Source organism: Molossus molossus, unplaced genomic scaffold (genome assembly GCF_014108415.1).
Source record: "Molossus molossus isolate mMolMol1 unplaced genomic scaffold, mMolMol1.p scaffold_m16_p_20, whole genome shotgun sequence".
In the NCBI taxonomy this organism is placed as follows: domain Eukaryota; kingdom Metazoa; phylum Chordata; class Mammalia; order Chiroptera; family Molossidae; genus Molossus; species Molossus molossus.
Window position 1 is genome coordinate 881,747 of NW_023425356.1, and position 69,762 is coordinate 951,508.

At 45.0% G+C, this 69,762-nt stretch overlaps 8 protein-coding genes across 9 annotated transcripts; 4 read left to right on the plus strand and 4 right to left on the minus strand.

Moving 5' to 3' along the window:
- Positions 1-15,349: 15,349 nt before the first annotated feature.
- LOC118637161 (histone H1.2) lies at positions 15,350-16,086 on the plus strand. Its single transcript, XM_036272358.1, has one exon. The coding sequence runs from the start codon at positions 15,398-15,400 to the stop codon at positions 16,034-16,036; it is 639 nt and encodes a 212-aa protein (XP_036128251.1). The 5' UTR covers positions 15,350-15,397; the 3' UTR covers positions 16,037-16,086.
- Positions 16,087-21,937: 5,851 nt separating this feature from the next.
- On the minus strand, positions 21,938-22,574 carry LOC118637171 (histone H2A type 1). The gene has a single exon (XM_036272370.1). It carries the CDS (start codon positions 22,539-22,541, stop codon positions 22,149-22,151), a length of 393 nt encoding a protein of 130 aa, XP_036128263.1. The 5' UTR covers positions 22,542-22,574; the 3' UTR covers positions 21,938-22,148.
- Positions 22,575-26,413: 3,839 nt separating this feature from the next.
- Positions 26,414-26,881, minus strand: LOC118637191 (histone H2B type 1-B). The gene has a single exon (XM_036272388.1). The coding sequence runs from the start codon at positions 26,835-26,837 to the stop codon at positions 26,457-26,459; it is 381 nt and encodes a 126-aa protein (XP_036128281.1). The 5' UTR covers positions 26,838-26,881; the 3' UTR covers positions 26,414-26,456.
- Positions 26,882-27,143: 262 nt separating this feature from the next.
- Positions 27,144-27,780, plus strand: LOC118637170 (histone H2A type 1). The gene has a single exon (XM_036272368.1). The coding sequence runs from the start codon at positions 27,171-27,173 to the stop codon at positions 27,561-27,563; it is 393 nt and encodes a 130-aa protein (XP_036128261.1). The 5' UTR covers positions 27,144-27,170; the 3' UTR covers positions 27,564-27,780.
- Positions 27,781-28,722: 942 nt separating this feature from the next.
- Positions 28,723-33,502, plus strand: LOC118637203 (histone H3.1-like). The gene is made up of 2 exons (XM_036272401.1): positions 28,723-29,066; positions 33,119-33,502. The coding sequence occupies exons 1-2, from the start codon at positions 28,738-28,740 to the stop codon at positions 33,444-33,446; spliced, it is 657 nt and encodes a 218-aa protein (XP_036128294.1). The 5' UTR covers positions 28,723-28,737; the 3' UTR covers positions 33,447-33,502.
- Positions 33,503-35,752: 2,250 nt separating this feature from the next.
- LOC118637255 (histone H3.1-like) lies at positions 35,753-36,168 on the minus strand. Its single transcript, XM_036272513.1, has one exon. The coding sequence runs from the start codon at positions 36,163-36,165 to the stop codon at positions 35,755-35,757; it is 411 nt and encodes a 136-aa protein (XP_036128406.1). The 5' UTR covers positions 36,166-36,168; the 3' UTR covers positions 35,753-35,754.
- A 2,892-nt stretch (positions 36,169-39,060) lies between these two features.
- On the plus strand, positions 39,061-39,768 carry H1-1 (H1.1 linker histone, cluster member). Its single transcript, XM_036273039.1, has one exon. It carries the CDS (start codon positions 39,096-39,098, stop codon positions 39,744-39,746), a length of 651 nt encoding a protein of 216 aa, XP_036128932.1. The 5' UTR covers positions 39,061-39,095; the 3' UTR covers positions 39,747-39,768.
- A 6,032-nt stretch (positions 39,769-45,800) lies between these two features.
- On the minus strand, positions 45,801-57,611 carry TRIM38 (tripartite motif containing 38). Of its 2 annotated transcripts, XM_036273339.1 has the most exons (8): positions 57,519-57,611; positions 55,828-56,036; positions 55,435-55,642; positions 53,110-53,205; positions 49,774-50,004; positions 48,856-48,878; positions 48,659-48,771; positions 45,801-48,439 (listed from the first exon to the last, which is right to left on the minus strand). In XM_036273339.1, the coding sequence occupies exons 2-8, from the start codon at positions 56,034-56,036 to the stop codon at positions 47,919-47,921; spliced, it is 1,401 nt and encodes a 466-aa protein (XP_036129232.1). In that variant the 5' UTR covers positions 57,519-57,611; the 3' UTR covers positions 45,801-47,918. The 2 variants fall into 2 exon arrangements, with proteins under 2 accessions (XP_036129232.1, XP_036129231.1); XM_036273338.1 differs by having other exon boundaries at positions 55,435-55,969; positions 57,519-57,577.
- Between the last annotated feature and the right edge of the window lie 12,151 nt (positions 57,612-69,762).

A 69,762-nucleotide genomic window follows, 5' to 3' on the forward strand; every position in this document is an offset into this window, starting at 1 on the left:
TTTCTCTTGCCTTAGGTGATGTATCAGTGAGAATTCTGCTACATGTCATGTCTGAAATTTTGTTGCCTACATTTTCTTCTAGGATTTTTATGAATTCCCGAGTCACATTTAAGTCTTTTATCCATTTTGAGTTTATTCTTGTGTAGGGTGTAAGTTGGTGGTCTAGCTTCATTTTTTTGCATGTAGCTGTCCAATTTTCCCAACACCATTTATTGCAGTCTGTCTTTACTCCACTGTATGCTCTTGCCAGCTTTGTCAAATATTAATTGAACAAAATGTCTAGGGTCTATTTGCGGGTTCTCTGTTCTGCTCGGTTGATCTATATGCCTGTTCTTGCGCCAGTACCAGGCTGTTTTGATTACAGTAGCTTTGTAGTATAACCTAATATCTGATATTGTGAACCCACCTACTTTGTTCTTCTGTTTCAAGATTGCTGTGGCTATTCAGGGTCTTTTTTGGTTTCATATAAGCTTTTGGAATATTTGTTCTAGTTCTGTGAAATATGTTGTTGGTATTTTCATGGGCATTGAATTGAATTTATACATTGCTTTGGCTAGTACAGGCATTTTAATTATGTTAATTCTTCCAATCCATGAACAAGGTATATGCTTCCACTTTTTTATATCTTTCTCTATTTCTTTTTTCAATGACCTGTAGTTTTCTGCGAAGAGGTCCTTTATTTCTTTGGTTAAGTTTATTCCTAAGTATCTTCATTTTTTTTGCCACACTGGTAAATGGGATTGCTTTTTTAGTTTTCCTTTCTGAGTGTTCATTACTGGTATATAAGAATGCCATTGATATCTGAATGTTAATTTTGTATCCTGCTACTTTGCCAAATTCATTTATTAGCTCTAGTAGATTTTTTTATGTAGTCTTTAGGGTTTTCTATGTACAATATCATATCTTCTGCAAACAATGGCTGTTTCACTCTATCCTTTTCAATTTGGATCCCTTTTATTCTTTCTTCTTGTCTAATTGCTGTGGCTAAAACTTCCAGTACTATGTTAAATAAGAGTGGTGAAAGTAGGCATCCCTGTTTTGTTACTGTTCTGAAGGGAAATGCTTTTAGTTTTTGTCCATTGAATATGATGTTGGCTGTAGGTTTTTCATATATGGCCTTTATTATGCCAAGATATGATCCTTCTATTCCCACATTGCTGAGCGTTTTTATCAGAAATGGGTACTGGATTTTGTTTTGATTTCTTTTTTTTTTCCCTCTCTTCACTTCCTCATCTGTAGGCTGACTGCCTCCAACTAGCCATTACTATTCCTTTCCTTCTACTTGCTCTGAGTTTTTCTTTTTGTTTTACTTTTTAGTTTTTTAAGTTGTAGGGTTAGAAAGTCAGTTCGTAATTTTTCTTGTTTCTTGAGGTAGGCCTGTAGTGCTATGAACTTCCCTCTCAGGACTGCTTTCGCTGCATCCCATAGATTTTGTGTTATTGTGTGTTCATTTTCATTGGTTTCCAGGAAGTTTTTAATTTCTTCCTTGATCTCCTTGGTAACCCATTCATTGTTTAATAACATGCTATTTAGCCTCCATGTGTTGAAGGTTTTTGCTGTAATTGATTTCTAGTTTCCTGCCATTGTGATCTGAGAAGATCCTTGATATGATTTCAATCTTCTTGAATTTGTAAAGACTTACTTTGTGTGCTAACATGTGGTCTATCTTCTAGAATGTCCCGTGTGCACTTGAGAAGATATATATTCTGCAGCTTTGGAGTGAAATGTTCTGTAAATAACAATCAAGTTCAACTGATCTAGTTTGTCCTTTAAGGACTGTGTCCTTGTTAATATTTTGTCTAGAAGATCTATTCAGTGGTGTCAGTAGGGTGTTAATGTCACCCACTATGATTGTATTGCTATTGATCTCTCCCTTGATGTCCTCCAGAAGTTTTTAAATATATTTTGCTGTTTTTGGTGCATATGTTTACCAGGGTTATATCTTCTTGTTGGATTGATCCTTTAATATTATGTAGTGACCTTCATCTTTGTCTCTTATTATAACCCTCATTTTGAAGTCTATCTTATCAGATATGAGTATTGCTACACCAGCTTTTTTTCAGTTCCATTTGCCTGGAAATTTTTTTTTATCCCTTCACTTTCATCCCATGTGAGTCTTTTCCTGTGAGGTGAGTCTCTTGTAGACAGCATATATATGGGTCATGGTTTCTTATCCAATTAGCTACCCTATGTCTTTTGATTGGAGCATTTAAGCCATTTACATTTAAGGTTATTATTGATAGATACTTATTAGTTGCCATTTTTTATTTTATGCCTGTGTTCTCCCCCACCCCCCCACCCATCTCTCATTTCTTCTTCTTCTTACAGCAGTCCCTTTAGCATTTCTTGCAGTGCTGGTTTGGTGGTGGTAAAGTCCTTTAGCTTTTTTTTTTTTTTTTTTGCCTGTGAAGCTCTTTATTTCACCTTCAATTTTGAATGATAGTCTTGCTGGATAGAGTAGTCATGGAATCAGATGCTTGCCTTGCATTACTTTGTATACTTCATGCCACTCCCTTCTGGCCTGCAGTGTTTCTATTGAGAAATCAGCTGACAGTGTAATGGGAACTCCTTTGTAGGTAACTTTCTGTCTCTCTCTTGCTTCCTTTAAGATTCTTTCTTTGTCTTTAATGTTTCCATTTTAATTACAATGTGTCTACCTGTGGGTCTTTTTGGGTTCATCTTACTTGCGACTCTGTGTTTCCTGGACTTGTGTGACTTTTTATTTCACCCAATTGGGGAAGTTTTCTGTCATTATTTCTTCAGACAGGTTGTCTATTCCTTTCTCTGATTCTTCTCCTTCTGGTACCCCTATGATGTGAATGTTGTTATGTATCAAGAACACCCAAAGCTCCCTTAATCTCTCCTCCTGCTTTTTAAAAATTGTCCCCCCTGTCTGCTGCTCTATTTGGGTGTTTGTTTTCCTACCTTGTCCTCTAACTCGCTGATTTGGTCTTCAGCATCGTCTAATCTACTGAATCCTTCTAAGGTATTTTTAATGACAGCTATGTCATTTTTTATTTCCTCTTGATTTTTACTCATAGCTTCTACCACTTTTTTAAGCTGATGTAGTTCCCATTGAGCTCTTTATAATTCTTATTAAGTTGCTCGTAGTTCTCACTAAATTGTTGAGCACCCTTAAAATTATTGCTTTGAATTCTTTATCTGACAAATTGCTTTCTTCCATTTCATGTAGCTCCTTTTCTGGTGATTCTTCCTTTTCTTTTATTTGGGTTTTGTTTTTTGTCACCATTTTAGCAATCTGGTAGCTCTAGGCCCAGTAAGGGATGTTGGAATGTGTAGGTAGGTTGGTGTGTATCCAATAGGGCTGCTGTGCCTTCCAGACTGTTTGGGTGCATGGTGCCTCTCGCTTGCTTTGTGTCCTGGAGGATTGACAACTGGCAGCTGGTATTGGTCTGTCGTGTTAGGTGCTCTTGGGGTGTGTGGGTCCAGCTGGTGTTATGCTGGGGTGCGTGGGTTTCCCTGGTGCACCTCTGGGGTATGTGGGTCCCACTGGTGCACTGCTGCAGTTCATTGGTCCTGCTGGTGCGCTTCTGGTGTGCACCTCTGGCTGGTGGGGCTCAGCTCCTGATCAGCTGCTGCTGATGCTGTGGGGGCGAGTGTCAGTTCCCCATTTGCGCTGCTACTGCTGCTGCTGTTGCCAGGGGGTGCTCTGAGCTCCCAATCCTCTGCTGCTGTTTGGGGCTGAGGATGCTCAGCTTCCAGGACTTTGCTGCTGCTAGGGGAGGGGCTCCAATCCAGCTCTGTTGCTGTTGTTGTCAGGGGTGGGTCTTGGCTGCTGGAGCCCTGCTGCTTGGTCTGGGGCACTGCTCCTGATCAGCCTCTGCTGCTGCTGCTACTGCTGCTGCTGGAGATGGATCAAAAAAATAAAAATTTAAGTACTGAATAATTTAAAAATTCAGTTATACATTGTGAAACTTTTAAATTCGATTTGCCTATCTTGTTATTTGAGTTAGAATAACTTGATTTCATTATTCAAAGAAATTATTTTTTCTTTATTGATTTTTAGAGATAGAAAAAGGGTGGGGGGATAGCAACATCGATGACCAGGAATCAAACTGGCGACCTCTTGGTGCATGGGTTGACGCTTAAGCACTCAGCCACATTGGTTGGTCTTGATTTCATTATGTAATTATAATTAATTGAATAACATTGCCAAACTCAAGGACTGGCTGCTTGGGATGTTCTGTGTAAGAACTGAATGTGGCTGCTGGGATGTGGCAGGTGAAAGAGAAGGGGTCCCGTCCAGAGCTCCGTCTCCCCGAAGGAAGGCTTCGCAAGGCTTACATACTCTACTTGTTCCATTATATGTTGATTTCTTCTTTGCAGTTGCCTAAACTTACTTGTCTGGGTTCCACTCAAGCTTACTTGTTACAGGCATGTCTGCAAAATACTGTGCTATATTTTAGCAATTAGCAAGAATAGCATTTAGGAAGAACTCCCAGACCTTGAGACTATTGTCCTATCCAACAATAAGAGTAATCAGTTAGATCTCCTGGAACATCTTCCACAGTTCATGCAATTTAATTAAGGTCCATAGACCTCACAGCGCCCTACAATCACCTGCAAAGCATTAAACTTCCTGATGCCCTGCTCTTGCCCCGCAGGCATTGATTTAATTGGTGAGGGTGCCACCTGAGCATTGGGGTTCTAACACCCCCACACACAGCCAAGGTTAGGAACTGCTGCCTTAGCTATTTCAAACCCTAGTAACCAATTTAACACCTCTGATTTTCCTAAAACTTTTAAATACCTAGTTAATCCAATAAGCAACACCTCTTTTGCATGTATGCAACTTCTGGCCAAGAAAAAACTCAAACTCAGAAATCAGGGCCTCCTAACTGTAGGGGGATATGTAACAGGATCAAACATATGTTGAATATTGGTGATGAGCATATTGGGGTTGACTGTACTAGTCTTTCCCCCCACCTCTTGGTAACAGCTTTATTATTGAGAGATAATCTACATGTCATACTATCCATCTATTTAAAGTGTAATTTTCCATTTGTTTTAGTATATTCACAAAGGTGTGCAACCATCACCACAATCAGTTTTAGGACCTTTTTCCTCCTCCTCACCCAAAATCTTGTCCGTTTTAGTTATGCTTCCCCCACCCTCCCAGCCCTAGCCAATCACAGACATACTTCCTGTCTCTCCAGATTTGCCTGTTATGGACATTTCCTCTACAGTTGACCCTTGAACAACACCAGTCAGTCCGAACTGCCCAGGTCCACTTTTACACAGATTATTTTTTTCAGTTGACTGCAGTTGAATTGACTCTCGAAGTTCAAACCCACATTGTTGGGAAGGGAAGGAGGGCAGAATTTGTATTTTATTTATTATGTATTTAAGAGGGAGAGGGGAGACCTTACAGAGGAACAACCTACAGCAACCTGGAGAAGGACAGCGCCTACGGAGGATGCCCAAAGTGTGCAGGGGTCCAGGCAAGTCTTCCGGAAGGACCTGGCCTCATTGGGGCCAGAAAGGGTCACCAGAAAAAGCAAGTCATTTTGATGCAGATGAAAATTTTCCCAAGAAATATAAGTGGGAGGTGGCAGCTGCTGCACGTGTGGATGGGCATTTGGAAAGATGTGCTGGTGCTGGGTACCTAGCAACCATGGGCTTATACATTAGGGGACCGTGGAAAGCTAAAGGAATGCTGGGAGTTGAATCTTTTAAAGCCAGGATTCTCAAATTGTGGTTCCTGGACTAGGAGCATCATCATCACTGGGGAACTGTCAAATGCAAATTCCCAGGCTGATCCCAAACTTACTAAAATGCAAAAGTAGGAGCGGAGCCTACTCACCTGTTGGAACAAGCACCCCTGGTGCTTTGATGCAGTCAGGTTTGGCCACCACCTGTGAAGGTTTCTCGCCTGATCTGGGGGCAGGGGGCTGAGCAGAGCAATCAATCAGCTTTCATTCCTGCCCACCATTGCCCATCTGAACGTCATCTCCACGGCATGTCACGTTAGCTTTGCAGCTGTAGCTCAAACCACAGCTCAGCAAAACTTCCAGCAACCTTAGAAAAATATATATCACTTTTCTGTTTGGCAAAAGACCTTATGCATACAGCTCATTGTAGCAGAGGATTTACAAACTCAACCCATGTTTATGAGAGAAAAATTGAAACCAGGTAAGCAAAAAGAGGAAAAGAAACACCCACCACCTGTAATTATCCTCCAGAGAGAAAACCCTATAAACATATCAGTGTGTTTTCTTTACTTGTTTTTCACAGATAGAGCTCTAGCTAGGATGTGTGTGTGTGTGCGCACACACACACACAGACAAATATATAAAATATCTGGCAGGTGAAGTGCTTACTCCATATGTAGGTGTGGGGTGAGTAAAGAAATGAGTAAGCAAGTAAATGGATGATCAAGATTAGACAAGATCAGAAGGTAACAGTTTCTGATCATCAGGGGTGCAGTAGTGAAGCCAGCTGCACCCCCTCCTGGCTCCCTACATTCCCGGAGCACCTGGGACTTGTGACTGTTAGAGAAGTTCTATTGCATGTGTAACCAACAGGAGCAGTAGGTCAAGGGATAAAGGTTCACAAGTTCCTGGTCCTCTTGACAAGTCCACTTCTCTGTGCAAATGTTATGAGTCCGAAGTCCTGCTTGCTTGCTCCTGGCCTCTCACTGTACTGTGGCCTCAGTCCAGCCTCTGAACCTCCACCTGCTTATCTGTTCAACAAAGGCAGTGGTTTCTGATCACTAAGTGATACTTTATATGAATAACCTCTTGCAACTATTGACAGATACAGACACGCGAAGGGAATAATCACAGACTGGCGGATCAGGAATAAACTGTCTGCAGTTTATTTTGGGGTAGATGCCCTCAGATCTGATGGTACACCAGAGTGCACGCGTCTGGTTCAACCAGGAGAGTGGGAAGTCAATTGTCATCCTTCAGCTGTTCAGCCATAGGAAATTTAAGGGTAAAACGTCCTCAATATTTAATATTTTCTGGTGAAAACTGTCCATATGCCCTTTGCATTATGATGAGAAAAGCAACAGAGTCTATTCTCACAGTCAACTGTGTACAGTTTAAGTTTCTGTAAACTGCCACATTGTGTTTCATTTCTGATGAGCATATGTGTGCTTTAAAGGCACATGACTTCTAATCAATCTGCAAGGCAGAGTTCTAGTACAAAGACACAAACTCTCCAAGCCTCAGTGTTCTCATCTGTAAATCGGTGATAATACAACTATTTTATAAAATTACATTTAGCATTAAATTCAAAATTCGAAAGTTGATACATGAAGCCCTCAGCACAGTGCTAGGCATATAATCAAGGCTAACCCATGTTTGTTATTATAACATATTCTAATGCAATAGTAATAACACCACCAGTGACACTGCTAATCTGAGGGTGTTGCTCTACCGGGTGACAGGCCAGTGTCCTCTTACAGGTTACCTATGTCGAGGGTATCTCATTATTAAAATTAAAAGAAGAAGAATATGAAACACATGCAATCTCTCTCCATCTCTGGGGTTCTAATGCTTACATTTCTACTCACATTTAAAACACACTGAAGTGGCTGCTCCTGAGACAAGGGTTACTCCCATGAAATTTACACTTTGGTCTCATTTCTATATGATACAGAAAGCGGTGGATCCTTCCAGCCTATTCTTTTCCCATGGCTTGCCCCTTTAGTCTAAACTGTAGGCACCACGAGGGTAGGTGTCTGTATTTCTCTGATTAATAGTTGTTTTGGGGAGTCCATGAACCAACCAACACGAGCTTCCTGTGCACCTAACAATTTATCTTTATAAAGAGTAAAGCTGGCCTCCGCCTGTCTGCTCGGAGCCCTGACTCGAGTATCACGCCTTCGTCAGCTGTGAGTAATAATCATATCTTTCCGTCAAAATGCAGTATATGAACGAGCTTTAAAATCTTCTGCGCAATACAATGTCAACCCAAAGTTAAAGATTGGTGACAGCCAGGCGTCCTGAGCATCAACTGTTCCGTCAAGGACAGTTTTAATTTGCGCACCATCTAGTGGTCATGAGAGGAAACAGCATCCTACCTTGTGAACGCCTTCAGGTGGGCACGGATAAGGCCCAAAAGAATTCATTAAATTATCTTTCAGTCATTCAACTAACTAGACTAGGAAACTTTAAAAGTTAAAATTCAATTCTTTAAAAAAATAGAATCCAGTTCTTTACCTAAAACTCTTTGCAATGAGTAATTAGCAATTCGGTGGTTTTAAATTTATTGTTAAACGATTTATGTTTTGCATGTCAAGAAAGCAATGGTGAGGGCCTCCACTGTTGGACTTTTTTTACAGCCTATACTTTACTGCAGTCATTTTTGGGGGTTTTGTGTGTGTGTTAAATCAGTGTGCTAGGCTGATCTTAGGCAAATTGCAAAGTCAAAAACCTTTTAAATAGTTTTATCTTTATTAGTACATATTGTTTAATTGATTTATTATTACTATCATTATCATCACAACTGAGTTACCTTAACCAGGAATCTCATAATGTTATCCCCTTTAGGCAGGAGCCAGTCCCAGGGTTACTATCTTTGCAAACATAGTTTTGTTGGGGGGCGGGGGTGTCAGCTTCCTTCACACTGTGGTGATTTTACTTTAAAAATAAAAAGTAATTTACTATGTTAAAAGTTCTTTTGTAAGACTACGTTTATGTCTAGACTCTGTCTAACTGTTCCCTCCTTTTCATGTCTGCTGTGACATTTTTCACAGATACTATTACTTTTTTTAGGTCCCTACCTCCAAACCCCCATAAGGGTAGAGCTTGTCCTATTTACTCTCTTATTCCATGAACCCAGAAAAGCGCTGACTAGTTCTTTCTGGAATGAACGGACGAATCATCAGCATGATATTTCTACACCGCTCGGACTGGAAGAACGGCTCATCTTTCTTCCCAGGTTATTGCTCACCTATGGACTAGCACTCTCGGGGCTTCCGGCGGCCCCGGGAGCCATCATCTGTCAAACGAGTGATTTCTGTTCACCAGAGGAGATTTAAAAAACTGTTCAGTGTACAATACAGAAGTTGTTTTTAAATTAAAGTTACGCCCAGCCGGTGTGGCTCGGTGGTTAAGCGTCAACCCATGCACTAAGAGGTTGCCGGTTCCATCCCCTGCCTGGGCACATGCCCAGGTTGAGGACCAGATCCCCAGTGAGGGGCATGCAGGGTGCATTTCTATCTCTCTCCCCCTCTCCCTTCCTCTCTCTCTAAAGTCAGTAAAGAAAAAAATTTTAATAAAAATTAAAAAAAAAAAAACTGTTCAGTGTATAACTAGAGATTAATAATTACACAATGGCTAAGAAACTGGAACATAGCTTCTAAAATAAGCATTGGTTGGTTTAGCGCGCCATCTAGTGCCCATAAGGACAAACAGCACCTTTGGTTCTGTGGGGAAGGTATAGAGCCCACCCAGCATGTATCCCAGCATGTATTCAGAGAGGTGAAAATCCTATTACCTAAAACTCACTGAATACATTAGCAAGTAGTTAGTACTTGAGGTGTATTTTAATTTTATGCACTTTATAAATAGACGAAAATCTTGTCTTCTTCGACTGTAGTTCCTATTTTAATGAGTGTGTGTTTATAATACATAAGTTGTAATCAGTCCACAGGGCTGTCCTAGGACAAATCTGAGTTCTCAGTCTCCATTTCCTTACTGGTGAAGTGGTAATGATCGTAACGCTAGTTATAAGATAGTGGTAAAGAAGGATTGAATGTAGTGCATATAATGTCTGATGCATAGGAAGTGTTCAGTTAACTGTTATCTTTATTGATGTTATTGACACTCTTAAACCAACAGTTTCAGAATTGAGCCATATTGTGGTCATACAAATGTATATACAATTTTTAATACATGTGTGGAAGAAAATATGTATAATTTTGTACTTATATCATGCCAGGTCATGTTCTAAAAATTGTACAAATATCCGCTCAGTGCTTCTCAAAAAAACCCCATGAAACAGATACTATTGTTGACACTATATAGATGAGAAAACTGAGGCATAGAGTAGTTCATTAACTTGGTCAGCATTATATAGCTGGTATATGATAGCACAATTTGAACTCAGCCATTCCAATTTCTGGCCAGTCCTTTTGATAAATGCTCTATGCAGCCTTTGCATTTTTCCTGGATTGTTTTACAAAATTACGCAGAAATTATAAGCACTACTACTATTGATCATGAAAAGTATAAGAACTCTATGTATCAACTGAAGCATAACTGAAAACCCTTCTGTAAACAAAGTAACATAATAGGAATTTGGTCCTAATCAGACGTTCTGTTAAGCAGGGTCAGGTAAGTTCAGTAGTAAAGCAAAGGGACAGAGTACCTTGGTCACTCTTATGCACTGACAGCCTCGCCTGCTGGACACTGACAGCATGCACACACCCAGGACGCAGGAGGCAGGGACAGGATGACTACGTGAGGGCCACCACCGTATTCCCACTGACTGCTGGGCAAGGAGTGAGCTCCAAGCACAGTGATGCCGGGCCGATTCTGAGTAATAGTGATGGTCTTGGTTCCATGCTCACCTACCACACTCCAACACACACACATACACACCTTCCTGATGGTCTGGTTTCATCTCTTCTTGTTGGACTTCCTTGGGATAGTGCCAAGGCCCATGACCCTTCAGAGATGCCAGCGGAAGTGCACAAACTGGAAAGAGTGAAACAGCTTGTTGGTCTTGATCCGGTCTCACTCACCCCTCCACATTAAGGAGAGTGTCAACTTTCTCAGGGTTGGGAACCAGAACAGGAGGGCCCCATGGTACAGGGATCTGTTGGGAATAAACCTCAACCAAAAACTATCTGCACCCAATTCAATTTAATCCACACTATATTCCTGGGGGGTGGGGTGGTATTATTTTAATTCATGGAGGAGAAAATAAAGTGGGGAAGGCTGAGAACTTGGCAGGGTCCCTAGCCAGCTCGTTGTGAATGGAGGAATTGGTATTGAAAACAAGCGTACTGTTCCCATGCCGCTGTCTTTTACCTCTTTTCTGCATTCTCAGCTCAGTGGTGTTCTCCACCTGCAGGCACACCAGTGCAGTGCTAATACTCACTTCCTCCCTTGATGACCCAGGAAGAAAAGGTTTTAATTACTCCCAGTCGGGGTGTGTAAAGACGTTTGTTAATATCAAGTTAGTTACCTGCAAAAGCAGACATTGTAGAAGGAGGAAGTGAAAAGAAAAACCAACTGTGGGTCCTTCGTTCATACACTTGGCCAATCCCCGTGCTCTCTTCTGCTCTTGTTTGCTGTTAGTTCCTGCCTTTATCCAGCTCCATCACTACCTTTAAGTTAACATTCTGCTCTGCGTATTTCAACTTTGTTCACCAGCTTTCCAGATCAGAATAATATGAAATAAAATTAGGCAGCCCATAACATTCAGGATGTGTGTACATACATATGAGAATACATGTTTTATTGCATTGCAATATTTACTGTGTTCTCCTTGAAGCCATCAGTTTTTAATGAAAAGATCAAACCCTTCACCTGAATTTTCCCTGGAAGCTGATTCTAACAGTCTTTTGTTGCTCACAGAGTTGTTACATCTTATTTAGAAGCCTGAGACCCTATGGGACATCTATCGAACTTCAGGTCCCTTTCAAGTTGATAGTAAAACAGTTTTGTATCTTCCTATCTTCAGAACAGTTTCCAAAGATTCTGACTCTGGAGCCTTTAGGACAAAGTAAATGTCAAAGTACAATTTTTTAAAAGTTCAAACATGACTCTCATACAGACACTGAATGTAAAGAACTCATTTGTGGGTCAAGGGATGGTTTGTGTCATTCGTGGGGGAGTGAACAGGAAGACAAAGTTAGATCCAATCAGGACACCGGAGAGTGGGATGTGTGTTTTTAAAATATGTTTTCATTGATTTTTTTACAGAGAGAGAGGAAGGGAGACAGAAACATTGATGTGAGAGACACATCCATCAGCTGCCTCCTGCACGCCCCCTACTGGGGCTCCAGCCTGAAACCCAGGCCTGTGCCCTGACTGGGAATCAAACCCAGACCTCTCAGTCCATGGGAGGGTGTTCAATCCACAGAGCCACACCAGGTGGGTTGGAATGTGTATTTAATTAGGGAAAGAAAGACTGCTGGAAGCCTGAAAAATCAGATACAAAATTGGTTCATATCCTATTAGGCAATACGATGATAACTTTTAGGGTTTATCTTTTCTACGGGGAAGAATTCATTTGCATCTCTACTGGGCAAAACCCTTATCAAAGTATCATCAGTCTTCTACATGTGAAAGTCTAATTTTTACATATTCTGGACCTAATCCAAAGTACATACGAAGTGTAAGTCACCTCGGCGACAGCAGCTCTGTCCAGGATGATAGCTATTAGCCACCTTTGGCCACTGAGCATTTGTAATGTGTCTGGTCTGGACAGAAACGTTCACGACTGTAAAATACATACCACACTTTGAAGGGAGGGAGAGAGAAAGAGAGAAACATCTTGACTGGGTGCCTCCTGCATGAGCCAGACTAGGGCCGGGGACTGAACTGCAGCCCAGGTACGTGCCCTTGACTGGAAGCAAACCCCTGACTCTTTGGTCCTCGGGCTGACGCTCTAACTGTTGAGCCAAACAGGCCAGGACTAAACGACCTTATTTTTAAAAGATACTGGTTATATGTTAAGCTGAGAATAGTTTGGATGTACATATAAAGTTCAGTAAAATATATTATTAAAATTAATTTCACCTGTTTCTTTTTTTTTTTTTTTTACTGTGACACTAGAATATTTAAAATGACCTAGTCTATTTTATTGCCTAGTGCTGCCTTTGAACATCAGATGACCCAAAAGGGAACTTAGACAATTTTCTAATATAACCTGAAAGGACACAAAGAAATACTTTTGTCTTGTTTTAAAGTTTTGATTAACTTCTCCCGCACAAGTTACAGGGATCTGGGGAAGGGTTACTTGTTTCTCGGCCTTCTGGCCTCCACCACGCGGCCAGGAGATTGGGAGCAAGAGTCTGGGTGGCTAGTTTCCTGATAATGAGATCTGGACTTCAGATTTGCATGTAGAGGGGCTTCAAGCTGAGTGACCATGTGAAGAACGGAGTCACACATACATGCTGCTGATTTATACATCAGGACACCAATCTATAGTAAAGGGCGTTCCAGTAACCTTCTAATCAAGGCTCCACACAGCTATTTTCTTGGAGGTTATGCATCCTTAGGTGAGTTTCAGATGGGAATGGGCTTGTTGCCCATAGAATCAGAGCAAAACAGCATATTCTTATTTTATTTTTTTTACCAAAATATATTAGGATGATGAAGGTGCTTTAGCAGTTTGTACAGTCTCAATAATTTGTCACAATTCTTAGACCCAAAGTCACACTGAGGGAGGATGGCAGGTCTAAAGTGTCCTTTCCGGCTGCTAATTCATCCATTACTAATCATATTAGGCTGTTAATTCCCAGGGTACGTGATCAGGAGTAGACACAGTTTTCAGATGTTGAAGAATGTTATTCAATGAAACCTTGGGATCATCCTCAGTCTAAAACAAGATGCCTTGTTTTTCATTTATGACTCAATTTATCTGTGTAACCGCTTTTGTAACCCAACAAAGTGGGTTCACTGCTTGGCGTGTCTGAGCCAAAGGCACTAAGTTTTGTTGAAAGAAAAGTTTTTTATTTTTAATTGTGACAAGTAAAGGAGGCAGAGGAATAATTTTCAAAGCTGTCTCCCGGAAGAAAGGTGTGGCTATGGTTTGTATACACTATTTGGGTAATTACAGGTAGGTCGACTTCTTTGCAGTTGGCTAAACTTGGTCAAGTTCATCAGGGTTCATTTGTGTCTGCAAAATACTGTACTACATTTTAACATTTAGAAAGAATTGCATTTAGTAAGAACCACCCAGACCTTGAGACCTTTACACTGTCTTACACTTTTGACTACCGCAATCTAAGTCTGACACCTTTAATACCCATTTTCATGTAGACATATGTTTAACCAGGAATTTCTGGTGAGTTGTAATACTTCTTTTGCCCCTAAATATAAAATGTGTTAAATATAAAAGAAGAACATTTTCTTTCAAGAATACATTGCAATTGCTTTGAACCAAAGGGCGAAACATTAAGTAACAACACCTAAAGTGGAAAGCAAATTTTGCAATTGAACACAGAAGTCTAACTTTAGGAAGGATGAGAAGAAGTGAACTCATCAACAAAACATGGTATAATCATTTACATTTTCTAGTACTTTTCCTCTTTTTCTGTTTTAAATTTTGCCATCCATTTTTTTTTTCTGTTTCAAATCTATGGTTTACTTTTTAAGTCAAAGTGTCTCTTATTGAAGACAGTAGTTTTATTTACATCTATATGTTTGAGTGCCCACTTAGAGGGTGGCCTTCTATGTCATGAACGTGTTAGATAGCGTTACCAGAAGAAACCCCAAATTTTCATGTGCTGAAATCCATCTCTTTAATGCAGCATACAAAATAAATAAATAAATAAATGCTTTTTTTTTTTTTAAACTCATCACCTCAATGTTTCTTGCTGCTGAGTCTTTTGGGGGTACTTGCAGGCATAGTGGGTCATCCTTCTTTTATTATCCCTATTCTTGAGGGACAGACTCCCTGCCTTGAACAACGCAGAGGGGAACCTGAGAGCTTTTTAAAAACAGCCCAATTTTTCTCCTTTGGAAAGTGAAAAGTGTGCCCCGCCCCCACTTATGAAAAGGGATTTGATAGAGTTTCAATGTCTTCAAATCAAAGATTGAAGTCTCTAACTCGCCACCACCTAGGACCTCTCTGGAACTTATGAGCCCCCTCGTATCCCTCCCTAACTGCTTTGGGCTAGTCCAGAACCTTGTCCCAGTCCCAGTTCCTGTGGGTCTGTAGGCAGAATTCACAGAGGACCTGTGTTATTTCTTTTGCGAAGAAACAGAATTAATGTGAAAATGTAAGTGAAAACTACTCCGTTTTTGTCCCCAAAAGAAGGTAAACATGTGCCCAACCACCCCTGAGAAAAAGAACTTTCGAGAGCAAAGGAGCGAACAGGTAATTTAGAAGAAAAACAGAAAGTGGTGTCCGACTGCCCTGGACTTCCCTCGGAGTTGGGGGACTTGGGGACGCCTGGACGCCGTGCCTTTGCAGGTACAGAAAAAATAATTGCAGATTAAGAAGCCTGAGGCTTCTCGGATTCTTTCCCGACCAACCCCGGGTGATTTGGTGCGGGGCATTTTAATATTTTCCCTCTTTTGTGAAGTGTAACAAACACAACTTGGGCGCACACCGGCGGCTCGGAGCCTGCCAGCCAGGAGGGCGGCGGGAGCACCAATCAGCGCGCGCCTGCGCTCTATATATACGGCGGCGGCCGGCGCCGCTCCATCGGCGCTTCGCCACTTTTCCCAAGTTCTAGGTCGTCACCATGTCGGAGACCGCTCCTGCCGCCCCTGCCGCCGCGCCCCCCGCGGAGAAGACCCCGGTGAAGAAGAAGGCTGCGAAGAAGCCTGCGGGGGTTCGCCGCAAGGCGTCCGGGCCGCCGGTGTCCGAGCTCATCACCAAGGCCGTGGCCGCCTCCAAGGAGCGCAGCGGCGTGTCCCTGGCCGCGCTCAAGAAGGCGCTGGCGGCCGCGGGCTACGACGTGGACAAGAACAACAGCCGCATCAAGCTGGGTCTCAAGAGCCTGGTGAGCAAGGGCACCCTGGTGCAGACCAAGGGCACCGGCGCCTCGGGCTCCTTCAAGCTCAACAAGAAGGCGGCTTCCGGGGAGGCCAAGCCCAAAGCCAAGAAGGCGGGCGCGGCCAAGCCTAAGAAGGCTGCTGGGGCGGCCAAGAAGCCCAAGAAGGCCGTGGGGTCGGCTACCTCCAAGAGTGCCAAGAAGACCCCGAAGAAGGCGAAGAAGCCGGCGGCGGCTGTTGTGGCCAAGAAAGTGGCCAAGAGTCCAAAGAAAGCCAAGGCTACCAAGCCGAAGAAGGTCGGCAAGAGTTCAGCCAAAGCTGTGAAGCCTAAGGTCGCCAAGCCCAAGGTTTCCAAGGCCAAGAAGGCTGCCTCCAAAAAGAAGTAGGTTGTTGAACAGCTACTTCTAAAACCCAAAAAGGCTCTTTTCAGAGCCACCACTGATATCGAAGAAGAGTTGAGCACTCCTGCTTTATTTGCTTTGTTTCTTCCCCCCTTTCCCCTCCTATTTTAATGCAGAGTCGTTGGAGAGATGGCTGCAGGCACCTCCCGAGAGGACTTTGGGAGGGGGGCTGCCGTGAGGTGACCGTCCCGGCCATCTCCGCAGCTTGTCAGCTGTGTGAAAGCGTCTTTGGCAGTCCCACCCATGCTTGTGGACAGGCAAACGATTAAAATGCCAGTTTCCTAGTCTTAAAGGATGTCATGATTGGGCCAGAAAGTCATTCGTAAGTCCCGCCTGCTCGCGGGTTGGCGCAAACCTCCAACCCATGGTCTTCATCCTGGATTTAATTGGATACTGGCAGGTTCTGCCTCATGTTTTTTTGTTAGGTCGAGTTTGCCCTTTTTGAGGTAATGTATGTGGCGTGTTTCGGAAGTACGCTGGCTCCTGGGGGCGTTGGTGGCGTTCCGCACTGAGAGGAGGGGACGCGAACGCTTTCTCTCGCTTTGTAACTCCCGTTTTCCTGGCGACAATAAAGTTCATTCGAGGAGCCGCTGCTCCCAGGGCTGGGCAGCACCAGGTTCTTTCTGTTCCTAGCACTTTGGACGTCAGTGTACGGACCCGAGCCCGTAAAAAACGACTAGTCGCCATTGTGTTCTGGGAGGCGGTTCCCCAGCCTCAGTTTAGACAGACGTCTGAAAGTGGAAGGTGCTTTAAGAGCACTGCGTGTGTGTGTGTGCGCGCGCGCGCATTCCAAATGTTTTCACGTGAAGAAGCAAAAACTATGGTCATCTGTTGGATATGTGTGTCTGAGTGGGGGTGGTGTCATTAAGGCTTTCGTTTTCATTGACAGTGTCATCTGTGGCGTTTCTCCTGGATCAAGTCCAGTGGGCAGTTTAAATTTTGAACATAGATTTTTCTCGAGGCAAGTTCCAGGGACAGGCTTCAGGTTTTCCCAAGGATAGGGCTGGTGTGAGTTAATTCCCCGCTGTAGTGGTGACCGCTGGGTTCATCTGCCGCGCCCGCCCTACTGGACAGAGCGCCTTAATCTTTGTTTTCTTTGTAACTATAAACAAAAAGACTTTCCCTACTTTGAGGGTGTAACACACACGCGAAGAAAAACAGTTCTCCCATGGTTTCTTCCAGTAACTTTGAGTTGTTAATTTTACATTTAAAGTAACAGCCCTCCATATTTAGTGTGAAGTTATGGATATACACATATGGATAATTTTTACATATGAATGTATGAATTTTTAAAGTATAATTTACATGATGGATATAAAGCTGTGGATATTTCCCCCAAGATGATTTACTAACTCTTGCATTTCTGCCTCTCCTCTCCCCACCCCACCCTGATCTGAGATGCAACCTTTATGGTAGGCTCAATTCCATGGATAGGTGGACTAATTTTTGGTTTTCTATTTTGTTCCTTTGATTTTTCCAGCCATTCCTAAAGTGAGATCACACTATTGCAAGTATTGTTCACAGCTTTCTTCAGTGATGAAAATTTATGACTTATGCAAATGCTAATTGCAAATACTAATTGAATGTTAAATAAACTGAGATATTATAGTTGACTTTAATAGCTGATAGAGCTAATTTCCTCTCAGTACTCCTTTCCAGAATTCTGTTGTTTATTTGATTATCTATTTTGCTTTTCCATATGAACTTTGGGATGCTCCCTTCCCTTTCAGAAACCATCAACACTCTGTTGGTAGTCTTATTGGGATTATTTTTATGAATTAAACTGAGGACAGTGTTTTCATATTCAAAAACATGTTGTTTTTCCATTTGTTCACACATTTCTTCAAATATATCTATCTTCCCATTTTTCACTACCTTTATTCCTATTTATTTTTATTACTGCTGACAATGACAATGTAATATTCTAGATCCCTTGAAGGCCAGTATTCCATTAAAGTGCAACTAGAAGATCCCCAGTGACTGAAGACATCTATGCATGAACAAATTAAGGTCTGTGACAGTGCTGGCCATTTAATAGCCACATAAATAAGGAGCAAAGAAACAGGTGAAATCATTTTTAAAATATAATTTATTTAACCCAATATGTCCAAAATACCATCAGATCACCCTGTAAAGTTATTTTCCATAGAATCCCCTTTTCGTCCACAGTCGCTTTATTTTCCCATTATAAATGAATATTCACTAGCTACTTTTGTATTTGTAATTTAGTGTTGTAGTTTGTTTTTTTATTTTTTGTTTTAATCACACCCGAGGATATTTTTCCATTTTTCTTCAGATAGAGTGGGAGAGAGTGAGGGAGAGAGGGAGATAGAGAGAAACATCCATGTGAGAGAGACACTACTGGTTGCTTCCTGCAGGACCCCGATCAGGGCCAGGGGTGAACTCAACTGAAGTATGTGGCCTTAACTGTAATCGAACCCGCGTTGTAGTTTTTTAAGAGTTGCTAAATTGTATAAGCTGTAGGCCTCAGAAAATTTCTATCTATTCCATATTAGCTTTTTTATATTTGGAAAGTTAAAAAGAAATGAACACTTAAATCATGGTTTTTGTACTTATTAAAGGGGGCATTGGCAAAAGAGGGAGAAGCTCTACAGCTGCTATCCTTTGTGGATGAAAGGGCGTTGTAATAAAGCAGACTTTCTACCTGAGCAGGTGATAGTGGGTCAAAAAGATAATGAGAAACCCTCATGGCAGATTGGCTGAACTGTCTGTCTCCTGAAGAACCAACACACTGCAATTCCTCAAGGCAACCAAGTCTCAGGCATCTGTGTGACTTCAAATACAACCTCTGCCCCAAAAAGGGCAACTAGCCTATCTTTTGTTGCCCGGTGCCACCTGATACTTGGCGCCTTCCCGTCTATGAGGAAAGAAAAAAACAAATTTCCTCCCTTTTTTCTCTCCTCTCAGTTGTGAATTCTTTCACAAGACTGCATCACTGGCCCAAACAAAACCCTAACAGTTTCTAGGTTCTTTTGTTAATTAGATGTGACAAGTGAGATCAGGGTAGAAGCTATACTTGTGACTGCCACTCATTGGAAGCTATTATTGTTTCTACAGACTTATTTATTTTTCCCAAAATTCAACAGGCCTTAGGCTAAGTAATTTCCATAATGATTAACAGGGTGCATGTGACTTCATTCTTGTAACTGTTAGTCCAAGCACACAAATATATATATATATATATATATTTATACTGTTTTCTGAGGGGTCTGAACTCCTGGGCTGCACCTTAAGAAAGTGTTGTCCATTGTTTTTGTGCATCTAGGTTCACACACCTTTGAAATTCTGCATTTCAGTCCTCCCCTTCCAAAGTAGTAACCATAATCTTAACTATCTCTAATCCCTGCCTAGCTTTCTCCCACCTCCTTGTAATGTTCCTTAATTTTAGATGCAGAAAGGAAATGGCAAAACCATCCCTCTCCACAACATTGAGATCTTGTTACTAGCTAAAATAAACTCAAAAACTTGCTACAGGTTTGGATATTTACGTTGACACCTTTTAGCATCTTAAAATCCTATTGAAATTTGGATAGTGATAAGTCTTAACTGCTACATAAATTTATTTTAGACTTCAGCTGGTAAGTAGAGGTCAGTTTCTATTGCCTGAGCTACAGTCCTATTTCAGGTAGACCGGTATTGAATGCTGGAGTCAGAAATGAATGACTTTTGACGACTGGGATTTTTTTTTGCATACTACAGTGCTGTTAGATTTAGTTGTAGAAGGTTAGATGGATTAAAAGGAGTAACAAACAGTGTGTGTACAGGAGCCTCTATATAGATAAGCACACTCATGAAAACTTGTCAACATTCAATTGACTAGGACAAAATGAGTAGTCAATACTAACGTGTTTCTGATGATTAAAAGTGTCAATAACTTGAAGTCCAATTAACAGGTAACATTGGTCTTTCCTATGCAGTGAAATTTTATTATCTAAATATCATAAAGGACCCAGAGAAAGACCCATATGATCTCACATGTGAAATTTAACCAAAACAAACAAACCGACAAAATACTAAGGTATAGATACGTGGAAGCCTGACAATTCGGGAGTACAGGGGGACTGGATTAAAAGTGAAGGGGTTAGCAAAACATACATGCGATAATACCTGGCCACAGACAAGCGTGATCATCATAGGGAAGGGAAGACACTGTGTGGCAGGGAGCAAAGGAGGTAAGGGTGATGGGGACATCTTAAAGACTACAGGTATAAAAAACAAAACAAAACAAAAAAACAGTCCTAAGGAACCAAAACTGCATTGTATAATACAGAGGGGGAAACAATTGGCTGATGTGCACTGGTAATACATGTATCGCAATAAACGTATGTATCTAAACAACCTATAAATTTAAAGACATAAATCTTAGCCGTGCACTTCTGTGAAATGTTAATTTGCACCTCAGTAATTACGGTTAGTGATTTACAACTCATTTCACTGAAATTGTGAGTGGCTCTGAAAAGAGCCTTTGTGAATACCACACTGAATTTGAGGTTCAGGCCCTCTCTCCGCGAATGCGGCGCGCAAGCTGGATGTCCTTGGGCATGATGGTGACGCGCTTGGCGTGGATGGCGCACAGGTTGGTGTCCTCGAACAGCCCCACCAGGTAGGCCTCGCACGCCTCCTGCAGAGCCATGACGGCCGAGCTCTGGAAGCGCAGGTCGGTCTTGAAGTCCTGCGCGATCTCGCGCACCAGGCGCTGGAAGGGCAGCTTGCGGATCAGCAGCTCGGTGGACTTCTGGTAGCGGCGGATCTCGCGCAGGGCCACCGTGCCGGGCCGGTAGCGGTGCGGCTTCTTCACGCCGCCGGTGGCCGGCGCGCTCTTGCGGGCGGCCTTGGTGGCCAGCTGCTTGCGTGGCGCCTTCCCGCCGGTCGACTTGCGCGCAGTCTGCTTGGTACGAGCCATCCTGAAAAGCCCCAGGCAGCGAGTCACTGGAAGATGGGAGGCCGTGCGCTCAACCTGTATATATAAGGCTAGTCCCGCTCTCATTGGACCGGGCATCTGTCCATCAAATCCTGCAGTGCAGTTACTGGAAGCCGCGTGCACTTCCTGGTTGCAGGAGCCTCCGGGGCGTTTGGATCGGAAATTAACTTTCTCCCCCCAGCCGCACTTTCAACAGCGGCTCTTTTTCTACCGTCTTTACGCCTTTTTCTTTATCACGTTCTTTGGCTTTGCTCCGCAGAATTTAATGTAAACGTTACAATGATAGACCTTGTTTGCTGAATAAGGTTTTTAAGTTTTGGCCCCTGAAACTGGTTTCCCTTTGACCTTTTTGAAAACGCGCGCGCTAGATGGCATTGGCCAAGTGGTTTTTCAGCCTCCTTCGAGTGTAGGAAGAATACATTCACGTCAATTTCATTTCTCTATTTAAACTTAGATTTTAAGATGTTTTGTTTTTAAATGCCTAACTCGACCTCACTCTTGATATTATAGCTACGCTAGCATTCACTTATTAACATTTTCACAAAAAGCATTCCACTACGTTTTACAATTCCCACTGAAACTTGTGTAAGATGGGGTTAAGGGGAAAAAAAACCTCAAGTGTGCCGAGTGGTACAAAGATTGCTGTGTGCCTTTTTTAAAAAAGTCACGCTGGACCCGGTGTCGAGCTCTGCCTAAAGGACAGGACTCCGGGGCTCGTATAGTCTTCCTATTAACATTCGACTAAGTAAGGCCCAGCGGACTTGGAGGTGGACGAGTCGCAGGTGTCCCACTAAGATGCAAACAACTGTCGAACAAGAGACTGGAGGGGGTCTTATTGCCCTGCCCGGTCACTAACTAGCGCGGCATTTAAATGTTTCACCTTTGACGAAGCATTGTTCTTCCCACTGTGTTGTGACTCTCTTAACTGCCTCTAAACCCTTTACCCAGGCCGATACCAAGTTTTGCTTTCACTGGCAGTTATACTCGCGTTTCTAGGCCTGCTTACACTGACATCTACTGGTAGGCCGAGGGGTTACGAGACACCATTTTCAAGTTCCTGCTACAACGCGGAAAGAGCAAGCCCTCTTAGTGGAAACGTGGGTGGCTCTGAAAAGAGCCTTTGGTTGAGATTGAGGAAGACTCTACTACCCCGCTTTATTTTCCCTTGGCCTTGTGGTGGCTCTCGGTCTTCTTGGGCAGCAGCACGGCCTGGATGTTGGGCAGCACGCCGCCCTGCGCGATGGTGACTTTGCCCAGCAGCTTGTTGAGCTCCTCGTCGTTGCGGATGGCCAGCTGCAGGTGGCGCGGGATGATGCGCGTCTTCTTGTTGTCGCGGGCCGCGTTGCCCGCCAGCTCCAGGATCTCGGCCGTCAGGTACTCCAGCACCGCCGCCAGGTACACGGGCGCGCCGGCCCCCACCCGCTCGGCGTAGTTGCCCTTGCGGAGCAGGCGGTGCACGCGGCCCACGGGGAACTGCAGCCCGGCACGCGAGGAGCGCGTCTTGGCCTTGGCGCGCGCCTTACCGCCCTGCTTTCCGCGTCCAGACATAGCTTTTCAAGAAAAATGCAAGTACCTTCTGGAAGAGATAAGCTGAATGGCACTAAAAGGAAAGCAGGACTAGTACTTATACTAATTGGAGGTAGGCTGTATGCAATTTCCCATAACCAATGGAAAACTAGAGCCTGCCTCCCTCATTTCAATATATGGCGCGCGCGCGCGCGCGTGTGAGTGTGTGTGTGTGTGTGTTTCTCCAATGTAATCTGGTCTGATGGACTTGACATTTTTTCTAATAATTGAACCAGTTTGGCTTTCTCTAAATAGTATCCTTTACCAACCCAGCGGGAATTATTGTCATTGTCCTGACATTTGGTTACTCGTCCTATTCCTTAATTGTGACTCATGATTTTGAAAATAAATACATTCAGAGCAATTTCCAAAAAGAAAACATTTAAGGGATACTTATACTCCAGGCGTTGCTTTCAGTTTTAGAGCTCGGAAAAGAGAGAGAAAGGAAAAATAATCCTTTTGGTTTCCCAAGTCTGCTTAAACTTCGTGAGCAATTTAACTGAAAGGAGGAGCTGGCCTAAGACAGTCTCTGACCTAAGATGGCAAGTGTGTCTCCATTTCATTTATATCTTGTGTTGAAAGCCTTAAAGGATAGCCTTGAAGGTATAGAGCATGAGTATTGCCTTCATTTTAAAGACTGTGAAACTGAGAGATCCAGAATGGTTATTTACAGTGCCAAAGGTAACAGTGAGTTAATGAGGCCAAGGACTCTAACTCCTGGGTGAAAAGCCTTTGCCATCATTTTCCAGCACCATTCCCAACCCTCCTACCCTTCTTTTCCCACTTGAGTACCACACACAGGATGTTAGTTATATCAGAAAACGCCATCATTCTCCATATCCTACTGCACCCCTGTGGTTGGAGGGCTGAAAAAGGTGAAATAAATGTTCTTTTTTAAACCACCCAGACTATGGTATTTTGATTGACTTTTTTAATTTTTAAGAGAAGGTCAAGTACTAAAGGGCAGATACCTACTTCCTTACAAAGAAATACAGTCATAAAAATGATGATTAAGACCTGTCTTTATTAATCTTAAAGAAAAACGAGAATGACCTCACTTATACAACACTTATGTATCTGTATGTATGGACTGACACAAGGTAAATTTCTGGAAAATCGGTGGCCAAAATGACCTGGATGATGGAATTGCAATTGATTCCAAGTTATTTAAAATTATTTGTAGTTGTTTTTATTTGTAAATAATGGGCAGGTTTTATTTTTCAAGAAAGTTAAAAAAAAACTCATGAAAAGACAAGAAAAACACATTGAATGTTGCTGAAAGACACTGAAGTAAGAATTGAGAATTCCATATGCTCTTACCTGCCAAGAAGCAGGGACTACAGCATTCCTTATATCCTCTACTGTCTCATTCCCAATCATGAACAGTCTCTGGATCTCCAGTTACCTGTCTGTTTGTGGTCCTTTCTTCTCTTTTCAGAATTCTCAATCTCCCTCCAAATTAAAATTCTCCCAATCCTTACCATCTGGTTCCAGGCACTCAGCACTCAGATATTTGATGGGGAGGACGGCAAAACTTCCATGACCCAAAGGAGAGTTAGGGATGTTGTCCAGGTCAGTTTTGTTTTCTTTGTAATTGGGAGCAGTTCTGGAGAAGATGTGGGTGTTTATTAGGAAAGAGGGGTGTATAAATCCTTCTGTTAGGACTAGGGTCCCAAGGTCTGGTTAGTTCTTAGCAAATGGTATTCTTGCTAAGTATTTTTTGGATGCAGCTTAATCCCCTTGAACTTGAACTTAACCCAACCAGATAAATTTAGCCGAGACTGCAACGAAGAAATCAACATGTAATTTACCAAATAGTGTATATAAAACATGGCTAAGCTTCCCTTTCTGGAGACAGAGCGTTGGATGTGAATTCCTGTCTCCTTTATTTGCTGCAAGTAAATAAAACTATGTAATAACAGCCATGTCTGATCCTTGGATAGAATACCACAAGCAGGGAACCCCTTAGTTTGCTAACACTTCTAGTATTTCTCCCAAGTTGATCAGCTTGACCACTGGTCCTGCTGTGTTCAAAGTTGGTACCTGGTCAGAATCATTTGGGGAAATTAACAAAATTCTTTGTCTTGTCACTGCTCTCCGCTATAGATCTGTGGACTACCCGGAGTCTAGGCATCTCATTTTCTTCTTTTTTTCTTTTATCCTTACCCGAGGACATTTTCCCATTTTTTTGTTCAGGGAGAGTGGGAGGGAGAGAGAGGAACAGAGAGAGAGAGAGAGAAACATCGATGTGAAAGGAACACATCGAGCGGCTGCCACCCGCACAACCGACTAGGGCCGGGGACAAACTGCAACCGAGGTACGCGCCGCTAGCGGGAACCGAACCCGGGTCTCTCAGGACCGCAGGTCGACGCTCTAACCACTGAGCCAAACTGGCCAGGGCTCATTGTTTTCTATCCTTAATTCCTTATTCAGTTGTGAAACATACACCAGGTATCAGAATAGATGGCAAAATTTCCAGGTTTGAGTTTACGAGGCCTGTTTTTTTTAGCTGAGTATGTCAAATAAGAGTGTAGTTTTAATATATCAAATAGTAGAAAGAAATGAGAGAAAGGTTGAAAGCAAGCAGGCAGGCAAAGTTATAAAGAACAAAATGAGGTGAAAATAGTCTCCTCCTGAGATCATTTTGAATACAATACATAATTTTACAAGTATTAGTGATTCCTAAACTATAGCCTGAATTCACTAACAAACTTTTTTATTGGGGAAGGAGTATCTTTTTACAACCTAGACCACAAAGATTAGTGATTTTTAAGGCAAGTGTCTTTTTCACAATTATATTTTGCATGCGCTGAGAAAGGAAGTATTTCTCATATAGTGGTCAGCTGTTATGTTGGGCTATGGGAAAAATTAAATTTTAATTTTCCTTTCAAAGGGGTTCCTTTTTGAGATATTCAGCTTTAAATTTCATTTCTTCATCCAACGACACTGTTGTGTCATCTACATCCTGGTCATAAACTGAAGGAAAACCTTTTTTCCACTTTGTAATAAGCAGTGAACCCGATTCTTCATCCTGCTCTTCCTCCCCTCCCCCAACCAGGAATGTAGACCCACCCCTCTTACCCTTCTTCAATCAAGGACGCTTCCTGCATATTTTGGATTATTTTTTGAGTCTCAGACGGTCTGAAAAAGGTCTGTAAAGAAAAACCAGCACATCTATCTCTCCATTCTTCTCCACCCCCACCCATACCCTCACCCCACCCACACGAGGCTGTGAGCCATGAGGTGGTGCCAGATATGGAAGGGCGGGAAATTCAAATGTTTTGTCCCCAAGTAGAGCTGGAGGCCACCATCCTACCCTTATAGGGGCATCCAAGAACAGTCAAAGGCCCAAGAAGTGGGACCGCGGATTTCTGGGATGCAAGGAAAATTCACACGTGTTTTAGATTGACTGTTACCATTGATACACAATTCCTGGAAAAAAATTGGAGCAATCTCAGTTCACCTGTGTGCAGAGGGCTCAAGTTATACCCCACAGAAACAAGAACCCGAGGAGCTACGGACAAATTCGCTGGCTGCTTACCCAACGCTTCCAAAACAAGGTGCGTTCTGGCCCCTAGAAGAAACACATCCCTACCTGCTCCTTGTGTCGCCTGGACCACTCCTGCTCCCACTAAAGCAGCCCAGATCATAGTCCCCTAAGGGTCCATACTGTCTCAAATTCTTTAAGGGCTTTCTTACCCAGCAGGAAAATTTCAGTCTTCATTAGAAATATGCAGAGGTAGGGAGTGAAGAGACCCATTTGCAGGTAAAGTTTGATAAGAAACTAAATGAACAGTAAATATAATTACCCGGCTCAGAAATGGCAGTTACAGCTACGCTTGGACAAAGTGTGTGGCTCTGAAAAGAGCCTTTGGGGTTAACAGTGGATGAAGCACATTACTTGGAGCTGGTGTACTTGGTGACGGCCTTGGTGCCCTCGGACACGGCGTGCTTGGCCAGCTCCCCGGGCAGCAGCAGGCGCACGGCCGTCTGGATCTCCCGGGACGTGATGGTCGAGCGCTTGTTGTAATGCGCCAGGCGCGACGCCTCGCCCGCGATGCGCTCGAAGATGTCGTTGACGAACGAGTTCATGATGCCCATGGCCTTGGACGAGATGCCGGTGTCGGGGTGCACCTGCTTCAGCACCTTGTACACGTAGATAGAATAGCTTTCCTTGCGGCTGCGCTTGCGCTTCTTGCCATCCTTTTTCTGGGCTTTAGTGATGGCCTTTTTGGAGCCCTTCTTCGGAGCTGGGGCAGATTTAGAAGGTTCAGGCATAACTTCTACAAAGAGCTGTAAAGCTACAAGATGCACTTTTTATGATAGAAATTATGGGAGAACTAAACGCTCGTTCAATTATATATATGTTTCTCTATGTAAATGAAGGATGGAGAATTTTTCCTTCTGATTGGATAATCATTACACTTGCGTTAAGGGGAGGTGTTTATGCAAATAGGGAATTCACATTTCTCTTTTCTATTGGATAGAATATAATTGAACCAATCAGATGGCTTACTGCCCTATCTCAGCACTATCTATAAATGCAACTCTTTAGGCTGCAAACTTCATCTCGTTTTTTCATTTGTTCTAGCGAATTCAGACTTTTTTAGTATGTCTGGACGCGGAAAGCAGGGCGGTAAGGCGCGCGCCAAGGCCAAGACGCGCTCCTCGCGTGCCGGGCTGCAGTTCCCCGTGGGCCGCGTGCACCGCCTGCTCCGCAAGGGCAACTACGCCGAGCGGGTGGGGGCCGGCGCGCCCGTGTACCTGGCGGCGGTGCTGGAGTACCTGACGGCCGAGATCCTGGAGCTGGCGGGCAACGCGGCCCGCGACAACAAGAAGACGCGCATCATCCCGCGCCACCTGCAGCTGGCCATCCGCAACGACGAGGAGCTCAACAAGCTGCTGGGCAAAGTCACCATCGCGCAGGGCGGCGTGCTGCCCAACATCCAGGCCGTGCTGCTGCCCAAGAAGACCGAGAGCCACCACAAGGCCAAGGGAAAATAAAGCGGGGTAGTAGAGTCTTCCTCAATCTCAACCAAAGGCTCTTTTCAGAGCCACCCACGTTTCCACTAAGAGGGCTTGCTCTTTCCGCGTTGTAGCAGGAACTTGAAAATGGTGTCTCGTAACCCCTCGGCCTACCAGTAGATGTCAGTGTAAGCAGGCCTAGAAACGCGAGTATAACTGCCAGTGAAAGCAAAACTTGGTATCGGCCTGGGTAAAGGGTTTAGAGGCAGTTAAGAGAGTCACAACACAGTGGGAAGAACAATGCTTCGTCAAAGGTGAAACATTTAAATGCCGCGCTAGTTAGTGACCGGGCAGGGCAATAAGACCCCCTCCAGTCTCTTGTTCGACAGTTGTTTGCATCTTAGTGGGACACCTGCGACTCGTCCACCTCCAAGTCCGCTGGGCCTTACTTAGTCGAATGTTAATAGGAAGACTATACGAGCCCCGGAGTCCTGTCCTTTAGGCAGAGCTCGACACCGGGTCCAGCGTGACTTTTTTAAAAAAGGCACACAGCAATCTTTGTACCACTCGGCACACTTGAGGTTTTTTTTCCCCTTAACCCCATCTTACACAAGTTTCAGTGGGAATTGTAAAACGTAGTGGAATGCTTTTTGTGAAAATGTTAATAAGTGAATGCTAGCGTAGCTATAATATCAAGAGTGAGGTCGAGTTAGGCATTTAAAAACAAAACATCTTAAAATCTAAGTTTAAATAGAGAAATGAAATTGACGTGAATGTATTCTTCCTACACTCGAAGGAGGCTGAAAAACCACTTGGCCAATGCCATCTAGCGCGCGCGTTTTCAAAAAGGTCAAAGGGAAACCAGTTTCAGGGGCCAAAACTTAAAAACCTTATTCAGCAAACAAGGTCTATCATTGTAACGTTTACATTAAATTCTGCGGAGCAAAGCCAAAGAACGTGATAAAGAAAAAGGCGTAAAGACGGTAGAAAAAGAGCCGCTGTTGAAAGTGCGGCTGGGGGGAGAAAGTTAATTTCCGATCCAAACGCCCCCGGAGGCTCCTGCAACCAGGAAGTGCACGCGGCTTCCAGTAACTGCACTGCAGGATTTGATGGACAGATGCCCGGTCCAATGAGAGCGGGACTAGCCTTATATATACAGGTTGAGCGCACGGCCTCCCATCTTCCAGTGACTCGCTGCCTGGGGCTTTTCAGGATGGCTCGTACCAAGCAGACTGCGCGCAAGTCGACCGGCGGGAAGGCGCCACGCAAGCAGCTGGCCACCAAGGCCGCCCGCAAGAGCGCGCCGGCCACCGGCGGCGTGAAGAAGCCGCACCGCTACCGGCCCGGCACGGTGGCCCTGCGCGAGATCCGCCGCTACCAGAAGTCCACCGAGCTGCTGATCCGCAAGCTGCCCTTCCAGCGCCTGGTGCGCGAGATCGCGCAGGACTTCAAGACCGACCTGCGCTTCCAGAGCTCGGCCGTCATGGCTCTGCAGGAGGCGTGCGAGGCCTACCTGGTGGGGCTGTTCGAGGACACCAACCTGTGCGCCATCCACGCCAAGCGCGTCACCATCATGCCCAAGGACATCCAGCTCGCGCGCCGCATTCGCGGGGAGAGGGCGTAAACTCTTTGTTGTCAAGACTTAAACTAAGACCCAAAGGCTCTTTTCAGAGCCACCTAAAGTTTCGTTTAGGAGAGCTGTAATCAGAACTATGATTTGAGTGAAGTACTTCAGGGGAGGCAATTTTGCGCTCACTCTACCGTGGGAGCTCCTGCCTTGGGGTTTTCTTTATATTTTGGAGGGCTTCCTTTGCGTTTTAGTGAAATCTGTTTTCAGGCCGTAACTGCGAAAGGTGTCTTTCCCAGTATCTGTTAAAGTAGACCAGTTCAAGTAAGTCCTCCGCCACAGAACGTACACTTCAGAAACCAAGTTTAAAGCAAACTTGTGTTATAGCGATACAATGTGTCTTCTACCTGATTGTGAATTGACTGCTGATTGTGAAAATGGGTGTTAGGCTTCTAATCATCATAGCAGTACTTACGTAACTTGGAATTTGATTTTAAGGTGGAACGCACGAATGAATTTCAAACTGGGAGTGGGTAGCGCGTGGGATGAACCAAAACAAACCCTTTACTTGGAAGTTCTTAACATCTTTATTTGTAATAGCCCTAAAGTGGAAATGTTACTGGCAAAAGGACCTGGCCTGGGATGGGGTTTGCCTTGGGCCGGTTTGTAAGGTTTTGGTTCTTACAACATTGAGTCAAGGGAATATTGAGAGTATGTTTATTAAAGCTGGGGACAGTGAAACAAGGAAAGGCTTAGGATAGAAGCAGCAACAAGAGCGAGAATGGGCAGGGCTGCTTTGGCTCTAGAAACGTGGGAAAGTGAGCCAGGGCAGAGCTTCTGTCAGCTCACTGGAAAGGCAGAGGAAAAGGGGCCTCGAGGACAGGTTTAGGTAGTTAGCCCAGAATGAGCTTTCCCTGCCATTGCTTCCCTCGTTATAAGCCTGTTGGGGTTTCTTGGATTTAGGAGATGCATGCCTTCTTCTGGGGAAGAAGAGAGGGAAAGGAAAGGTCATAGTCTGGGGAGGGAAAAGGTGGGTACTGTAGTCTTCCTTCATCTTGAGGATTTTAAAGCCTGGCAGTTCAGGGAGGTCTTGGGAAGGATGCAATAGAATAATCATTAGCTTTTCTAGGTGTGTCTTTTCAGGGTTGTGTTCACTGACTGGCACCAGGGCAAGGGGGTCATTAGTCATCACAATTGGACCTGGTGTGCCGGCTGCCCTTTTTTTGCTGCTTTTCTGGGCCTGGTGCTGGAATACAACTGAGGCCTACATGTTTTTTTCTGTGGAGGAAAGGTTAGGGGTTCTAAACCAAATGAGCGGCAATATGCCATAGGAGAAATGGCCACCCTGAGGGCATGGTCCAATGGTATTTTGCCCATTGCTGGGTACCTGGGGCTTTCAGTTCTGGTGCCTTGTATCTGGCTGAAAATTGCTCTGCCAGAGTGTTTAGCTATCTGTCTTTGATTCCCTATTTCACCTGCCAAGGAATTTTCCTAGCTTCTTACTATCTGCTTCAGAAACGATGTAGTATAGTATTTGAATTGACCAATGGTTATTACACATATTGTCAAACATCTATTTATACAACTGGATCCTACTTAGCAATAAAAAGGGAGGCTATTAATGCATGTAACAACGTGACTGGATCTTCAGGGCATAATGCTTAGTGGAAAAAAGTCACCCTGAAAGTTTACAAATTGTGTTGTTTCATTTATGTGGCATTCTCAAAATGACAAAACCAGAAATGTATCCTAGATGAGCAATTGCTCCAAGACAGAGAAGAGGTGGGGAGAATGTGACGATAAAGGGGTAACAGAAGGAATTCCTTGGTGATGGTGGAAGTTTTGTATCCACATCATTGTGCCAGTTACATGATAGAAACATAGGGCTGTTCACACACATGCCCAAATGAGAGCATATACAACTGGTAAGGACTGAATAAGGCCTGTAGTGTAGTTCATATTTTTTTCTATGTCAAATACCTGGTTTTTATAGTGTAATTACATAGCATGTCTCCAGTAGGGGAAACAGAGTCTGAGGGACTCCATTTAAAATAAAGAAGGAAATAAGTCTCTACCAATTTTTAGCATTTGCTACTTTGTATTGCTTAGGATTCTATGGTTTAACAGATCAGTGTGATTTTTTTTTTCCCAATGTAAACCGCCGAGTTTGTATTCTTCTGGCTGTTATAGTGGTGACATATCTATTTAGCGAAGACTTGTTATTCATTTTAGTACATGATTTTGAAGATACTGCTTCCCCTGCATCAAAAGTAAATAGTTTCAAAGTTTGATATTTGTTATCTCAAATTTTCTGGTCGGGTATTTGGCTGAGTTGATCCATGGTATTTAGGATAATGTGCCTAGTACAACATTGAGGGACAAAAACCACAGACCCAAAATCTAAATTTAACACTTTATCTAATTGTAGTTTCAACATCTCCCTGGAATATTATCTTAATCCACCAGTCTAGAATTTTCTGGTCAAGCACCAGTGATCAGTCACATGAGTCCTCTCTATCCCCTTAGAATGAAGAGGCAATCTGCATGATAAAAACCCTCACATTCTCTTTCCCCAAAGAGAAATCCTTTCTTTACTTTTGTTAATAGCTCCTCTGCCCTATCCTTGTTCCTATAAAAACTTCATTTTGTACAGCCCCTCCAAGCACACTTCTAGTCTTAAGTGGGATGCTGTCTGGCTCATGAATTGGTTAATAAAACTAATTAAATCTTCAAAATTACTGTTGAACTTTGTTTTTAACCACAATAAAAACTCTCTCTTATTTTGAACATTGTAGTATATTGTAAGGACGTCATTTCTATCTTAATGCTCTCATGTAGTAGCTTGGCCTTTTTTTTTTTTTGTACATACCCCTGGTAGAAACCGAACCTGGGACTCTCTGGTCCACAGGCCAACGCTCCAAACGCTGAACCAAAGCGGCCATGACAGCTTGGCAAATTTTTTAAAATAATGCAAAGCCCATCCGTGTTACTCAGTGGTTGAGCATTGACCCATGCACCAAGTGGTCACTGGTTCTATTCCTGGTCAAGGCATATGCCCATGTTGTGGGCCAAATCCTCAGTGGGGAGCATGCAGGAGGTGGCCAATTGATGTTCTTTCTCATCAATGCTTCTCTCTCTTTCTCCCTCTTCCTTCGTCTCTCTAAAATTAATAAAGAAAAAATATTTAAAAAATTATTTAAAAAATAATGCAAGCATCTGAGAATGACTTTCACTTGCATAACATTCCTTTTCCTAGTTTTAGAGTTTATGACAACTTTACTTGAATTCCATGCACCAACTCCTGAAAAGGACAAGCACCTCTCCAACCTCTAACCTACAGTGCAGAAGAACAGGGCATTAGGCCCTGGATTTGACATTTTTTTTCTGCAGTCCTTCATTGTTTAAATGTATATGCTCAATTTGTTTAAATTAAAGCACACTGTACCTGCTGTTATATTGGGAATGTTTTGAAATCTTTCCATGTGCTTTAAACCTATCTGTATTATAAATATTTTGTTTTAAACACAGAAGTCGAGGCAATAGAAATTTACTGACAAAGAACCATAAGCCAGACATTTTGCTAAAAATAACTAAATTATTAACAAGTATTTATCCTTTTTATGGAGAAGGGCCACTAAAAGTCAGTTTAACAAACAGGCCCAATAACAGCTTGAAAGCAGGAGCACACCGGTTTTACACCCAAAGCCTTGGCAATGTATTCACCAATTCCTTTCTTGGGTTTTGGCTTTGTTTCAATTCCCGTGTGGAAATGATCCAAGAATATCCAGGGGATGGATAGTCTTTAAACACACACACTAACGAGGTAATTTATTTTCTGTACACGGTAAACACTATTAGAATCCCTTATTTTCTAAAGACCAGAAAATCTCTCTTCCCTGTGTTGTTGACTCTAGAAGCAGGGGCGGGGACTCGGCGGTTTTCCGCCTTTTCTGGTCTGTTTCAAACGAGGTCCGCCCAGTTGTTACTTAAGAGGCTGCAGCGAACAGTGTGGAGACAAGCGTCGCAGAATCTACTTTCTGGTCATGTCAGGTCGCGGCAAGGGCGGGAAGGGTCTCGGGAAGGGAGGCGCCAAGCGCCACCGCAAGGTGCTGCGCGACAACATCCAGGGCATCACCAAGCCCGCCATCCGGCGCCTGGCCCGGCGCGGCGGCGTCAAGCGCATCTCCGGGCTCATCTACGAGGAGACCCGCGGGGTGCTCAAGGTGTTCCTGGAGAACGTGATCCGGGACGCCGTCACCTACACGGAGCACGCCAAGCGCAAGACGGTCACGGCCATGGACGTGGTCTACGCGCTCAAGCGCCAGGGCCGCACCCTCTACGGCTTCGGCGGCTAAGCTACTTGTTTCTACCAACCTAGTCTTTTTAACAAAGGCTCTTTTCAGGGCCGCCCACTCTCTGGAAGATCTGTGCACGGCCTTACCTTCTCCAATGGTTTTCTGGCCACCTTTTCTCATGTCAGAAGTTATCGGGGTATTAATCTTTAGCAGTAACTTCAGGCTGGATGGTCTCAGCCCCATTGCGCAGGGACCTAGGAGCTGCGGCGTCCTCGGCCACTCGGAAGAGAATGTGACCTTCTGGAGGTGACCCTCAGGAGTAAGCAAATTAGAGGGGGGGGGTCCTCGCTATTTTCAGGCTTACCCTGGGGGATATAAAGTTATGGGGTTCCCATTTTGTTTTTGGCAGGGACCACACTCGCCCCTTGTCCGCTGTAAAAGGATCAATTACAGGCGTTGTTTGGCGAGGAGCAGTGACGCGGAGCATTAGAGGCGTCGCGGAGCTAGTTCATAGTCCAGAGTTAAATATTTCTACAAATAACGAGTTTGGGAGGGCGCAGCCAGCAGCCCAGGAAGCCAGATCGATTAAAATTCCACACTGCCATTCCAGCAAAACAATGGGTATTCATCAGTAATGTGTCGGCCCTGGGTGACGTCACTAAGAGACGCACTTTGGACTCACCCATCCCCCTCCACCCAGGCTTCGGGCTGAGTATCTTCACCCACCTTTCCCCCAACAAATTGGGTGGGCTTGGGTTTAAATGTAACTAACTGGGCCTTGCTTATCTCCATTCTCACGCCGGGCCCCTTCTGAAACCCAAGACTAAGCAATTTGTAAATTACGTTGTCTACACTAAGGGGTCAGTGTTCTAACTCTCGTGTCTCTAACTTCCTCTGAGATTCGAGGCCTCACTGCACTTGTGAAGGAGCTTCCTCCCGCGGTCACAGGCTCACCTCTTAACTCTTGCCTGCTGTTAATTCTTAAATTGTGTTGCTCTTTCCCATGGACCATTTAAACACAATAAAGATGCCCTCAGATTGGTAAATCGGTTTAATAGTCTGCATCTTTGAAAGTCCTTTACCATTGATTTTTTTCATTTCACCCTACCTGAATGCAGTGGATGGGGTTTCATAATGGGGAATATACAAGCTTGATTTGAGTTACCTGGCTATAGATAGAAGACTGAAACTTGCCCTAAATTTCCTTAATTCTGTTCATTTTAACCACACCCGTGACCCCAACACGCAAGTGTCTTCGAAAAACGCTGCCAACAGCCCTTTTTCAGTAGTTGAGTGGCCCTGAAAAGGGCCTTTGATGAAGAAATGGCTGGGCTGGTTGAGTGGGTGTGATTTAGCCGCCGAAGCCGTAGAGGGTACGGCCCTGGCGCTTGAGCGCGTAGACCACGTCCATGGCCGTGACCGTCTTGCGCTTGGCGTGCTCCGTGTAGGTGACGGCGTCCCGGATCACGTTCTCCAGGAACACCTTGAGCACCCCGCGGGTCTCCTCGTAGATGAGCCCGGAGATGCGCTTGACGCCGCCGCGCCGGGCCAGGCGCCGGATGGCGGGTTTGGTGATGCCCTGGATGTTGTCGCGCAGCACCTTGCGGTGGCGCTTGGCGCCTCCCTTACCCAGGCCCTTTCCCCCTTTCCCGCGTCCAGACATCGTTTCAATAGTAGAAAACCAGGGATAGCTAACATGGAAGAGAACTGATTCTTATATAACTACCTCGCCCCGCCCCCACACCAACCCCCTCCCCCAACAGATGGAAAGCGCGCAGGCGGGAAATGTGACGTCAACTGTCCCCTCCCTTAATCCCTCCTTCAAGCCTGGGAACCCGCGGAGGAAGGGGGTGAGCCCGAGCCCAGCCTCAGGGAGCATTGATTGGTCTACTCTAATAACTACTTGGAGAAACCAAGCTGAGTAAACTCATGATTCCAAAAAATATTGAAGCAGGAAAAACACACAAGAAAACAAAAAGAGCAGTTCACAGGTAATCTTGGGAATCGTAAAAATACCAAGATCAAAGGCAAAAATGAAAGCTAAGCAATTCGTAGTAAGTCACAAACCTGGTTTTAAGATGTCTCAGTCCATATTAACTGGACTGCCCCTCAAACTTTCACTGGCTCTTAATTAAGACTGAACAGAACAACTTAACACTTGTAAGAAGCCAGCTTGTTCGTTTAAACCGCTAGTACTTATACAATCCCAAACTCAGCAAAATGTTGCTTATGTATGTTTTAACTCCCAAATGCATGCCTAGTTATATTAAGCCACTGTGGATTAGGTAACTAATGTTTTTTTCAGCTCCTTGCGTAAAAAGGTGAGTGGCTCTGAAAAGAGCCTTTGGGAGAATGGGTGACCTTGGAATTAGGCCCTTTTCCCGCGGATGCGGCGCGCGAGCTGGATGTCCTTGGGCATGATGGTGACGCGCTTGGCGTGGATGGCGCACAGGTTGGTGTCCTCGAACAGCCCCACCAAGTAGGCCTCGCACGCCTCCTGCAGAGCCATGACGGCCGAGCTCTGGAAGCGCAGGTCGGTCTTGAAGTCCTGCGCGATCTCACGCACCAGGCGCTGGAAGGGCAGCTTGCGGATCAGCAGCTCGGTGGACTTCTGGTAGCGGCGGATCTCGCGCAGGGCCACCGTGCCGGGCCGGTAGCGGTGCGGCTTCTTCACGCCGCCGGTGGCCGGCGCGCTCTTCCGGGCGGCTTTGGTGGCCAGCTGCTTGCGCGGCGCCTTCCCGCCCGTGGATTTCCGTGCTGTCGGCTTCGTCCGAGCCATGACAACTAAAGCCTGCAAACAGAAACCACGCAGTGGACCAAATATGTCGCCCGGAATTATTGATAGAATTTTTTAGCACGTAATGTGTAGTAATAGTGTGAGAAAAATGTTTAGATAGTACGTTTCAGGTTCTGATTGCTGTATCTTGAAGCTTTTCAACAACAGGGCACTTTCATTGACTACTACTTGCTTTCCTACGCTCTTCAAACTTTTGCTTTCCATCCCATCTGATTCTGAATTAAATGCTTTGAGCATTATATTTTCATAAAAGTAAAACTGTTGGCTTTAGTTTTTAGTTTTATATATTTCCTGTTTTGGGGGAGGAAATGGAGGAGATATTGATGACCTCTCCCTGCCCCTTGACATAATCTTCCAACTAACCTGCATAACCCGAGTTTAGGTGATACATTTCTGTAATCTTTTACAAAAACGAGATCCCTTTGTATTGCTTAGATTGACTGGGGGACTTCATTGAAAACTACAAGACATCATTTCAAACAGAGTAAATCACGGCTTCACAGAAATATCCCCTGTAATCAGGCATCTTTTTTATTAAATGTTTGTGCTCCGAGTTCTACACTTGTTTTCTGAAACTCACTTTTCCTAAAGCCTCCAGTACATTTTGGCACGTGCCCAAAATATGATGAATGGGGCCCCGGCCAGTGTGGCTCAATGGTTGAGCATCGACCCATGCACCAAGAGGTCGTGTGTTGGATTCCCAGTCAGGGCACATGCCCAGGTTATGGGCCAAATCCCTAGCCGGGGCATGCAGGATGTGGCCAATCAGTGTTCTCCCTCATCGATGTTTCCATGTCTTTCTCCTTTCCTCTCTCAAATCAATAAAGAAAAAAAAATTGTGACTGTGGAGTTACCCACCAGCAAACTGGATACACAGCGCACTGACCTAGTAATTAGATTCTGAACCCTAAGGACTATTTGACATTTCCAACACCTTACCCTATAGTTTTTTGGTGTTTTTTTTTCCAAACTTGAACGCTGTGAAAGTGGCTCTTTTATACTAGGATGAGCTAGACCAGATGTCACATTTTGATTGGTTAAGTCCATCATGCCGAACAGCCATTAAATAAGCAGATTCTAGTAGCCTTCATTTGCATATTTTAAGACGCCTTAACCCCAAAACGGGTCAATTTAATATTTACGTTTTACTTATTTATTTTTAAATCCTCACCAGAGGACACTATTCCATTTATCTTCAGATACAATGGGAGGGAGGGGGTGAGAGAGAGAGAGAGAGAGAGAGACACATCGACTTGATTGGCTACCTCCCGCACGACTCCGACCAGGACCGGGCACCTAACTGCAACCCAGGTGCGTGCCCTTGATGCCAATCGAACACGCGATTCTTTGGTCGGTCTTGGCCGGAGCCAGTATTTGTTTTAAAAGCTGGGTTTGACTTATTAGATGATTTATTACCTCCCCCCAAAAGATTTGTTTACATGTTTCAGAAAATATTCACATAGAAAACCATTCAGTTCAGTCTTGGAGAAAGATTTATACCTGTTATTATAGTTGACTATTCCTCAAACTAAGAAGCGTTGTCCCAACTGCTCTTACAAATGATCTTTTTGTTTGGTAATTTTTGTTTTTTTTTCTCACCCGAGGATATTTTTCCATTGCTCCTTAGATAGAATGGAAGGCATTGGGGAGGAGGGGGAGCATCGATCTACAGGTCGACGCTCTAACCGCGGAGCAAAATTGTCCAGGCCCTTCCAAATTCTTAGTAAGAATTATGTGATGCATTTTTAAAATATAGACTCTCTGGAAAATGGGAGGAAGAAAGAGTGATAGAGAAAATGGAGGGGATGTATGTGGGACCCTGACGTTAGTGGCTGTCACCTGTTAAATTCCTACATTGCTAGGCAAACGGGACGCAAGCTTACCAGGCTAGGCGGACCTGTTTGAGAACTGCGGCCGCGCGCGGGAATGCAATGTCCCTGCCGTGATCTCCAGCCGCCAGGGGCGATTTAACCGTTAGCACTGTTTGTACACCTAAGTGCTTTCACAGCCTCAGGCAAAATAAAGAAGTTTGCGTTAAAAGGCACTCGGGGTGTGCCTTATCTCTTTCAAATTTACAGTAAACGCATCCCCCCAGGGCCAGTGTGTGACCGTGTCGTTACCCTTTTTTAATGGTTTGGATGCTGGGTATTGAGTTTCCTAAATCTGTTGAATGACTATGTTGATAGCGATCACAGGTCAAATTTTAGCGCCTATTTGAGGTATTTCGTAAGGATTAAAAGGCATCTGACATTCGTTTGGTGCATTGGGTTGCAGAAATAAATCGGAATTACAAGAATTGTTTGCGTATTATGTCTTGCACATGTCCAACTTGATAGTGGCGGTATAGCGAGTTCTGGTGTTGTCTACGATGCCCCTTTGACAAGTCATGTCGCTCTTCAGCGTGGCGGGGAAAAAGCAATGATATTGATGAGAACCGGTCCCAAACCTGCAGACCAGCCTTACACCCCGCGTATTCCTCTCCCTCCCCAACCCTTCAACAGCCCCTTACATTTATGGCAGATTGGAGAGAAATGCCTCTAACAATGCTTCCTCTAGGTGAAGTTTCAGGTGAAACTCCTTAGATTCTGGTGTGAACCTTCCAAAAAATCTTTTTTTTTTTTTTTTTTAAGAAAGGAGCACACTGCAACATTTAATGGGCAATAGAGCCTGGCCCTCCCGGGTCTTGTATTTCGTCTCGGCCGGCGACAGGGACTGAGAACCGGAGGTTAGGGGGCGGGGTCTCCCTTCGGAGCCGCCAAGGAGCAAGGCGCGCCCAGGGCGACAGGGGGCGCAGGTGGCGGCGCGCACCAATCACAGCGCGGCCCCGCCTTATAAATAAGCGGCTCCCTGGCCTGTGGCGTTCTCCGGCCTCCCAGTTTCTCCAGTTGGCTAAGTCGGTCTCTCCTCTCACCATGTCTGAGGCCGCGCCTCCGGTTCCTGCTGTCTCCACGGCCCCGGAGAAGCCTTCAGCTGGCAAAAAAGCGAAGAAGCCGGTGAAGGCCGCGGCGGCCGCCAAGAAGAAACCCGCGGGCCCGTCCGTGTCGGAGCTGCTGGTCCAGGCCGTCTCCTCTTCCAAGGAGCGCAGCGGCGTGTCCCTGGCCGCGCTCAAGAAGGCGCTGGCGGCCGCGGGCTACGACGTGGACAAGAACAACAGCCGCATCAAGCTGGGCCTCAAGAGCCTGGTGAGCAAGGGCACCCTGGTGCAGACCAAGGGCACCGGCGCCTCGGGCTCCTTCAAGCTCAACAAGAAGGCGGCCTCCGGGGAGGCGAAACCCAGCACTACAAAGGTGGCAGCCAAACCCAAGACAACTAGCACTTCTAAGAAACCTAAGAAGACCAGTGGTGCTGCTAAGAAAGCTGTCAAGACTCCAAAGAAGGTCAAAAAGCCTGCGATGACCAAGAAGCCCTCCAAGAGCCCCAAGAAGCCGAGCACTGTGAAGCCTAAGAAAGGAGCCAAGGGCCCGGCCAAAGCTAAGGCTGTGAAACCCAAAGCAGCCAAGGCAAAGGTGACCAAGCCAAAGACCGCTGTCAAGCCCAAGAAGGCAGCACCTAAGAAGAAGTAGTTCCAGTTGGTGCCTTGTTAAAATAACCCAACGGCTCTTTTAAGAGCCACCAACATGTTTCTGGAAAGAGCTTAAAGGTACACAGGCCTATGGCTCATTGTAAATTTTCAGATCCCTGGTAAATGCAGAGTGCTCTCTTCATGGCAGGCTGCCCAGCATCAAAATCACTTATAAACAATGTCCCTGACGGTCCCAAGTTAGTTGTGTTCGGGGGCTCCCAGCTGATTTAATATGCAGAATTTATGGGAGACACTAGTACTATGTTTTTACCTGAGGTTTTTATTAACAGACCTACCTTGAAGTCCCACACCTCAAACTTGGTCATTGATGGTAATTACCTATAACCATGAACAGACGTAAGAGATAAGAGAGACGAGAGAGTGGTCCAGGCTGGAAGTGTTCACTCTGCAGGATTTCCGTGGTTGTTTCTGAGATGAAACCAGGGTCCATGTTGCTGAAGCGGTCTTTAACGAAATTGGGAAATGCTTTGGGGGTGACCAATAAAATCTAACGCACCAGGCTACTGTCCAGCAGGTGGGCTCTCCTGCAGTGTCCCCACATCGAGTTTTGACCTTGCAGGGCGCTCTGTTGTGGAGCCTGCCTCTGTCCCTGCGTGGATTTGCTGACTGTCCCCTAGTTTCTAGCCATTGTCAAGACGAAGGAGCTCGGCTGCAATGGAGCTTTGGAGCCAAAGCCCAAAAGCTCTTACCCGGTATTTCTGTTTGTAGAAACAGAACTGCCCTGATTGGATATTTGAAATTCCCACCCTGCCTCACTAAATCGTACTTCATCAGGTGCAGCATTTTCAACCCTGGTGGTGCGTGCTACACTACATTCCATAGTTGGGGACACTTTTGCCGAATTGTCCCTTTAAGCTTTAGAAATTTTAACTCTGGGACTTAGAATGTAATGTCTTTTTTCACATTCAAGAAAAAAACAGTATATGATGAACCAGGTTTATTCACTTTTTTAACGCAGCTCAGTTGGTTTTAAGACTATTTTTACATAGGCACCTACTAATTGTTTAATAGTCAAATACTGTATTTTTTAAGATCTTTTTCTTTTTAGCATTGTTTTGCCTGACTCCCTCCATCCCCTAATGTCTGCCATTTCACATCCAAGTCCCCCTTTCCCCACCCTGTTCCTGCTGTCCTCCAAATTTGCTCTTTTACATATACCTACCCATACATATGCACGATTGTTTCATTTTTCGGTTAGGGTTGTTACTATTTACAAAATGGTATATATATTATATACACTTTTATGCATGTTGTTTTTTCTCAACAAAACCTTGAGGAAATCCTTTAAAGTCAAATCATCTTCTAAAAAATGTCTTTCTCCCTGCAGCTTCAAGCTGTGGTCTCATTACTTTCTGCAAGTCTAAAGGGTATAAAATTATTTCACATGGCCACTTCGTTTCTTTAGGCTTCTTGGTCATTTGAATATGCACGTCTCTGAATGCCCACTTATATCTTGCTCATTTATTCATTGGGAAATCTGTCTTTCTCTTGTCCCATTGTTGTTTTTATATAATAGAAATATTAACTTTATATTTATTTATCCCCTGTGTTGCAGATAATTTTTTAATTTTGGCATTTTTTTCCTCTATTTTCTTTGTCTATGATGTATTTATATGTATTATATATAATTTACTAGACATCTATAACATTTTGAATATTAAATATTTTCATTACAAACAATAATAATGATTACAAAATGTTTAGTTTCTGCCTTTTGCTTTAAAGATAACATCATTGACGCACAATCTTGAGATGTTTTGTGGAATCTTGATTCTTCAACATAGATTACCCAGCCACAATTTGTAAAGGCTCCAGACAAGGTAACGTCAAGAACTCAATTAATCACTAAGGAAAACCTGGTTTGGCTTGCACAATAACTAACCGATCAGCTTCACCCGTGACCCTTGATATTTGCCTTTAAAACCCCTTAGTTAAAAACCATCATGGAGCTTGGGTTTTGAGGGATGGTTTTCCATCCCTTGTGTGGGAAGTTATCCAGACACACGCAACATGATTCTAATGAATGCCAGTATCTTTGCACATGCAATTCTATCAGGGACCTGGCAACCTCATAAAACAATTGTCTAGAATTTTCAGATTGAAGAAAGAAATTGAGGAGTCAACAATCCTGAAAATGGGAACCTCAGAGACTCCTTGCAGAGATTGCTCCTTGCTTTGGAGCTGGGCAGGGAGAGTGTAAGTCTCTGGTATCTCAGGGTTCTTTCTCCCACTCCTGACAATATGAGAACCATGGAAGCCAGCCAATTTGTTCCTCAAGGAGCTGTCTATGTTCCTTTCAAAACGTTCATTATATTTTTAAATTATTGCTTGTCAGTAATTTAACCTTGGTATGGGGTGGCCATGGGGTCCACACCCTAAGCACAGAGTTTGCCTGGAGTTATAAGAGCAGTTTCTCCGGGCTGTGGAGTTCAGCATTTCTTTTAGAACTGCTGCTCAACTCTCAACTGCAAACAGAGGGAGCCTGTCTTAGGGAATGAGGCTCACTGCTTGAGGGAGCACATCTTTACAAGGTCCAGGATGAATTACAGCCTCCTGCGCAGATTCAGGACATGCTGCTGCTTTTCATCTGCATCCTCTCGAGTTTCCAGTCAAGTTCCCTCTGACTCGGCACTCCTTCTCCAGCCCACATCTGTCGCCCATGCTGTACCTCCACCCATGTATCCAAGGCCTCCCACCTGAGTCAGCGCACCGAGCCAGTTCCAGTATATACACAGAAATATTTTAAAAAGTTAAACATCAGAGTGAGATTTGTGGCTAAAGGGAGCCTTCCTAGAGACAATAAGCTGATACCTCCAGACTACAAATTAAATAGGGGTGACACCACAATGTCAGGATGCAGATGCTTCAGGGAGGACAAGAATGGAAAGCCAAAGGGAAGTGCTCACCTAGTATGAGAAGAGAAGGAATTATGGAATGAGGATTTCCCCACGTGTTCCCAGATTTGCCCAGGAGAGGGAGGCCACTGGTGGATGGCAGGCGGACCACAGAATTGGAGAAGGCAGAATCTGGAGGACTGGAATAACACTATGTCCATCATTCCTAAGCCTGTAGAAAATAAGGTTATCTGTTCAAAAAATGTTTTGTTTAATTCAGAACAAAATGAATAACTGTGTTTACTTTTCTTTTTTTTTTTTTTAATCCTCACCCGGGGACATTTTTCCATTTTTTGTTCAGATCCAATGGGAGGGAGAGAGAAGAAGAAAGAGAGAGAGAGAGAAACATCGACGTGAAAGGGATACATTGAGTGGCTGCCACTCGCACGACCAACCTAGGCTGGGGACAAACTGCAGCTGAGATTCGTGCCCTTAGCGGGAACTGAACCGGGGTCTCTCTGGACCACAGGCCGTCGCTCTAACCGCTGAGCCAAACCGGCCAAGGCTGTGTTTACTTTTCTACATTCAATTCTAATTTTTTTAAATCTGTGACTACATTTTCCAGGGTTTGTCATAGTATATATTCAATTTTTTTTTTTTTCACTTAACCAAACTTTTGTACAACATTACTATGTGTTCATAACAATCATTTATGATGCTACATAACTATTTAAAGAGGTACATGCAACTAAATTTTAAAGTCACTCATTTGTTTTGTTTGAAGGAATTCCAGAATATTTTCGCTCCCCTAATTAATTTCACAATCAACATATTCTTGAAATTAGACATTGGCACCTTTAAAATTGGTATCTTAAGATATGTTCCAAGGCTATAGGCATTCATAAAGTTTACATCATATTACTGTATTGATTTGATCAGAATTTCCTAATTTACAATGCCATCAACTATATATGGTTTAAATTAGTCCATTACTTTAATTTTGAGTAGAAATAAAATGCTGCCCTCAATATTTTAAAATTTTTATGTATTCTATACAAATATATATTTTTTAAAAGCTTAGAAAAAGACCTCTCCTCTTTTTTCCAAAATGCATGTTTCTACTTTAATAGAACTAGTATTTAATCAGATTTCTTGTTGGCTAGATATATTAGGCTAAATATTAAAAAGTTCCTAAGAAAATGCTTTTTTTTTCATATGCTACTGTTATCCCAAGAAAATATAAGGGCCTCCTATGTGTGCTCTTGCTTGATCAAATATGAAACATTTGAAGGTTTGTGAAATGGTGTTTGGATTGACATAAATCATAAAGGCTGTGGCTAGTCTAAAATACTGACAGCTCACAGATTATCAGTTGAACTCAGAAAACTTATCAAGCTTCTTTTGTTCCTTTGTCTTCTGATATTAAAACACAAATCCTCATCGTTGTTAAGACAGCACTTTTAGCACTCATTCCCATGTTTCAGCAAGACATTACAACAAAAAGTCAGATTCCATCGGGCACAAGCTGTGCGGGAAAAGTAACATCTGATATGGTGGGAAAAAAGAACTAGGAGGAGAGGAGCTCTTTAACAGCCAATGTGGGGAGTGGAGGGAGGACTGGCCGGACCCCAGTGTGGATTCCAGGACAGATGGCCTCCAATGGCAGCACTGTGGAGAAAGCTCAGATTTCGGGACGGCCTGGGGCAGACAGCATGAGGTCTGAATAGAGGACGTTTCTTTCCCACTCCACGTGGTCCCCAGAGGCATTGTGAATGTGCTTATGGAAAGGGGGTGACCTCAGCCCCTGGGGTTCCAGAAGATGAGGCTCTAGGTCAGCTCTGGCGAGGATCGTGAACAGAACGGAATAGGATGATGATGTAAAGCTCTATTTCATTGTCTGGTTCTAGGATGTCTAGATAAACGGGCCCCAGAGATCTCCTGGAAATGTAGGTTCTTAAGCATCTTTTACAGAACAGGTTTCTGGGAGAACTTTGCCCAATTAGCGTCAAGTCACGCCACCCTGTGCGATATCATTCCGCGCCCTTCCCTTGCTTTCGGTTCCGTCTCTGCAGTAGTTGGACAATCATAGGGCCTCGGATACAAACCTGTAAAGCTCCTTGAAGATGATGCCTTCTAACCCCTCATTCAGCAGATAAAGAAACAATGCAATAAAATGACTTATGTCAGGTGCCCAGGTAGTTAATAGCACCTAGTAAAAACAGAACAATTATAAAATGTGACGTTTATAAAAGCTAAACTAGGTATAATTTCTAAGCACTGCCAATTGTGCTTGCCTAATAACTACCCAGGATAATAATATTTACATTTCTCTAAATATGCATAACACAAACTTGTAAAAGGTGTATCTGGTACACTCTGCTCTTTGCTTAAGTTTCCTGGTTCACCATATTAGGCATAGCTGCCTAAGGATTTATGCTTATAACATTAAAAACCTTGAGAAAATATAGAGGACATTTGTGGATAGATGAGAGGAAGACGGGAAGAGAAAGGCAGCTAATAGATAGGAGAGAGCAAAACGATATAGTTAGGAACAAACTTATTTAAAAGGTCACGTGTGAACAGGTCAGTGTAGGGAGAGATTCCACACAATTAAAGCCCATAGGAGACAGACGGATGACATAAACCTGTGAAATGGGAGAATTATAAGGCAGTTGTAGGGCCTAGACACACCAGCGAGCACACTAATATTAAAACTTGCCCTGGCTGGTTTGGCTCAGCGGTTGGAGTGTCGGCCTGCGGTACAAAGAGACCCGGGTTCGGTTCCCGCTAAGGGCACGTACCTCGGTTGCAGTTTGTCCCCGGCCCTGGTTGGTCGTGCGGGTGGCAGCCACTCGATGTGTCCCTTCACGTCGATGTTTCTCTCTCTCTCTCTCTCTCTCTCTCTCTCTCTCTCTCTCTCTCTCTTCCTCTCCCTCCCTCCCGCTCTATCTGAACAAAGGATGGAAAAATGTCCTCGGGTGAGGATAAAAAAAAACAAAAACAAAATTTAAAACACTATACCCAACCACATGTCTGTCCTGGGTACCAGTACCATACTCCTGTATATACCACCAAATAGACAAGTTCTCAATCCCTGATGGAAGGCTTAAGCATTAAGGTCTTAGACTAGTGAATCATTCATTTATTTAATAAACATTTATTATGTATCTACTATGAACTATTAACAGAAGGTCAGCAGAAGCAACTCAACACCAACATAAGTCCCCAATTTGGAGTGCAGTAAAGGAGAAACTTTATTCACTGAGAACCGATCCCCCACCCCCACCCCCCAAAAAACCATAATTGTAAAAAAGCACAGCTGTGAGATCCTGGGGAGTGGAGGCCCAATGTTTCAGCCCGTGTTGCAGTTTGGTTCTGTCCCCGTGAGACAGCTTCTGTGTTATAGGCGCGGCCACAAAGAGCAGTCTTCTGTAGAAACCAACAGTGCACGCCTGTTGGGGCAGAATTAAAGCTGGCTGATATGAAGAAGAGAGCCTGCCAACTGTCCTCGACTGGTCCATTTCCTTGTAGACGAAAACACTAAAGCCTCACAGTTTAATTGGTCAGTTAGGAGTGGCTCTGGTGTCAGTGAAGATGCAAATAAGGAATGGCTGCCAGGCCCCAGTTAGGGAGCATATCTTTGGCCGACTGGTTGATTTATAAGCCGAAGAACTCCTTCACTGAGTCAGCTCAAATGGCAGTAACACATTCAGGAGGCTGACAGCTCAGTGCAGCTTTTCCCTGAAGCACAGAGAGCCTAAGAGGTACATGGTTAGCAATGCCTACAAGTCTGTTTATAAATCTGAGCCCAATCAGCCACCAAGAGCCCTTCTTAACAGGCACATTCACTCCTGGTGTCAACAGAACTAACTACTGTATTAGGTATTAAGAACCTCAAGAAGGAATATGCCTGTCGAGAACTTCTAATAATTAACTGAGATCAAATCCATAACCAGAGTGTAGCAGCAATCGCTGGCAGAGACCTCTCACGCTGCACCTCAGGAGATAACCAAACGCTGTTGCTAGCCCCCTTCGTTGAGTTCCTGTGAGGAGAGTGGACCCTTACAAAGGAGCTCCTGGAGTTATAATTTGACCAATGGGCTGAGACCTGCCCCATCCAACCAGAACTGCACAGATATATTTATTTGCACCTTTACTGACTAATCAGAATGGCTCCCTAACGACCAATCGGGACAGGCTGTTTGGACCAATCTAACGGCAAATTTGGATTCCTAGTGCACATACAAGTGGACTAATCAGGGACCAGTGCAGGCATTTGAAAACCATGACAGAGTGAAGCCACTAACGTTGAAGCCAAGGTGGCGAGGGGACGACTGTACATAAGGAATCCTATTTCGCGGGAATCATTTACCACGGTAGAGCCTGGAACTGATTAACCACGATAAATGAGGGCTGACTATATAAGTTGACCTCCCCATTGTCTTGGGAGAGCATAGGTCAGTTTCCATTGGTTTTGTAAACTGGGGACCTTTTATGCACCTCGGACTGGTATTGTTATTAGCCAACTCTGGTTTGATAATATAGGTTGGACATGGAACTTTTTTTTTACAATAAATCTGTATAGTTAAAGCCTATTTGTTCATATCTAACTCATAATAAAGACTGCCAGCAATCATGCCAGCAATAACTATTTACTGAGATTTAAAAATATTTCAAGGCAGTTGGAGCTAGCACAAGCTAGGAAACAACTTCTTTCCCAGGACTGAATCCCCATCAAAATTCACTTGACTCTCAGTCTCCTCCCCATTTGAAATTTCTCACTGAGCCAATTCTTGGTCTTCTCTCACACATGGGTTATTCTCTGGGAAGAGCTCACCAGATCTGATGGTTTCTACACCTACCATGTGCCCCAGGATCAAGGCTCAGATTATTAATCAACATGTCAGTGGCTAGAAGATTCCACTATTTTGATTTTCCTGCTTTTTTGTGCGGTGGGCAGAAATACCTGCAGCTTTCCCTCATCCCCATAGCAGCAGAAACTGTCCTACACACCAGCAGGACCTGGACCTCCTGGCCTCTGTCTGAGGCACCCTGCTGATCACCCAGACTTCCGGGAATCAGAACTCTGAATCAACTGAAGGGGTTGAAGAGGGCAAAGCTCAGACTGACCAGCAGTGGCATTTTTAGTCTTCACATCCATTTTCTCAATGAAGGTTTATTATGGATCTACCAATATCCCAGCACTGTTCTAGTTACAAGGAAATAGCGGTGAAGACCATGGGACATAATTCTGCCCTATGGTGTTACATTATTTCTCTATGTTAATTAAGCCAAGAAGGAGAGGGCTCCTTTCTCACTCATTCCGGGGGCGGCAGGAACAAGGGAGAATAGGGATAAACCTGGAAATAGGGCCGCAGCGTGTCCGGGAAAAGGGCCTTGGGGAAGGTGAAGATGTGGGAGCCCGTGGTCATGTTGTAGAAGGAAACAATTCCAACCTCACAGTCCAGGAAAACCCCCACGACCAGGGGCTGCTCCTTCAGATGTAGGGGAGTTCGGGGCCAGCTCAGTGCCACGTAGCCGTCCTTGGTGCAGAGCCGGATGGCCCAGAAGCCGGCCTCGGGCCTCTGCACTGTGCCGGTGTGCCTCTGCACACTTTCCGCACAGACACCCACATCCCACCCGCTCCCTTCTCCCACATCCACCTCGAAGTAATATCGCCCTGAGGTGAAGCCCTCACGGCCCAGGATACAGGGGGAGACAGTGAAACTCCCGGGAGAAGTGCCCTGAGTGTCCTGGGGGTACCCCCGAGTCACTTGTCTCTGATCATCAGACAGAATTAGTTCGTGGTGAGCCGTGTCTGGATCCAGAGTCACGCTGACTAAGGAAGGAAAAAAAAAGACACATTTTTTTGTTGCCAAGAACACAGTTCATTTTAAATAAAACCTGCCTGTGCTCGGGTGTGTGCCTTGTTTCGGACTAGCTATGTGAGCTTAGGGTTGTAAAATATAAAGTAGAAATCATCGCATTTGTCCCCCCAGTGCAGAGGACAGAATTGAGCTAATGTACCCTCAGTGCTTGGTAAAATGCCTTCACATACCTTGATAACTCCTTAACAGTTTCTTCAAGTCAAAGTAAAGCTTTGAAACATCGCACACGGTACAGATCTCCAAAGACAGGGCCTCCGGTGTCTCCAGCCCCACAGCCTCACTCCTGGGGACGCAGAGGCCAAGGCTTCTTAGTGCACCCCGTCAGTTTGGCATCCCTATCCCCCCTCTTCATTCTGTCAACACTCACCTTCTTAAGGCACCCTTCACGTCCTACAGGCAAACAGAGACAGAGGTGAGTGGGGGACACCAGTGTTGATAGGGCTGCTGTCTATCAGTGCTCCCTCCCGGGAAGTACAGAGAGTGGCCCAGCCTTGGACATCAGTGGACACCTCGTGCAACGATTCCCACCCCAACCTCTGGGATAGTGAACACGGCAGGATGTTTCTCAGCCTCTGAGTCTGTTACCTTCCCTGCTGGCTGCTGGGGGGAGGGCTGGAGCTTCCCCCATGCTCCCTCTGGCCAGACTGGCCTTCACTGACCTAACTTCCCTCAGAGTAAACCCTGGAAGAGACCACTTGTCACTAAAGCTCTCAGCAGCGGATGTGTGCATGGCACTGAGAATGGACACTGAGGTGGTGGCCGCAGGTGTCCCATGGGCATTGAGTAGCCATGCGACATTGTCCACCTGATAGTGTGACCTCCAGTTCTACTAGCGGGGACTGGAATGAGTGGCTGCAGGTGTGTTTCAGCCTCCTGTGGCTGAAAAAGGCTGCCCATGTGTCTGCACCATCAGGGAAAGTCATCACCGGAGTTGGCGGCCCCACCTGGTCACCTGGATGAGTTTTCAGAAGACTGCCTGATAGGCAGGATTCCGTGCTCATGGGGCAGAGGCAAATGGTCTCAGAACTCACCCCATGAGCCTGTTCCATCAAGGAACCCACCACATCCACCAGCGGGGAGATATTTTCTAATTCACACAAAGCTGCCCAGTAGACATCACCTTGCAGATACTAACATGTATCTAAAAGAAATATGCCTTTAAATTCCCCACACTAATGTGCCACCTCTGAACAAGGCCGGAGGTCCTTGCCTGTTATGCTTCCACGCCTTCCTCCAAGCAACTCAGAGTCAGACACTTTTCCACCCTCCAAGGGCACTGCCTCACCTGCAGCAGCCTCTGAGCAGAGCCCTGACACCTCTCTTCCAGCTCCAGGATGTGGCTCGAGAGTTCACTGCTCTTCTGCCCCAGTCTGGCCTCGCTGTCCCTCAGTCTTTGCAGAGTCTGCTCTTTCTCTCTCTCTAGTCTCCACAGGTAAGATTTCTCCTCTTCCCGCAGGAACCTCTGCAGAGTCTTGAAGTCAGACTGGATTTTCTGTCTCGTAACATTTATCTTCTCCTAGAGTCAAGAAAAGGTGCTCAGATGAGTCGATAAACAAAATGTAGCCTACAGACATCATGGAATACTATGCAGTCTTGAAGAGGAGTGAAGTTCTGACCCAGGCAACAACATGGATGAACCATGAAGACACTGTGTTCAGTTAAACAAGACAGTTACAGAAGGACAAACACTGTATGATCCACTTATAGGCGAGACCTAGAATAGTCAAATTCATAGAGACAGAAAGTAGAATACTGGTTGCAGGGTTGAGGGAAGGGGGATAGGGAGACAGTGTTTAATGGGGACAGAGTTCAAGTTTTTTTTTTTAAGTTATTTTATATGTTTGTTTTGTTTTTTTTATCCTCACCTGAGGACATTTTTCTATTTTTTGTTCAGATACAGTGGGAGGGAGAAGGAGGGAGAGAGAGGAAGAGAGACAGAGAGAAAGAGAGAAACATCGACATGAAAGGGACACATTGAGTGGCTGTCCATCTGGGGCCGGGGACAAATTGCAACCAAGGTACATGCCCTTAGCAGGAACCGAACCCGAGTCTCTCTGGACCGCAGGCTGATGCTCTAACCACTGAGCAAAACCGGCCAGGGCTAGTTTATATGTTTTTATTGATTTTTTTTTCAGAAAGAGAAGAAGGGAGAGAGAAACATTGATGCAAGAGCAAAACATTGATTGGCTGCCTCCTGCACACCCCCTACTGAGGATTGAGCCTGCAACCCAGGGTTGTGCCCTGACCAGGAATTGAACCGGGACCTCTTAGTCCGAGGGACAATGCTTAATCCACTGAGCCACACCAGCCGGGCCAGAGTTCCAGTTTTGCAAGATGAAAAGTTCTGGAGGTGGGTTGTGGTGATAGTTGTACAATATAAAAGTCTTAAGCCACTGAACTGCACACTTAAAAAGGTGTTATGTTATTTATATTTTTAATGCATAAGCACATACAAAAGAAAGTTTGCTCAAGTGCCATGACGTTATTTGCCCATGAGTCATTGAGCTGGGAGGGTGTCCCCAGGACCTACTACAGAGCAGTGCCCTGCATTGTCACATAGGACAGTCACCTGATCCATTTCCTATTCTTCAGCCAAGATGCAGGATGGGGGTGCTCAATAATTTAATCATGGTACCTGGGCCAAGTTCAAACACTACCAGTTTCAACAGCGATTTTCAACCTTTTTCATCTCATGGCATACATAATTACTAAAATTCTGAGGAACATCAAAAATTATATTTTTTGCCAACCTGACAAAAAAGCATAGCTATAATTTTGATTGATTTAATAATAGAATTACCTACCCTTTTTTGCCCCAAAGTGACTTTTTATTTTTTATTTTTTTATTTTTATTGTTTTTAATCCTCACCCAAGGACATTTTTCCATTTTTTGTTCAGGTAGAGTGGGGGGGAGAGAGAGGAACAGAGAGAGAGAGAGATACATCAATGTGAAAGGGACACATCGAGTGGCTGCCACCCACACAGCCGACCAGGGCCGGGGACAAACTAAAACCGAGGTACGTGCCCTTAGCGGGAACCGAACCCGGGTCTCTCCGGACCACAGGCTGATGCTCTAACCGCTGAGCCAAACCGGCCAGGGCCCAAAGTGACTTTTTAGAAAAATCAGTTGCCTATACTTGTATATAAGGATTTCTGGTACCAAGAATTAAGCAATCAGATGCAACCTTAATATGCAACATGACCAATAAGATGCAATTCTAGCCTTGGCCGGTGTGACTCAGTAGGCTGAGCATCGTCCCATGCACTGAAAGGTCACTGCTTCGATTCCTAGTCAGGGCACATGCTTGGGTTGCAGGCTCGATACCCAGTAGGGGGCATGCAGGGAGCAGCCAACTGGTTCTCTCTCACATTGATGTTTCTAGCTCTCTTAAAAAAAATCAATAAAATCCTATTTAAAAAAAAAAGATGTGTTGGCTATTGAAATTTTTTATTGCACAATATAAGGGGAAAGAGGTCAGTGCCCCTGGCTAAATAGTCAGGGATTACATGTTTTAAAATTTTTTACAGCACACTGGTTGAAAATAACTGAGTTACAAAGATAAAACGAGTTTTTATTAGGGATGTAAGAAGGATTTTGAGTCTGAGGCAATTTCATGGAGCAGAAGCTTGTGATGAACACCACACCAAGACTGGACTCTAACCAAACCAGTAGAAGAGTCCGTGATGCTGTCAGCAGGGGGAGGTCTGGGTGGCAGGCTCTCATAGTTAACTGAGAAGTATTCACCTGCTAGGCCAGGGTCCACATAATCATCCTTTTATGTAAGACTGACCACAACCAAATGATGAGTCCTGTGGACTCGGCTTTCCTTTGGAAGATACAGAATTGCAATTGCCATTGGTGGTTTCTCTATCCATGCAGTGGGTGTTTCAATGAGAGTGATGTTAAGGCAGAAGGGCCACTATGCTGTTTCCATATATATCAAGATCCTCCCCAGTACCAAGACCCCAGAACGGAGGGAAGTCGGTTCTCGGTAGAGCCTTCTGAGAGTTCAAGTTTAGCATTCACACAGAGCATCAGGGCAGAGTTTGGAAGGGACCGCTGAAAAAGGCAAAAGGGCTCAGGTCCTACGAGGTTGGACCCCAAGCTGGTATCTTACATAAATCTGACTGTAAAGGAACGCGTCTCTGACCACGGGGGCTGGGCCGCCAGGAATCCTCCATACCAACCAAAAAGACTTCCTTGATCCAACCTGGGCATGAGGACCAGGGATCTCAGCCTGAGTGATTCTGTCCTCTGGGTTCTGCACCCTGCACTGTAGGAAATGCAGCAAGGTAATGAATGAGGCCCACAAACCAGGAAGGTACTCGGAGATATTGAAAGTTGAAAAGCCAGTGAGGGATGGCTCTCGGGAGCACATGGATTGTGCTTTCCCCGATGAGTGCTGGAACCCTGGCCAACTCCTACAGAAAGCTGAAGGGATAGGAGGTACATTCTCATTGATGTAGACAACCAAGGGCATAAGAACAAATGAATGCTTTCTTCTGGGGATTTCACCTACTTGGTCTGGCGTACTGAGACCATCACTGTGCTTTCCCAGTGCTCCTCTGCCTGCGCTCTAGGACAGGAAAGAGCCTGAGATCAGGAGAGCCCCATTCTTACATTCCACTCAGTCATCTGCTTCGTCAGGAGCACCTTCTGGTTCGTGCATTCCTCTTCCAGTTGCCTCAGTTTCGTCAGGACTTTCTGGAGCTCTTCCTGGAGGAAAAATTGAGTGAAGAAAGTATTCAATTAGGCAACTTCATACCACCAAGGCGGGAGGGGGGTCCCAGGCCTCCAAGATTCGAAGAATGATACCGAATCTGGGTGGAGTCCTCACTCTCCGCCAGGAAGCTGAGGGCTGTAAGGGCCGTAACACATTTGATCCCCTTGACAACCCTGAGCAGTTGGTAGGATTTTAAACATCACTTCTGTGCTCTGGAACCGGTGATAACTGGTGGCGGTAGAGCTGTGACTCGAACATCATCCGCCGACCCGAGCCGGATCTCTGTCCACCACTGCACTCTTGCCAGGAAACATGACCCACAGGAAGATAATAATCATGTAAAAGATTTTATGAAGGGATGGGCGGAACCAAACGTAGGCAGGGCTTAGGTGCAACGTTGTTCACGGTGTGTGCTCTGATGAGTCAGGGGGAAGGAGCAGGACACCCCTGGAAACCGCTGATGGAGGAGGGAGCCACGGCATCTGCGGAGAGTGGTACTATGGGGCTGATTCAAAGTGATTTAGACCCGACTGGTGTGGCTCAGTGGTTGAGCGTCAACCCATGCACCAGGAGGTCACAGGTTCGACTCCCGGTCAGGGCACATGCCTGCGTTGTAGGCCCGATCCCCCAGTGGGGGGGCCTGCAGGAGGCGGCCCATCCATGTTCTCTCTCATCAATATTTCTCTCTCTCTCTCTCTCTCTCTCTCTCTCTCATATCAATTAAGAAAAAGAAAAAAATTTTAAAAATGATTTAATATCCATATCAAGCTGTTTGGTTATTTTTCAACACCGTGTCTCACATTTTCACAGAGAGCGGTTTTAAGCCGAACCAAACTTCCAGTGTGGTCAGCGCTGCCAGAAATGACTCGTCTCTGACCCGAACTCTTGGCCAAGGGCTCTGGACGCCTGTCAGCAAGGGACTATCAGCCTGCTCGGCATCTGCGCTGAGCTTTCCATACATCCACATCCTTAAAGCTTGTCCAGTCCCGGCTGTGGGGAGGGGAGGGAGGGAGAGACCCATGCACAAGACATTAGACAGCTTGCTCAGAGCTACTCATAGGAAGTGGCAGAACCGGCTTCAGGCCAAGCAGGGTGACTTCTCATCACGGTCACCCTGAGCTGCTCCTCCCCGGCCACTGGTGGGAAAGGAATTCCAGGGGGAGCAGCCCCCGTCACACGCATGACCACTGCACGGGGTGGAAGTGCTGCGGGGCAGCAGTGAGGACACGTCCTGGCAGAAGACCCAGAGACTGGATACAAGACCACTCCACCATCTCGGGGAGGGAACAAAGAGCCCCGCCCTGCGGTGGTTTTCTGCAGCTCCAGGCAGGGCAGAGGAGTAACTGCCCAGGCCTCCGCCCCTACCACGAAATCAACTTCCCTGAGGGGTTTGGAATAAGAAATTTAGGATCTGTGCAAACCCCTCCCACTGTGCTATCCTCCAAGACAAACCGTTTCTGAATCCGGCAGCTGCCCTTCCTGCATCTCGCTTACAATATGGACCTTCTCCCTCTAGCAGGAATGATCTGAATTTCAGTGCCCGATGCTCTGTTCAATGTCAGCCTGATCCTTCTCTCCGCAAGAGGTCAGGACACGCTGTGCTGGGACCTAGACTGAGCTGATACAAAGACTCTGGGCCATTGCCTACCTTTCTCTACAGCCTCGGCCCCTGGCTGTGCGTTTGCCACGCGGTCCCCGCACCTGGAGTGCCCTCTCTTTTCTCCACATTTCTACATATGGTCACTTTTTAGGTGTCTGTCAGGACTCTCTTCTGGGAAGTTTCCCCAGATACCACCCGCACCCTGCCGTACTCTCCCTCCCAAACCAGGGGGTGCCAGGCAGCCTCTTCCAGTGATTTGTCTTCCCTGCAGGGCACCCCAAAGATGGCACCTTTGTCCCTGAACTTCAGACTCTACCACGTGGCATTGCACACTGCGGTGTCTCATTACATACAGGAGTGAGGATGCGCAGGTGTGGGTTTGAGCACATGGGATTCTAGAACTGAGATAAGTTCAGCACGACAATCGGGAATAGGGACGAGAATCTGACCCCCGCCCCCACTGGAGGTCAGGATGGACAGTAAGGACTTGATTCAGGGAGGATGCATTCTAAACCATTTTTCAGAAGAACAGCCTGAGAAAAGCTATAATTCATGGCCATTGCCTTGGGCTCCAGGCTGGAGGATCGGAGGTCTCAGGGAGCACAGGAGAGCAGGCACTCACCTTGTAGCCGTGACAGGCGTCTTCCGCCAGCACCGTGGCGTGCCCTTTGTGCCGCGGGGCCCGCTCGCAGCGCCAGCAGATGAGCTGGCCCTCGTCTTCACAGAACAGGTGCAGTTGCTCTCCGTGTTCCTCACAGGACATTTCCTGGTCCAGCTCCTTGATGGCTTCAATGAGGCTGCCCAGCTGCTTGTTGGGCCGCAGGCTGGATCTATGGAATGGAGCCCGGCACTGGGGACAGGAGAACATCTCTGGCATTGGCCGCATGAAGGGCAGGTTGGGCAGGTTGCCCAGGAAACGCAGGATGCATGCTTGGCAGTAGCTGTGTCCACAGCTGATGCTCATGGGCTCAGTCATCAGGTTCAGGCAGATGGAGCAGGTGGCCTCCTCTCTCACCTTCTTGCTGGTTGTGGCTGAGGCCATGCCTCCTCCCGACAGCTCCAATCCTGGGTCCAGAAATTTCCCACAGTGACGGAACCACGCCTCACCTGTGCGGCCCCCTTGAGATCCTCTCTAGAGGGAAGGAAGGGTTTGAAACCTAGAAGATGCAAAAATGTAGCTGTGTTGTGGTAGCGACCATCACGTGTGGCCACTTGAATGAACATCTGTTAAAACAAAATAGGATTTAAAAGTTAGGTTTTCAGTCTCACTGGCCAGATTTCAGTTGCGTCATAGCCACAGGTGCCCCATGAAGCCCAGACAGAGGACATTCCATCACAGCTGAAGGGTTCGCTGGCCGGAGTGCTGGGAGAGCAAGGAGGCCCTCACAACCAGCAGCTAGAGGCAGGAACTAACTCAGCAAGGGCCTGGGAAACTCCTCGAAGGAACATCAGGGATAATCAGAGCCACGAATTTCAGGATTGTTTGCAACACTTAGGTCATTGCTAGTTTATGAAGGATTTCACTAAGACAGTCCAGTGGACCCCACTGGAATCCCCCTCATGCCCACTGGTCCTACCCCACTCCCACCCCACAGAGAACAAAGGCCCCAGGTCACCAATCTCAGTGGACAACCAGGGCGACATGGAAGTAAACAAGGCCACCAGGAGAACCAGTTTGTCCTTTTTTCCCCCCTCACCCAAGGACATCTTCAGATAGAGCAGGAGGGAGAGAGGGAGGAAGGGAGAGAGAGAAAAACAGTGATGTGAGAAAGACACATCGACTGGTTGCCACCCACACAACCCCAACCAGGGCTGGGGACAAACTGCAACTGAAGTACGTGCCCTTAGTGGGAACCGAACCCGGGTCTCTCCGGTCCAGGGGCTGATGCTCTAACCACTGAGCAAAACTGGCTAGGGCACCAGTTTGTCCTTTTGAGGCCCTCCCTGGCCTGTATGGAAGGATTGAAAAGAACTGGGCCAAGAAGGGGTTGGCCCTGCAAGACGAGGCAGGTGACGTCCCTCCTCAAGGCCAGGACTTGTCTTCCAGGAGAAGTTCAAGGCGAGTGGAACCCAGGACGGACAGAACAGGGGAAAGCAGATGGGGAAGGCAAGACCCCAGATGTCCACCAGTGAGAACCCAGCAACCAGACAGCAGAGGAAGGGCCCTTGGCTCACAGCTGCAGCTGCTGGGGACCCAGCCTGCTCTCCTGGGAGGGGAGGGAGTCGGAAGGCAGTTTACAGAGTGACCTTCCTTTGAACTGACAATAGCAGAAATAAAAACAGGAATTCGCTGAAGTTACTACTGGACAGACGACTTCCCTCTAATACCCAGGACAGCCTCTGGGAGCCCCAGAGAATTTCTTCACACTTCCCTTCCTGGTCAGTTGACTCCCCTGGGACACATTAGGGTCCTCCACGGCTGGGGCTCTGTGTCCCCGGAACAGGACCTGCACCCTGGAGGTCCCAGGGTCCCTTCTGGCCTCACTCCCTTCACCCAGGATCTTCTGAGGTTTGTTCAGTGTGGAGCTCGGTGAAAGCGAAAGCAGCCGCAGGGCGGGCTACAAGGCAGGGCCTGGCCTTTCAGAGTTCCAGAGGCCTTAGTATAAGGAACGTACCCCTGGTCTGCTATCCCCCCACCCCGCTCCTGTCCACACCTCGGGTATCACGTCCCTCCCTGGGATCCCCAGCCTGGGCCCTCTCCACTACCTGGGCCACCACAGACAGTCGCGAACTTGCCCTCTGAGCTGCACGTCCTCAGTCCGCCGGGCAGGATGTTAACAGAAGCTGTGGAGCTGTGGGAGGCGGGGCCCTGCAAGGTTTGGGGCGGAAACTAGGAAATTGCCCTAATCCTTTGCACCGGCTGGCCCTGAAAGGGGTGGGAGTGTTAGAAGAATGTCCTTTTACAGCAATGAAAACGGGACGCGTGAGCAACCCGGCGAACTGGTTTGTGGCCCAGCACAGAGCGCCTGAAGTCAGCGGCCACACTGCTCACAGGTTCTGCCCTGAGCTCTTTCTGCCTTTGCCACCCACCCCCTTGGGATCCATCAGCCTTCTCAGCGGATGTTGTTGTTGTTGTTGTTGTTGCTGCTATTTTTAGGTCACTTATTCTTTCATAACTGCTCTGAAGAGGGTGGTAAAGAAAGGCTGGTGACAGCAGTGTGCTCCTCCGTCCTGTTTCCGGGTCTCATTCTCCTCAGGGTCGCTCTGCAGGGTTCATACATTTGTCGGCAGTTACAATGGTCAGGACAGCAAACAGGCCACGCACGACCCAGCTGAGAGCTGGGAGCCATGTGACACCCCAGGGTCTGTGCCCCTTGGACAAAACCGTGGAGTCGACTTAGAGCAAAAGGACTGTCCCACCCAATCTACACTTACTACTTAGTGGGGGAAAAAACAGAGGACCACCCCAAATAAGACTGCCACAGACATAGCTGTAGGGGCTTTAACACTGGGTTTGTTTGGGAGATGCACTCGGCAGGGCTTCAGGGCTGGGAGCAGGCAGGAGTTACACCTGCACTCTGAGAGCTGCCTGGGACCAACTCTGGGCCATTCCCTTGGCAGGACAGGTGTGGACCCCTGTGCTCGGGCAGCATGAGGGAGCCTAGGGGGTCGGCCCAGCCACAGTTCCGCTGGCCCAGCAGCACAGGCTGTAGCAAGATCTCGGAGCCGGTTCCTCTCTTAGCACCAGAAACAGGAGCCCCTCCCCAGCCCTGTGCCCTGCCCGCTACTTACAGAGCACCCAGTCCGCCATCTAGTGGCGTCTGTCAATCACCTTTCCCATGTGAGACGGGGCCATTTTCCTGATTCTTCACTAACTCAGTACTTTTGGTTTGTACCCTGGTAGTTTTAAAAGAGCTCATGAGACCCGAGGTCTTGTCTAAATACTATTGTGAACAGATATTTTTTCCTTAGCAGACACTCAAGTCCGTAAGATCTGGCTGTGTGTTCTCATCGGCTTCCTGTGGGTCCGTTCAGTTTCCAGGGCTTTTCAGATTTGTCTCCCAAAGTGTGTCACCCAGTGGTCAGTCAGGGTCCTTGGTGCGGTGTAGCCATAGTTCACTGCCCAACTCTGTGGCATGCTGCTGAAGGTCAGAGCCATGCGGCCGCACTGGGGGCTGAGCCCAGTGCATCAACAGCCCCATGGGGCTGCTTTCCCAAGCTCCTCCTTCTGTGGGTCTCCCTAGCACTTCCCATTTCCTGGGGCTCCCTTTTGAGAGTCCCTTTGGCCAGAAAGCTGGGGCTTCATTTACTCTGTTGCATTCTTCCTATGGCTACAGAGAGAGAAGAAACAGGCATCAACCACCCACAGAGACCACAGTTCCGCTGATAGAGAGGAAGGTCACCTCACTTAGAGTTTTGGCTATGGGATTGCTCGAAGACTGAGGTGGGAGAGAATGCAGGAAAGAGCAAATACATGGCTTCACCACCAGCCCACTCTTCCTGAGCCTTCCAAGTTCCCTTGCCCAGTCCTGGAGCCAGGACCAGAGGCAGCTTTGGGGTCTGTCTTGGTGACCCTGTGCCCACTGTGGGTGGTAAGAGGCCTGGAGCCCAGGTCAGGGGTTACTGAAAAAAAAATGACAACCCACTGCCAGCTCACTGGTTTCAGATCCTGTCCTTCTCCCCTCTCTGCCTGTGACTCTTTGCACTCTGGAGTCGTGACCAGCTGCTCTCTGCATCATTTCTGTGGCTCACAGCTGAAGGCGGGAGGGCAGCAGGCTAGGCCTGTCCATCTTACCCAGAGCCGAAACTCTGAGGGTAGTTTCAAGGCAGAGGTTAGTGACCCGGGTTTGGTTCCCGCTAAGGGCATGTGCGATGGTTGTGGTTTGTCCCTGGCCCTGGTTGGTCATTCGGGTGGCAGCCACTCGGTGTGTCTCTCTCATGTCGATGTTGTTTCTCTCTCTCTCTCTCTCTCTCTCTCTCTCTCTCTCTCTCTCTCTCCTACTCTATCTGAACAAAACATGGAAAAATGTCCTTGGGTGAGGACAAAAAAAAAAAAGAAAAAAACAAAGCAGAGGTTAGCGAGTAAGGTATCCATTACTTTTGTAAACACAGACAAAATTAATAATCTAGTTTTATTTATTTATTATTATTTTTCTTTATACTCACCCGAGTACATTTTTGCATTTATCTTCAGATGGAGTGAGAGGGAGAGAGGGAGAAAGAGAGAGAGAGAAACATCGATGTGAGAAAGACACATCAAGTGGCTGCCACCCAACCGGGGCCGGGGACAAACTGCAACCGAGGTATGTGTCCTTAGCGGGAACTGAACCCTGGGCTCTCTGGTCCGCGGGCCAACGCTCTAACCGCTGAGCAAAACTGGCCAGGGCTCTAGTTTTATTTTTAAAAAGATTTTGGGGAGATTCCAAAATGGCAGCAGAGTGAATGGAAGCGACACAGACCATCTCCCAGGACCAAACTGGAATTACAATGAAAATAAAGACAAATCATCAGGAAAAGGCAACAGAAAAGCAGCTTGAAGGACCACATAACCAGGGACACTGAACGCAATCCTGGTAGGCTTGCGAGGACACGAGAGGGGGGCTGGGAGCCCATGGTCGGCAGCGGCCTCAGCTGTGAGCAGGGCCCTCAGTTTACACTCCCAAGAGGCTCCACAGCGCAGAGCTGGGACAGAGGCTAAAACAGCCACAGCCACTCACCTTGGGCTCCAGCAGAGGGAGGGCACACTGGACTGGAACTGTGTGGGGACACTCCAGATTTGGAGGGCGCTCAGAGCTTTTGCAGAGTTGAGGCGACACAGGATGGTGGTCATCTTACTCCTTCCCGGGCTCTGGGGAGAGACTGCAGCCCCTCCCTCAGAGATTCCACCCCACCTGGTGGCCACTGAAATGCTAATCGAGGCCCATTAACAACCAGCATTTGCCCCACCCTCAGGAAATCCTCTTACACTGAGCACCTGAGGGAATTTTTCATTCAACTGAGAAGCCAAGGTTCTTCAGGTAACCCCTACTGATAGCCTCCAGGCAAAAAGCTACAGGATAATTGTACCATTCCTTGGGCTAGCAACTTTAACCAGAAAAGCAAGACTTGACAGTGGTGTGTAACGTGGGTCTTCCCTGGCTCATCCAAACCCAGGAGAGGGAGCCACAAACAGCAGAACACCAACACCCACAGGGAAAATTTGGCAGGGTCCAAAGCCCACTGTGATGGACAAAATGGTGAAACACAGAAACAAAAGCCAAATGAAAGAACAAGAGACCTCTACCAAAGAGGAGATAAATGAGGTGCAGTTAAGCAAGTTAACAGAACTAGAATTCAGAGCCATGATCTTGAGGAAGCTCAACAGTATGTGTAAGGATATGAGCACCATGAGTAAAGACATAGAAATGTTGAAAATCAACCAGTTGGGAATTAAAAACCACCAAGAAGAAATGAAGAATGACATAGCAGAAATAAAAAACACATTGGAAAGTCTAAATAACAGAGTAGCAGAAGCCGAGGACCGGATCAGTGAATTAGATGATAGGGTAGAAAAAAATCAACCAATCAGAAAACCAAAAGGAAAAAACAATTAAAAAACAGGAAGACAGCTTAAGAGAACTGTGGGACAACTGGAAACGTAATAACATTCGCATCATAGGAGTCCCCAAAGAAGAAGAAAATGAGCAAGGGTTAGAGAACATATTTGAAGAAATAGTGACAGAAAACTTTTCTAACTTGATGAAGGAAGAAGGCATTCAAGTTCAAGAAGCACAGAGAACCCCATGTAAGAAGAACCCAAACAGGCCCACACCAAGACACATAGTAATCAAAATGCCAAAAATTAAAGACAAAGGGAGAATCCTAAAAGCAGCAAGAGAGAAGCAACAGGTTACCTACAAAGGAAACCCATAAGGCTCTCTGCTGACTTCTCAACAGAAACATTACAGGCCAGAAGGGAATGGCATGAGGTAATCAAGGTCATGAAAAGCAAGGATCTGAATCTCTACCCAGCAAGGCTATCATTCAAAATAGAAGGTCAAATAAAGAGCTTCCCAGACAAAAAAAAAAGGCTAAAGGAATATATCAGCACCAAACCAGCACTGCAAGAAATGTTAAAAGGACTGCTGCAATTAGTAGGATAAATAGGAAGAAAAATATAACCACACTAAACAAAAATGGCAATAAATAAAGACATATCAATAATCACCTTAAAATATAAATGGATTGAATGCTTCCATAAAAAGACACAGAGTAGCTGATTGGATAAGAAAGCACGACTCATCATATGTTGTTTACAAGAGACCCACCTCACAACAAAAGACTCACGTAGATTGAAAGTGAAGAGATGGAAAAAAATCTTCCAAGGAAACGGAAAGGAAAAAAAATCTGTGGTAGCAATACTCATATATGATAAAGTAGATTTCAAAATGAAAACCATAACCAGAGACAAAGAAAGCCACTACATAATATTGAAAGGATCTATTCAACAGGAAGATATAACCTTGATAAACATATATATACCCAACATAGGAGCACCAAAATATATTAAAAATCTTTTGGAAGACTTCAAAAAAGAAATCGATAGCAATACAATCATAGCAGGGGACTTCAACACCCCACTGACATCACTGGATAGATCATCTAGACAAAAAAATTAGCAAGGAAACAGAGACTCTAAATAAAGCACTAGACCAAAAGGATTTAATGGATATCTACAGAGAATTACTCCCCAAAACTACGGAATTCACATTCTTCTCAAGTCCACATGGGACATTCTCAAAAAGATAGAACACATGTTAGGGCACAAACTAAGTCTCTACAAGTTTAAGAAGATTGAAATCATATCAAGCATCTTCTCAGATCACAATGGCATGCAACTAGAAATCAATTGCAACAAGAACATGCAAAGACATTTGAACACATGGAAGCTAAATAGCATGTTATTAAACAACAAATGGGTTAATGAGGAGATCAAGGAAGAAATTAAAAACTTCCTGGAATCCAATGAAAATGAACACAAAACCTGTGGGATACAGCAAAAGCAGTTCTGAGAGGGAAGTTCATACCACTACAGGCCTACCTCAAGAAGCAAGAAAAATCTCTAATAGACTATCTAACCTCACAACTTAAAGAACTAGAAAGCAACCAAAAAGAAAACCCTAGAGCAAGTAGAAGGAAGGAAATAGTAAAGATCAGAGCAGAAATAAATGACATAGAAACCAAGAAAACAATTCAAAGGATCAATGAAACAAAGAGCTGGTTCTTTGAAAGGATAAACAAGATTGATGGACCCCTAGCTAGACTCACCAAGAAACAAAGAGAGAGAACCCAAATACACAAAATCAGAAATGAAAGAGGAGAAGTAACAACTGATACCACAGAAATACAGAAGATCGTTAACAACTACTATGAAAAATTATATGGCAACAAATTCGACAATCTAATCGAAATGGACACATTTCTAGAAGCACTTAGTCTCCCAAAACTGGATCAGGAAGAGATAGAAAACTTGAACAGACCAATAACAACAGAAGAAATTGAAGATGTAATAAAGGCTCTCCCAGCAAACAGAAGCCCAGACCCGGACGGCTTCACAGGGGAATTTTACCGAACATTCAAAGAACTAATACCCATTCTCCTCAAACTATTTGAAAAAATTCAGGAAGAAGGAAGATTTCCAAACTCGTTTTATGAGGCCAGCATAATTCTAATTCCAAAACCAGAAAAAGACATTACAAAGAAAGAAAACTACAGGCCAATATTCCTGATGAACATAGACGCCAAAATCCTGAACAAAATACTAGCAAATTGAACCCAGCAATACATCAAAAAAATTATTCACCTTGACCAAGTGGGATTCATCCCAGGGATGCAAGGCTAGTACAATATTCGCAAATCAATAAATGTGATACACCACATAAACAAAATGAAGAATAAAAACCACATGATCATATTAATAGATGCCAAAAAAGCCTTCAACAAAATCAGCATCCATTTCTGATAAAAATGCTCAGCAGGGTGGGAATAGAGGGATCATATCTTGACATAATAAAAACCATATATGAAAGACCTACAGCCAATATCATACTCAATGGGAAAAAACTAAAATAATTTCCCTTAAGAACAGGAACAAGACAAGGATGCCCACTTTCGCCACTCTTATTTAACATAGCACTGGAAGTCTTAGCCACAGCAATCAGACAGGAAGAAAAAATAAAAGGGGTCTAAATTGAAAAGGAGGAAGTGAAGCTGTCATTATTTGCAGATGATATAATACTATATATAGAAAACCCCAGAGACTCCATTAAAAATTTACTAGACTTAACAAATGAATTTGGCAAAGTAGCAGGATACAAAATTAACGTCAAGAAATCGATGGCATTCTTATACACCAATGATGAACTCACAGAAAGAGAAACTAAAAACAATCCCATTTACCACTGCAGCAAAAAAATTAAGATACCTCAGAATAAACTTAACCAAAGAAATAAAAAACCTATTCATAGAAAACTACAGATCATTGAAAAAAGAAATAGAGGAAGATATAAAAAAGTGGAAACACATACCTTGTTCATGGATTGGAAGAATTAACATCATTAAAATGTTCATACTACCCAAAGCAATCTATAGATTCAACGCAATCCCCATCAAAATATCAATGACATACTTCAAGAACTAGAGCAAATACGTCAAAATTTCATATGAAACCAAAAAAGACCTCGAATAGCCACAGCAATCTTGAAAAAGAAGAACAAAGTTGAGGGATCACATTACCAGATTTCAGGTTATACTACAAAGCCACTATAATCAAAACAGCCTGGGTACTGGCACAAGAAGAGGCATATAGACCAGTGGAACAGAACAGAGAACCCAGAAATGGACTCAAGGCAATATGCTCAATTAATATTTGACAAAGATGGCAAGAGCATACAGTGGAGTAAAGACAGCCTCTTTAATAAATGGTGTAGGGAAAATTGGACAGCTACATGCAAAAAAATGAAACTAGACCATCAACTTACACCCTGCACAAGAATAAACTCAAAATTGATAAAAGACTTAAATGTGACTCATGAATCCATAAAAATCCTAGAAGAAACTGTAGGCAACAAAATTTCAGACATCATACGCAGCAGAGTTTTCACTGACACATCACCTAAGGCAATAGAAACAGAGGAGAAAATGAATACATGGGACTACATCAAACTCAAAAGCTTCTGCACAGCAAAAGATACAATCATGAAAATGGAAAGGCTACCCACTGTATGGGACAGCATAATTGCCAATGATATATCAGATTAGGGGTTAATTTCCAATATATATAGAGTGCTCATACAACTCCACAAAAGGAAGACAAAGAACCCAATTAAAAAATGGGCAGAGGAACTAAATAGACACCTCTCCAAACAGGACATAAAAATGGCTAAGAGACATATGAAGAAATGCTCATCATCACTAATCATCAGAGAGATGCAAATTAAAACAACAATGAGCTATCACCTCACACCTGTCAGAATGGCTGCCATCAACAAGTCATCAAACAACATGTGTTGGCGAGGGTGTGGAGAAAAGGGGACTCTAGTACACTACCGGTAGGGATGCAGACTGGTGCAGCCACTATGGAAAACAATATGGTGTTACCTCAAAAAATTAAAAATTGAACTTCCATTTGACTCAGTTATCCCACTCCTAGGAATATACCCTAAGAAACTAGACCATCAACTGAGACACCAATCAGAAAGAATATATGTACCCCCATGTTTGTAGCAGCGCTATTTACAGTAGCTAAGATCTGGAATCCGACCAAATGTCCATCAGTAGATGAATGGATAAAAAAGCAATGGTACATATACACAATGGAGTACTATGCAGCTGTAAGAAAGAAAGATCTATCTTTTGAGACGACATGGAGGGACCTAGAAAGTGTCATCCTAAGCGAAACAAGCCAAACAGAGAAAGACAAGTGTCATATGATCTCACTTATTTGTGGAATATAATGAACATAACAATCTGAGGAATGGGGTAGCCCCAGAGACATGGAAGTGGGGTACAGACTGACTATCCCCAGATGAGGGGGTGGGGGGGAGATAAACCACAGAACTTGTATGCATGTATGCATGAACAACGGACATGGACAACAAAGCTGGGGAAAGGGTGGGGAGAGAGGGGGAAGGAGGAATCATTGGGGGGGGGGAAGGAGAAACATCTGTAACAAAAATAAATAAATTAATTAATTCAAATTTAAAAAAATAAAAAGATTTTGGCCCTGGCTGGTTTGGTTCAGCGGTTGGAGCATTAGCCCAAGGACCAGTGAGTCTTGAGTTCGATTCTAGCCAAGGGCACGTGCCTCAATTGCAATTCAGTCCTGGCCCTGGTTGGGGTCATGTAGGTGGCAACCAGTTAATGTGTTTCTCTCACGTCAATGTTTCTCTCCCCCACCCCACCCCATCTGAAGATAAATAGAAAAATATCTTCGGGTGAGAATTAAAAAATAATAATAATAAATTTAATAAAAAATAAACAGATTTTGGCCAAGATGAATGATGAATATAAAATTCATGCTCCTCTATTTCAAACATGAAGCCAAACCTGGACTTGGGCTGGTGACTGGTGTGTCTTCCAGCTGCCCAGAGGACCAGAAACCAGACTTTCGGTGGCCAGGATATGATCACAGGCAGGAGACCTGGACACTAGGGTCTGACCTACATTGTTCTGGACTGTGAACCTTGAAGTGTGAGTGAAGGCAACACAGAAACGTCCTAGGTAAACCCTAGCAGAGGGAGAGAGGGAAGAGGAGAGACTGATCAGTGTCTAAGGTCATTAGCTCTGGGGAGAGGGTTTCTTCCTTAGATTCTCCCCTATTGTTTATAGTTGTATACAAAGAGCATTTACTTATTATGAAATCAGAAAAAGAAAAAAACACATTTTTATTTTAGAAAGACCCAAAGCACCCAGATAAAAGCTTTCCAAGTCCAGGAGCAGTGGGAAATCTGGGTGAGGGGTCAGCAAGACCAGGTCACACTGCCATTTACATAATACCCAGGAGCATGACCTTTATCTATGGTTCCTGTATTTCCTCAGCACACATATGTGGACATACAGTGTGCCGAGGTCACAGGAAAATGCAAACTATTTCTGAAGTGCCAATTGTACGCAACAATTTGGGGAACGTCTTTTTATTTGTCCTAAGGAAATTCAGTCATAAGTATAATTTGCATGGATTTTAAAGGGGACGGGGGGAATAGAGGTTTGGGAATGAATCTATGCACACGTCAGATTGTTTTGGGTTGTACACCCAGAATCACTCTGAAGTTATAGATACTCTAGTGGAAAAAATGAAATGACCCAGAATTATTAACATGTTTTAAGCAGGAGTGGCATGATCAGCTTTATATTTTTAGAAAGTTGAGTCTGGTGCTTACGTTTGATGAGTGAAAACAAGGACTAAATAAGAAACTCAATAGAATTAAACCAGATTTCTATTTCTGAGCAGGAGGCAGAAGCAGATAAGGAGTGTTGGGGACAAAGCAGGCCTGAGCCACAGAAGTTTAGCAGAAGTCATTTTACTTCTCTACGTGAACAGCGTAGAAATTATTGAAAATCTGGCTGCAAAATGACACTGAAGTAGAAAGAAGTTGGTAAACAGATGGCCCTAGATCAAGATCCCCAAGTCCTCAAGCAGTTACCAAGGGCGGCCTCAGGTGCACAAGGAAGATATCCCAAGGGGATTCTCTGAGTAAGTAAACACATTATTTCTATAAGGCTTAGGGCTCAGGGCCTTTGGATGGGGCCTCTTCTGGTGCGTTGTGCGTGGAACGGAAAGGACCAGACTGATTTTTTCTGGTTATACCAGGCAAAAGAAATCAACCCAGGGTGAGGCGCAGCTTCTGCTAGAATGTTAAGATAGAGACTCTTAGCCACCATGGAAAGGTAACATATTATCTACAAAAGGAACAACTTTTCATCCAAACAGCAGATGGGAGCACCTCCACAAGAAGTCAGGATATGGCAGGAGAGGCATAACTCACCGGCGTCTGCCCTGGTTTGAGAAATCAGTGTCTTAGTTTGAGTCCAAAAAATTTTCAACTGTTATCTCTTTAAGCATTTCCACTCTGCCATTTAGGGTTGACCTGCTGCACATATACAAAATCCTTTGTCCACAGTCTTGGACTCCTACTTGCGTTTCCATACACATGTTTTTCTTTGTCTTTCTGTTTTGCATTCTGAGAAAATCCCTCTCAGTTTTCTTCCACTGCCCGAAGACAGCACTTGTTAAATGTCATGCATACAAACTGATTACACTGCTAAACATGTCACTGGGCCTGGGCTGGACCTGAGGTTTCACATTTCTATGTGTGTGTCTGTATGTACATACACATACATATACACACATGTCTACACACACATGGATACACGTATATATATGTAGACTCACACACACAATTCTACATGCATAGGCTATACGTGTTGGTTTTTTGTAGTTATCTTTGTGTTTAGTTTTATAATTTTTTTTTACCGCCAGAAAACAATAAAAACTTCTGTTTCCACTCCTGACTAATTACTTATCCATTGAGAAAACCAACTGATTTTCTTGTAATGATTATTATGTTTCTAGTCAGTTCACCAAATTCCCTTCATGCCTTTGTACTTGAATCCCCAACCATGCTGAACAACCCTAATTCCCTGCGCACGGCTCTGCTCCCAGGAAGGCCTCCCCATGACCGACTCATTCGTGTCCACCGCCGGGAAGGCCCAGAGCCCACCTCCTACAGGAAGCCTTCCTGATACCCGTGTTGGCAGGGCCCCGGGGGAATTCTTGTGCCCAGTACTCTCCAGCCCAGATGCGTCTGTGTGTCCAGTCTCCCTCAGTGGACTCCGAAGTCCGTGGAGTCAGGAGTCAGGTCTTAAACAAACTGCTGTTCTCAGCACCATGCCTGGAACATAGTGAATTCTACAGAAAGAAACAGGAGTGTGGAAAGCACGGCTCCAACTGGAAACAGCTGTGAATACAGGCCAGCGAGGCAGCTTTTTTAAAGAACCTCTGACCTTTTCTGCTACACCACTCTTGCTATTTAGAAGTCGCAAACATCTGTTCTCTGAGTGCACAGCTCATCGAGTAGATTGAATAACACTTGGTTCTGTAAAAATCATAATGGGGCTGAGGGGCTTGGCCCAATTACAGAAATCCTCATTCTTTTTTTTTTTTTTAAAGGAAACCTGAGAGAGTGTGATGTCCTGAAAGTTAAGCGAAGAAAGGCTTTTTCATTTGGCAGTGTGGCTCAGTGGTTGAGTGTTGACCCCTGCACCAAGAAGTTGCCTGTTCATTTCCCAGTCAGGGCACATGCCCAGGTTGTGGGCCCCATCCCCTGTGGGGGACAGGCAGGAGGCAGCCAATCCATGTTCTCTCTTATTGATATTTTCTATCTCTTTCTCCCTCTCCCTTCCTTTCTCTCTAAAATCAATTTAAAAAATTTTAAAGAAAGCCTTTTTCTTTTTTAAAATATAGTTTTATTGATTTTAGAGAGAGAAGAAGGGAGAGGGAGAGGGAGAAACATCCATGAGAGAAAAACATCAATGGGCTGCCTCCTGCATGCCCCCTAGTGGGGATCAGGCATACAATCTGGGCATGTGCCCTGACCTGGAATCTAACCCACCATCTCTTGGTTGACTGGATGATGCCCAACCGAGTCACAGCGGCCAGACAAATCTTGATTTTTGATGGCGAGTGTGACTCAAGAATCCATCCATCCATTCAGTCAACTAATGTTTATTGTACACATGCTGAGGTCCAGATTCTGTGTCAAGAGCTGTGGATTCAGCAATTCTCAAACTAGAGTAGATCCCCTCACGGAATGTGCAAAAACCAAATATAGGGTTTTACAATGTAAACAAAATATGCACCCTGAAGAATATCGTTTGAATCTCTCTGGTGGCACTAGACCCAGCAGACCACTCTTTCCATATCGCATTTCATCCTACTGGGGGTCTGCTCTTGGCTACTTTTTCTACCAGG

Coding starts and splice junctions, on each gene's coding strand:
- LOC118637161 (XM_036272358.1), top strand. CDS start 15,398: ATGTCGGAGACCGCTCCTGCCGCCCCTGCCGCCGCGCCCCCCGCGGAG.
- LOC118637171 (XM_036272370.1), bottom strand. CDS start 22,541: ATGTCTGGACGCGGAAAGCAGGGCGGTAAGGCGCGCGCCAAGGCCAAG.
- LOC118637191 (XM_036272388.1), bottom strand. CDS start 26,837: ATGCCTGAACCTTCTAAATCTGCCCCAGCTCCGAAGAAGGGCTCCAAA.
- LOC118637170 (XM_036272368.1), top strand. CDS start 27,171: ATGTCTGGACGCGGAAAGCAGGGCGGTAAGGCGCGCGCCAAGGCCAAG.
- LOC118637203 (XM_036272401.1), top strand. CDS start 28,738: ATGGCTCGTACCAAGCAGACTGCGCGCAAGTCGACCGGCGGGAAGGCG. Junction 29,067..33,118: donor CTGTTCGAGGACACCAACCT/GTGCGCCATCCA, acceptor CAAGCGTCGCAG/AATCTACTTTCTGGTCATGT.
- LOC118637255 (XM_036272513.1), bottom strand. CDS start 36,165: ATGGCTCGGACGAAGCCGACAGCACGGAAATCCACGGGCGGGAAGGCG.
- H1-1 (XM_036273039.1), top strand. CDS start 39,096: ATGTCTGAGGCCGCGCCTCCGGTTCCTGCTGTCTCCACGGCCCCGGAG.
- TRIM38 (XM_036273338.1), bottom strand. CDS start 55,854: ATGGCCTCAGCCACAACCAGCAAGAAGGTGAGAGAGGAGGCCACCTGC. Junction 53,206..55,434: donor ACGCCTGTCACGGCTACAAG/GTGAGTGCCTGC, acceptor TTTTTCCTCCAG/GAAGAGCTCCAGAAAGTCCT. Junction 50,005..53,109: donor AGCAGATGACTGAGTGGAAT/GTAAGAATGGGG, acceptor TCTTGACTCTAG/GAGAAGATAAATGTTACGAG.